This window comes from Miscanthus floridulus, chromosome 3 (genome assembly GCF_019320115.1).
Source record: "Miscanthus floridulus cultivar M001 chromosome 3, ASM1932011v1, whole genome shotgun sequence".
Taxonomy (NCBI): Eukaryota; Viridiplantae; Streptophyta; class Magnoliopsida; order Poales; family Poaceae; genus Miscanthus; species Miscanthus floridulus.
Genome location: NC_089582.1, coordinates 116,319,873 through 116,391,961, shown reverse-complemented (window position 1 = coordinate 116,391,961; position 72,089 = coordinate 116,319,873). Strand labels below are relative to the sequence as shown.

General features: G+C 47.7%; 1 protein-coding gene across 1 annotated transcript; it reads left to right on the top strand.

The window, feature by feature from the left end:
- The first annotated feature begins 53,338 nt into the window (after positions 1 to 53,338).
- Positions 53,339 to 54,996, top strand: LOC136546611 (UDP-glucosyltransferase UGT13248-like). Its single transcript, XM_066538580.1, has one exon. The coding sequence runs from the start codon at positions 53,441 to 53,443 to the stop codon at positions 54,860 to 54,862; it is 1,422 nt and encodes a 473-aa protein (XP_066394677.1). The 5' UTR covers positions 53,339 to 53,440; the 3' UTR covers positions 54,863 to 54,996.
- The last annotated feature ends 17,093 nt before the right edge of the window (positions 54,997 to 72,089 follow it).

Sequence of the window (72,089 nt, the reverse complement as noted above, 5' to 3'; positions counted from 1 at the left end):
AGCCTCCTGCGCCTGCGCCGGTGCCTGCGCCTCGGCCCAGCCCACGCCAGCGCACCATCTTCCTTCTTCCGCTGCGCGCGCGTACGCGTCCGACCGCGTTAGGCACGCCGCGCCGCGTGGCGAACGCATGCCGGCGACGCCGGCCAAGTGGCGTTTCGTGCCCCCTGCAAGAGAGCGCGCCTTGCCGTTTTCAAGCCACCGTAGCTCCACTTCTCACTGTGCTTCTCATTTTTCTCTCCCGCGCTGCCTCTCTGCTTCGCCCCGCACTGAGCTCCGCTCGCGCCGCCATCGCCATCGCCACCGCAGCCCCGCCAGCAAAATTGGCCGCCGGTGCTCCACCATTGCCCGCAATTGAGCACACATCACTTCGCCTTGCTCCTCGGCACCTGGTGCTCGCTGTAGGGACACCATTTGAGCAAGGTACTGTTGCTTTGCGTGTTTTCGCCGCCGTCAGTCATGGCGCCGCCGTGCTTGACCCTGCCATGGAAAAGCCTCCTCCGTCCCTTCTCCATCCCCTTGAGTAGCCTGCTCGAGTTTGCCACCTTCTTGCGGACCCAGTGCTCATGCTCGTTTGCCCAGTCATGGCCGGCAATGGCCATCGGGCTGCTGGCAGCGGCCGCACCGCCGTAATGCCGGCATGGCGTGGCGCCTTCGCCTCGGCCGAGCTGGGCCAGGACTGCTTTGGGCCGGAGCCCCAAGCTAGGCCGTCGCCCTTTCCTTCACTCAGTCTACATAGGTCGAAAGTGGCCGTGGGCCAGTTGTTCCCACGGGCCGGCCCAGTAGTAATAGGAAAAATACGTTTTCGGTTTTTCTTTATTATTTGGGAAGAGAAATACTTTGGAAAATGTTTGTGTACTCATTTTGGCTCCAAATTTGTTGAAACAAATTTTGCTAGGTTCCTTGTCACCAGATCTACATGATAAAATTATTGCATGTCATTTTTGAGATACTTTTCTGTAGAGCTTTAATTAATTCTTGACATTGCTGATATCTTGTAAAATGTGTAGTAAAACCTATATGTATCAGAAAAATATGCTTTCAAGTTTGTTACTCTTCTTGTGTAATGTACTTCTTAGGAAAAATATATGCCATACATGTCCTGTAGAAAAATTGTGAGATGTAGTTCAAGTGCCTTTAATGGCTGATTTTTGTTATTTTTGCTAGAGAGCAAAATTTGTATAAAACATGCATGTGATAATTTTTGTACAGTGATTATTTACTGTTTAGAACCTAGGAAAAATACTAAATCTATTGTTTGACACTTTTCATAATACAAAGTATTTTCATGTTCATAATTATGCCATAGCTTATCATTTTTGTGTAGGCTACTCCACTTATTCAAATGTCATAAAAATCTGATAGTAGACTACTTAGGGTAGTACTGTGCTATGATAATTTTCTAAGATTTTTCTAAACTATAAACATAGATGTTGCTATTCAAACCTATTATTAATTAGGGTTTAGTCCAATGTTGCCTTAGGCATGATTAAGAAATTAGTGAAGCTTTGGTATATCTTTGAAGCATTTAATGAGATGTGTTGACTCAGCATATTAGTAGTAGAAGAGAATGCAGTAGATGACATGTGCTTGTAGTATATGTTCTTGGATGATGTTGACTACCTTGCATTCAAGCATATCCCTTGTGTTCATTTCATCCGATGCACCTTTTGCATAAGCACTTACGCACATGCATCATACAGGATCGCAAAACGAGAGCTCAGTCTTCGTACCCGAGGAGCCTGAGGAGCAGCTCAAGGTGCAGCCATAGGAAGTGACCGAAGCAGACGAGGACATTGAGGAACTTCTAGAGTGCCCCGATCACCGCCCGAGCTCCTTCGAGAGAGGTAAGCCCCGAAGCATTTTTCTCCCTGGTTTGCAATTATTAATTAAATGCTTTACTTTAATTAATGCATTATGTTCAGGAGTTGTTTGCAACCGTTGCTGCATTATACCTTGTCTACCTTTGTTATACTATATCCTTGTTACCCTGGTATCCGTAGTTGAGTCAATGCTTAGCTGGCTTAGACTGGTAGAAGTCGGGTGATTTCCTGTCACCTGCGAGCTATAGGTGGTTACCTGGATCTACTTGGATAACTATGTAGTCATGGTATAACTAAGTGTTAAATGAAGTTGAAACCAGATAGAGACTTACAGAGTTATGGACTGTAGTGCTTTCTGTCTATGTCGATTAAGGACCGACCGTTGTTGGGCCTCAGGTCATATTGAACGCATGCCTTACATTTAGCTAGCCGAATAAAGTACCTTTCGACCACGAAGCTAGGAGATTATTCGGGCCGAGTAGATTACCCACAGCGCACTGTGCTAGAGCAGGTGTGGTAGGACACGGGGGCACGATGATAAGACCAAAGGGCAGTCGGTCGGCCCCCGGGCACATGTGGTTCCAGGCAAACTCAAGATTCCTGGATAGTTGACTCGGTGACCGATACCTCACTTTAGCGGGTGAGTGAGGTTTGTGTAAGGAATAAATCACCAGCTGGTTAGAAATCGATTCGAATCGCCATCGCTCCTGGATAGTGAGCACTTGACTTGAGTTACTTCATCGTAGTAATGTTGATGGAACACTTGGACAGTTATAATGAATATGACATTATGGAAGTTGTTAATGATCATTGGTTATCGTTATTCACTTAATCACATGTTTGCTCTAGTATAGGTGCAAATCTAGTCGATAGGTTAATAATAATTAACTTGACAATAATGCTTTTGGAAAGGTTCTTGAAATGCTAAAAATGCTTCTTTTTGCAAATGAGTCAGCTACCCTACTATAAAACCCTTCATAATCCTTGGTGTCACTTATTTTTGGTTATGTCGGGTAAGTCTAGCTGAGTACCTTCTCGTACTCAGGGTTTATTCCCACTTGTTGTAGATGGGCAGATGTATTACGGCTACTGTATCAACTGCCTTTATCCTGCGATGGGTGATGCTTAGGACCATGGGCATGGTCATTCCTTACGTCTCGTCTAATGCTTTTGTTGGAGATGATCATTAGCTGGCACTATATTTGAACTCCGTGTGAGTGTGTGTGGTTTTGAACAAATGGCTTCTGCTACTTTTATTCAAACTCGTTTGTAATAACTATGTTTAAACTCTGATGTATCTGCGATGCAAACTTTTATGTAATATATGATGGTGACCGCTAAACTTATTATGATCTTGGCTGGTATGTGAGTTGGTTTGAAATCCTTCATGATTTCATGGATTACCGGGTTATACGGTCTTAAGTTTGCTAAATCATCTACACTGGTGGGTGATTTTCTTACTTAATTTCATATAATTGGACGGTTCTATTACAAGTACTACAGTCGGCATACCCTAAAAGAATGGTATAGTAGCCCAGTATAGAGTACCTAAAAGAATCAATCGTACCCTAATAGATATGGTGGGCAGTATGATAAGTTACTCCACCTTACAGTTGAGCCTGTGGATGGAGGCGTTAAAAACCCCATTCATATTCTCAAAAGAGTACCAAGTAAATTGGTGCCCAAAACACCATATGAGTTGTGGACAGAAAGTGTACCCTCACTAAACCACTTGCGTGTGTGTGGGGGAGCCCTGCTGAGGCTAAAGTATTTAACCCAGACATTGGGAAGTTAGATCCCAAAACAGTAAGGTGTCATTTCATTGGCAACACAGAAAAGTCAAAAGGTTTTCATTTTCCACTGTCTAGAGAGACATATAAAGTTTGTGGAAATGAGACATGCTGTTTTCCTAGAGGATGAAAAGATGAGCGGGAGCATGGTAGCTCAAGAAATTGTCCTTGAAGTGAAGCGGGTGTATGCGTCCACTCCAATGATTCATGAGCCATTTTTCTCACTACCTGCTATAGCTGCACCGATAGTACTAGATACTATGGTGCCAGCACCTGTTGTTATCCCACCTATGGCAATAATGAATGACGATGAGGAACCTGTTCGTCAGGATCCTATAGAACCTATTGCCACACATGAGGGGGAGCAACAACAGCCTCAAATAGAAGATGTGCCAAATGTGAAGGCCCCTAGTAGGTCTCAAAGAGTTAGAAAATCAGCTATTTCTGCTGATTATGAAGTGTATAACACTAAGGAATTTCAAATGGAGGATGATACTACCTCATTTGAAGAAGCCATGAGAAGTGATCATTCATCAAAGTGGCTTGAGGCCATGGAAGATGAAATGAAATCGATGAATGCCAATAAAGTTTGGGATTTGGAAATAATTCCTAAAGGAGTTAAAATAGTAGGCTGTAAATGGGTCTACAGAACAAAACTTAACTCTCAAGGGAATATAGAGAAATATAAAGTGTGACTTGTGGCAAAAGGTTTTATGCAAAGAGAAGGGATTGTTTACAATGAGACCTTTTCTCCAGTCTCATATAAAGTTTCCTTCAGAATCATAATGGCATTAATGGCACATTACGATTGAGAATTACATTAGATGGATGTAAAGATGGCATTTCTCAATGGAGACTTAGAGGAAAATGTTTACATGGCACAATCGAAAGGTTTTGTCATGGAAGGAAAAGAACGAATGGGATGCCGCCTAAAGAAATCTATTTATGGATTAAAGCAAGCTTCAAGACAGTGGTACTTGAAGTTTGATCAGTCAATAAATAATTTTGGGTTTTTAAAAGAGAATGTAGAGGACAATTGTGTCTATGCAAAGTTTAAGAATGGAAAGTTTATCTTTCTTGTCCTGTATGTAGATGATATCTTACTTGCTAGTAGTGATGTCAGTCTACTACAGGAGATAAAAAAGTTTTGTCCTCAAAACTTGATATGAAAGATCTTGACGAAGCCTCATTCATTCTAGGGATCGAGATTCACTGAGATAGAAAAAAGGGTATAATGACTGTCACAAAAGACATACATGGAAAAGATCTTAAAGAAATTTAGTATGCACAAATGTAGTCCCTCACCTGCACCTATAGTCAAGGACGACAGATATAGGGATTTTAAATGCCCCAGGAACCAATATGAGCTCAATCGATAAAGTGAAAGTGGTTCCATATGCTTCAGCTGTCGGAAGCTTGCAATATGCTCAAGTATGTACGCGTCCTAACTTGGCATTTGTTACCAGATTTTACTTGGCAGATTCTAGAGCAATTCTAGAATAGAACACCGAAATTAGTAAAGAAAGTCTTGCATTATTTGCAAGGAATGAAAGGCCTCATGATGACATATAGAAGATCTGATTCACTCCACATGGTGGGATATTCAGATTCTGATTATTCGAGAGTGAATGCATATCCAGACATAGATTTTCTATCATCTCACAAAGGGGAGCTATTTTATGGAAAAGCTTAATGCGAACCGTCAGTACATCATCCACAATGTATGATAGTTTGTAGCATGTTATGAGGCAATAGGTAGGTGAACTGACTAAAGAAGTTCATACCCTATTTGAAGGTGGTTGACGACATCTATAGACCACTAAAGTTATACTATGATTATAATCTGGCAGAAAATGATGCTCACAACATAAGTCAAGTGGTGCTGCCAAACACATTGACATAGAGTATTATGTTGTGAAAGATAAAGTCCAGGATCAAGTCATAAGTCTTGAGCATATAAGTACAGAAAAGATGCTTGTGGATCCGCTTACAAAAGGCTTACCACCCAACATGTTCAGAGAACATGGTGTTCAGAGAACATGTAGCTAGCTTGGGTTTAAGGAAAAGCCTAAAATATTCCTAGACAAAAGAAGGCCCAAAGATAAGTATCTATTTCAGAATAGAGTAGTGTGTTGTGGCTGTTAAGTCTATCGGCAATGGACCGTGACGATGAGACATGCTCTATGCGCTAATCTATAATGGAATGAACAAAAGTAAATGATATGAAAGTGAAAGATGGAATGGGATCAATGGGGAGAATGTTAGTTGATCTCCACCAATAGGCCCAACGGCCTATTGGGCCCTTATCTCTGCTCCCTGATCGGGGGAGCCCAACCCTAATCCGATTGGTGGGCCCCTGTCGCACAACACACATAAAAGAAAGGTGGGGATGAGGGCTCGAACAACGAGGTTGACCAGAGCTGCCACACCCACCAAAAGAAAACCCTAATTCGATCTAAAGGTCATGCTACCAGTGACAGGATGTGCCCCAACCACCGCTGTTGCACCTCTATAGGGCCACCACTAGACCAAGGCAGTACCACTATGGTCACCACAGCGTCACTGGATCTTCACCGGGCCACTGTTGATCGTCTCCACGATGCTGGATGTCTACTGCACCAACGGCATCGACGTCTACGCTTACCGATGCACTGAACAGAGAAGGTGAGGAGCCTTCCCACCTCTACGGGTTACACAGATGTACGAATCTACGTTCCTAACACACACAACCATATACCAATCAAAATTGTTATCCTAATCCCTGCTTTCTGGTCCATCGATCGTCTCCCGAGTTGCTTTAACTTGCAACAATGCAGCATCATGCGGGTCTTGCCTCCACTGCCCCACCGCCGCTCGCCGATGGTGAGGCCTGAGGCTGCCACCGTTGCCGACTCGGCCATCGAGCTTCATGTCAAGATGGCTCTCCCGTAGTCCTCCCTTGCGGCCCTCGCCACTGGTGGACTCCATGGCCTTGGCTCCTAATCCCAGCTGCTCACCACCAGTGGTCGCCCTATCGCTGGCTTTGGACCTAGCATCCCTGCTTGTCGGAGCTGCCCCCAACTGATGGATGCTCCTGCTGACGACACCACCTCGCTCCTCTCGCCGAGGATCGGAAGTTCGGCTGCTGCATTCCAACTCCTATCTTAAGGTGTGTGCTCGTTCGTCTCTGCCTCTATCTGGATCTGTTCTTCACCATGGACCTCCATGGGCTCTGTTTTGATCTGGGTCTCAAGGTTCAAGCTGAGATTTGGGGAAAGTTTGGTCTCCCTGTCTCTCGACATATTATAGACCACTCTTCCTTCATTTTGGTTGTGGCCTTCGGTAGATGCAAGTTTCGCCTCTCCCCTGACTCTATCAGCCTTCTTCTTCAAGCCACCATGGGTGACTCTGCCTCTCACTTCAATGTCTCCTAGCTTGGTGACCGCACCTTCAAATTCTTTGCTTCTTCTAAACCTATGGGTTTCTACATTGCCAACTTGCTCTCCTTCTCTTGTGATTCCTATAAGCTCTTCTTTCATCTCTAGAGCAATGGTGGCCCAAATTGGCGGTCTGAATATGCCCTTTACTTACAAGAGGAAGCTGATGCTTGGACCCAGTCTGGCCATAAGCGCAGCTTCAAATCATTTGCTAATGTGGTTAAATCCCCACCCCTCTCTAGTGCCACCTCGATCCCAATTGGCAAGCGCATGCCTTCCCGTGTTCAATCCTCTATTCATCGGCATTTTGTGTTTGATCGTATTGAGTTTCCTCTGCATGGCCACCCGCGCTCGGTCCGTCGGTCAGTCTTTGACCACCACCAGTTTGGCCAATCAGTGTCCGGGCGCTGGAACCGTTCTGTAGACAAAATCTTATAGCCCGAAGCATATCTCTGCAGCCGCTGCCTGCTTACTAGGCATCTCCACATCAACTGTCGCGTGTGCCGGAACTGGGGGCATGTTGCCGCTGGGTGTCCCTCTAATAATGTAGTGTTTAAATCTAGACAGGATCTTGGCAACAGTAAGGTCCTATTCGTTTAGCAGGGAATGAGTGCCTAGAAAAAATCCATCCGGAACAGTAGGCTTAATTTGTATAAAGAAGCAAATCTAGAATGAATCCTTGACCTGGAAGGAGCTAACCGAACAAGCCCTAAAGGGAAAGCGGCCATAATCTCTAAACCGGACTAGTTTCTTGAATCCAGCGCTGTGTTTAAGCCCTCCTCTTCAAAGCTGCCATTCTTTAATTCGCTTGGTGAATTGTTCTAGGCCTGCTTTGCTTCTTGGGCCAACAAAGAAGCTCCGCCCGCAATAGTTTTCCTTGGCAACTCTAGCCCAATGCCTCTGCCGTGGCCCCCTTAAATGTTACTCTGCAACCACTCCAAATTGACCCTACCTCTTGGAAGCTCCACCACCCTTCATCTTCCTACCGTACTCCTTGCGCGGTAACACTAACCCAAGTAAACCCCTATCCATTGCACCACTCCAGCGCTCCTTCATTGCTGCAGTCACAAGCTCTGCACCCTGACATGGCATACCAGAGGGCGGACCCGCTGTAACACCCTCGATGTTACGCCTTAAACAAATTACTAAAACATGTCATGTTTATGTGATAACGCATGTGGTAGAATGTGTGGATGAATTTTTTTAATGCAACTTAAGATGGTCAATAAAAATGTTAAATGAAAAGCTACCCCATAATTCATGTATATCAAGTAGGGTTGAAAACCAATTTTTATTGAACAAAAATACTATAAAACATATATATAGCACTTAAATAAAGTTTGGAGTATGAACTTTGTAGATGACAATGAAATCCTTGTTGTTGAAAAATAACTTCGCTAGCTAATGCTTCTAATGGCCTAGAAATGCAACTTTGAATCAAGTTCAGCTCAAAGACATAGAATATTTTCAAGTTTATAGACAGCAAGACAATGCCATGTTTGGCAATTTATTTTGTAAAATCGAGTTAAGCGATGGGGTTGTGTTTTAGCTCAGGTTGGTAGCCTCATATGCCATCTTGAGCATGGTGAAGATGGTTTAGGTCCAGAAGCAACCGTTTAGTTGTTATAGACGCTTTAAAATTCATGCAAGGCATGATTTTAGGCTAGTTCACTGGGTGAGCGCGATCACCACGTCTCAGGGGCACGACATCGCCACGCTGGCTCGCTCTGCTCACGCACGCGCGCTGCTACATGTGGCCGACTGTGACTACCCTATCCTGGTCGCCACTGGCTCTGCTACGTGGAGCCACTGTTGCTGCTTGCACAACCGAGTGGCATGGCCGCTTGCCTCATCGCGCTGCCGCTGTGCCGACCCGCCTTGTGCCACGACGCAACCGCTGCAGGTGCCGTCGCCTCAGTGTCATGTCCATGCCTCCCTCTGCACCCCTACCCTACTGCTAGCTCAGTTTGGTGCTCATCGCTGCCGCACGCAGGTGGTGGAGCTCACTGTTGCCTTGCCATTTATGGCACTATGGCCACATGGGCCATGCTAGTCAATGGACGCACGTGCTTATCCGATTGTGTCCACGCGCGTGACTCCCTAATCACGCCGATCACATCCTGCCAAGGCGAGGTCATGCTGAGCCCACCTGTCGTCGAGCCGCGCCACCAAATTACCCAGCGATCAATCACCTCCGTTCAATTCATCGCATCCACGGCTTCACCATCATGTCCTCTCGCTATCCAACCACACTTAGCCATGAAGAAGGCATTGGCAAGCTCCAATTTGGAGCTTTCCCCTGCTGCTGTGCCATTAAGGTCGCGCTCGGCCATGGTTGAGGGTAGCCCTCCTACCACCCATCTCGAACCAATTCACCTGCACCACTAGCTTCGCCTTGATGCCCTCTTCACCCTGTGTGCCTTAGCCAAACCGCTACCGCCTCCCTGTCATCGCTGACGCGAGCGTGCCCCCATGGTGCGCTGCCGCATGGCTCAACAGGCATGTGGCTAGCCCTTCTCTGTCACCCTCTTCTCCACCCACCACCTCAGCCAGGTCCACGGTAGTCTCCTAATGCTCACTCGCTAGCTAGTTAGGTCCTTAGGTGCACTGGTTTGCTAGGGCAGTCGCGCCACCATCGCAAATGGCCATGCGTCACCACAGCTAACTCTAGTGTGTCCCACCGCCCCACGTTGCTACTTGGCGTAGGTGGTGGGACCATAGTTGAATGTTGGCCTGACCGATGAACCAGTGAGGGTCTCTAGTGGTCGGCATGGCCACCCCATGCCATCGCTCGCCGCACCGCTAGGCACGTGTTAGCTAGGGGTGCGCACGGGGGAATCCCTGGGATGCCGGGGTGAAAGTGCAATCAAGCCCTAATTGTGGGTTTTGGTGATAATGACCATGCAATTAGAGAACTAATGAGATTTATCGAGATGATAAATAGGGAATTCATGTTTGAGGATGCTACACGAAATAGAGGAGCCCCCAATTACAAATGTAGATGGCTTCAAACTCAAAGGAGGTTTAAATTCTTTTATATTTTGAATTTAAGTATAGGAAAAGCTGTACTATAAAGGGGACACAATGCTTAAGCTAATATGTGCTACCAAGTGTTCAAACATACACATGCATTCTCAGATTCATAGCCAAGACGGTCTACACTTCACTCTTACCCTTGCTGTCTTGCGTGGTGCGGCACTACCGCACTTGAACAGAGACATTGCCATGACTTAAGTGACCATTGGGGGCTGGGGATTATTTATACCCTTCCCCTTTCTCCCTAATGGCTCTCTGCCTCTTCTTCCTCACTCCATCTCGTCCAAAAGAGAAAGGAGCCTCTCTCTCTCCCTCCATTGTTAACCTTGAGCCCTTAAGCAAATCCATTGATTTTCCCAACAAACCTTGAGAGAAAATAGTCCAAAACTTGATTAGAGAGCAGCTCCATTGATTCCCCAACTCAAAAGAGCACTTGGTTCATGCTTTGGCCAATGGTTGTGTTTGTTACTCTTGGAGTTTGGCTCCTAGCCGGCTAGAGCGTCGCCCGTGGAGCTTGCCAACTTGTGTGGCAGCCCCAGAAGATTTGTAACCATCCCTTGAAGCTAGTAAACTCACCCCTCATCTCAAGAGTTAAGTCTCTTGACTTGAGAATGAGGAAGGGTTGGAAAGCCCTAAGCCTTAGTGGCTAACCTAAACAACGTGGAGGTAGGCAAGCCTTGGTGGTGAGCTAAACCACGGGATAAATTATTGTGTCACTTGTGCTTGATTTACATTACTTGCATTTTATATTGTTTGTGTAACACCCTAGGTGTTAGGCTTGCATAAATTGACTTGCATTGCATGAGCATAAGCATCAAGCATTCATATATAAGCTTTTACATATGAAACATATGATTGAAACATATGAAATATGCTTGTTATTTTATGTTTCCTTTGTGTATGCTTATGATCATGAGTGAATAAGTGTAAGTGGTTGATGTTAGTTACTAAAACACCTTAGCTACACTTAAGATGACTAATGAAACATTGTTCATGTAGACCACTTTGTCTAATTAAGCTCCTAAGTGATGATATGCATGTTGACCTAGGAAGTAATTTATGTAACCAATGTATGAAATGCTTGTGTAACCTTATGAATAGCTTAAACATGTTTAGAATATCATTATGAACAACTTTGGTATTCATGACTAGGGCTAGTTTGGCCACTAAGTCATAGTTCAAGTGTTAGTCATCATTTTAATGTAGTATGTTTGACCTAGTTTGAACTATATCATAGAGACTTTGCATGGATGTGTTCACTAAAGCAAAGTTGTAGTATTTGAGCAGAGCAACAACTTTTATTTTTGGGTCATGAGCTAATTCAGTGCATATCTTGGTCATTTTGAGCTCACAAAAATCAACATGTCACTGTTTTTCAACACTTAGAAATATTTCTAAGTTAGAATTGGTTTACAGTTTTGCTGGCTTAACTTTGAGATGATTTTACTCTGTATTGGTTGAGAATTAGAACTTGATCCTTTAATAGGAATTGTACGTGGTATATAGGGCTACAACTTTGGTTTAGGAAGTTTTCGCAAATCTACCTTGGATTAGGAGTTTGGTCAACGTAAATTTGAGCTGACAGTCGGCCTATCGAACTCTGATGGCCACATCGGCTTGGCTTCAGTGGTTGACTGGCGCCAGAACTTGAATGTCGTGTGGAGGCCATGCATCGCCGATGGCCTGACCGGCCAGGCCATGTCGAGCCAGAGAGCGCCTTCACCCTCCCCAGAGCTCACCCGTGACGCCCGCGCTCTCATTTTGCTCCCTGCCTTCTCCCTCGCCTTCGCGCAGTAGCCGCAGTAGCTCAAACAGTGCCGCCGTCGCCATTGCCGGCCACCCCGCTCGCTTTGTGCCGCGTCACTCCTCCGCCACCGTTGTAGTCCCATTGTACTCTCACAGCACCACTGCACCCACATTTGCTTGCTAGCCACGCCTGATAAGCTGTTGTGCTGCGCACGACCTCGCTGTTGTTTCGCTGTCGTCCTCAGTCATAGTGGCTGGGCCGTCTTCGACCGCCATTAGTCATGCTTGGGTGTGCATTAGAGTCGCCTTAGGATGTAGAGTCTCAGCATAACCCTAGATCGAGCCACCTCGGTCGGCATCGGTGCCTCGCCATCGAACCACACCGTCGTGCCACCATGGTCACCGCCGTCGTCGTTAGCTCCAGCAATAGGTCCAACTAGGTAGCACAACTTGTGTGCAATGTTGTGGGGATGCTCATAGTGTCGGTGCCATCACCGAAAAAGCTCATCGTCGGCAAACTATGGCCCCCCTATTTTCGTATCACTAACATGCGGGCCCGACTGACATATGGGTCCCGTCTGTTAGCGGCTCAGTTTGAAAAGCTAGATCATTTATTTCCATATTTGCATGCAACTTTGAAAAATGATAAGTGGAGTTCTAGAGGTCCAATTCTTGTGAACCAAATTTTGTTGTGATCCTCATGAAGTGTAGTGTTTTGTAAAAATATGAAATGTACAGTGTCTGATATTTTTATTGGTAATTAAAATGTATTTAAATAAGTGCTTTTTGAATGTTAGTAAACTTGTAAATTTGATATCTTGAGCTAGAAAAATGATAAAATTGTGATCCAAATTTTGTTAGTCTTGTGTTGACATGCTCTAGCTAGGAAAAATATTAAGTTTGCAGTAAACTTGATTGAAATATGATCTTTATATTTATCTAATAATAAATGGCATTTTCTGAGGAAAATTGTATGGATAAAAATATGTAACATATTGATATCCAAATTTTTGTACAGTAGTATGGCACTAGTATGAAGCTAGGAAAAATATATAATCTATTGTTTGACACTTTTCTATAGGGTTTACTATTTTCACTAAAATAGGCCTTGCTAGCTTGTCATTTTTGCATAGGATGTTATACATGTCCCAATGGTATGAAATTTTCAGAGTAGTCTATTATGAGCACTAGGAGTCTACTATAATTTTATGATAATTCATTGTGCACATTTGGTGTATGTTTGTTATTTACTCTAATTATCTAATTAAATTAATGAAGGCATTTAAGTAATTAAATTGTGATTGACCATGATGTTTTCTATGGTGCTTGTGATGCATAGTAACTGTTGATGTTCATAGTAAGGCTTAGAAGCAATTAGTTGTATACAACCAATTAATTGTTACTTTGTAATTCAAATAGATGGTTACATGTATAGTTTTAATTGTGTGGATGATTTCATGTGGATAATGATCTTTGTTGTAAAACTTGTTAATAACAAAGTTGTAGACAACTTACCAATCTACCTTGTGTTAAATTTTCATAGTCATAGGCCTTAGGGTTTAAGAGTTCTAGCTGTTACAAGTTTGCTATCCAAGATGTTTACTTTCCAAATAGATTTGATTGACTGGTTTGTTTGACCTAGATAACTGTTGAATCACCTTGTGAGTATTAAAAGAAAGTTGGAGAAAATTTCATAAGCTTTCCAGAATTTCCATAACCATATGATTTCGATGTATATAACTCTAGTTATGGTTAAAATCAGTAGCTGCTATTTTGTAGTTCGGTGAATGAACTACAGAAGTGTTTGATTAAGTAATCGAGAAGAGATATGCACCTATTCAGTAAAATAGGATGCACTTGTATTACTTTGATGCCATGCTATTGAAATTACTTACATGGATGCATTCATCCCATTTCATCATATTATACATGTCGTCACACATGCATTCGCAATATCTTATTCCATGATCATGCATATAGGATCGATCGAGGCGATAATGTTGCTGGAATTCAATGAAGAAGAGGAAGGGGATCAGCAGGAGAATCCTCAAGCCATAGCTCCCGAAGAAGAGAACCAGAATCCAGAAGAGCTCCTAGAGTGCTCTAATCACCGCCCCACTTCTTTTCTCAAAGGCAAGCCCCAGTGTTTATAAAATATTACTAGAGTCCTTTATGATTGATGCATTAGGTTATAAGAGTTGACTGAAAACACTTGATGCATAAAACTACCTTGTCCAGATATATACACCTTTAACCCTATGTAGGTCCAAGATTGAGTATATGCTTAGCCATGCTTAGACCGATAGAAGTCGGATAATTTCCTGTCACCTACGAGATATAGGTGGATACCGAAGCGTGGTTGGCTATATTTGCTATCGTGGAAAAGAACCATGGGGTAATGTAAATGGAGACCGGGCGGGATGTCGATAGAGAAGCAACAAGACATGGAGGTCTTGGGTGTAGATCTATCCCGTCTATGTCGATCAAGGACCATACCATTGTTGGAACTTTTTGAAAAGATTGAATGCATACCTATCACTTAGCTGGCCGGATAACTCGTTTCGACCACAAAGCCGAGTAGCTCAACTTAGGTCGGGCCCCACTCTGTCAAAGTGCGCACTCTAGATGGAAGTAAGGATGTGCGGGGAGTGGATCAATAGACCGTGGGCAAGCATGACCTGAGTGACCTGGTCTAGGACCATGGGCAGGCATGGCTTGAACAACCTAGCTACCGTCAGTCCCTGATTGTGCGGCGCTGGGCGAACCCACAAAATGTGGACCTAAGTTGTAGCAAAGGTGACCTAAGATAACTAATAATTTGGTCTGCTTGGGTTTGTGTTAGGAATAAATTTTTAGCTGGTTGAAATTGATTTGAATCGTCGTCTCTCCCAGATAGTGAGAAACTTGGCTAGCTCTAACATCGTAGTAATTATATTATGGAATGTGATGGTTCGGATAAACATGGAATTACTATACTGGCTATGGTTACTATTGTATGCTCTTAAAATAATATACCACATGTTTGGCATATGATAGTTGCTAATCTAGAGATAGATAGTTATAATTAACTTGATGATGGAACTATAATTGTATAACTGAGTTAATCACTTTTTATGTAAAATATTGTTAAGCTACCTCCACTTATAAAGCCTTGCATAATCCTTAGAGTCAATTTATTTCTAGTTTATGATGGGTAAGTCTAGCTGAGTACCTTCTCGTACTTAGGGTTTTATTCCCATTGTTGCAGATGGTACCGCCTATCATGGATATTGCAAGAATTACTTCTATCCCGCCATGGATGAGGAGTGAGCCTTGGGCAAGCATCTTTAATAATTCTTCTATCATGCTTTTGTGGATTGTGATCATATGTTGGCACTGTATTTGAACTATGTTGGCAAATAATACTTTTGAACTTTAATTTGCTTCCGCTACTATCTATCAAACTTGGTTTGTAATAACTTTATTTCATACTCTGATGATGGAACTGTATTAGTGAACTTTATATAGTATGTGACATGGTTTTTAAATCCTGTATGATCTTGGTTGTATGTGGATCATTTATCGAGACCCGTCGTGGTACTCGATAGACTACCAGGTTTATATGGGCTCAAGTATGACTGTGCGATCGCTTGCGGTCTGCCATTGTACTTGTGCTCTTATAAATTGGTCGGTTCTACGATAGCTGGCATCAGAGCAAGATTCAACATTAATTGCCACATGTGTATTGAAAACAAAGGTTTTTGTTTTCCAAAACCATTTTCTAGCAACTAATAGCTATATAAATAGGTATTTGAAACCTAGAGTTGAAATCTAAAGTGTGTCAATGATCACTTTCTTTATGCCCAATTAAGGACTCTTAGGTGGCTACTTAAGTACTAACATGGGGGTTTTTACTTTCATCGTCCATACGGCATGCTATTATATGGATACCACTCACTTGAATGGTAATGTATGGATCAAATGCCTCTATGCCAAGGTAAGAAGGTAAGTTGATGAGTGGCATGACCGCAAGATGTGAGCATGTGGTCGGGGAGAGCTAGCTTTGGTACAACTATGTATGCATGCTTGCATGTGTATATGGTGCGTATTTAATTGTGGGTAATAAACTATCATCGGGTAGCTTTGATACGGAAGTATATGTATGGGTATACATATATGGAAGTATTTAGATTACAACTTAGAGCCTAGATTTATATTATGCATATATAATTGTGGGGTTGGGCTGAAATATAACTCTTGTGCAGGTACACTAACAACAAAACATGTAGTCCGATTAGTTACGCTATATATGAGAGAACGTATGTATGCCACCGTGTATGTCGCTAGAAATAATTTTTCCTAAGTTTCTAAGGATGTACGGAACATGCATGCATCATGATAAATAATTATTAAATATTTGCATTGTTCCTCCCCTTATAGATCTCTTACTTGGTTATGTAACTCTTATCCATTATGACTTTGTCTCACGAGAGTTTCCTGTTGATGTTTGGAACTCCTGCTTTGCTTTGGAGAGTCTCGCACTTTGCGGGGTATTATGAACTGCCCCTCTATCACTGGAATGAAGTATACCTAGAGGGACTTGTGCCAGCAGCTTGCACAGGCCCAGCATGTAGTGATGGATCTTCAACATGAGGTGCATTATCTGAACATCCAACTACACCTGATCCTTAATAAGAAAGACGAAGATCCAGAAATGTTAGTAGAAGATGACGGCTGGGATGAGGATGATCCTATCTTCAACCTCGACAGCAACCATAATGAAGATTAGAGTCACCTAGTGACTAGTATGTTAATACGCTGTGAGCCCGATAAGTGATCAAATTGGTGATGTCATATTGTGAGAATGAATTATTATGCCTCTATTTTTATTGTATGAATTTAAGATTCTCTCCAATAATTTTAGTTCGGCATGATTATACAATTCATCTACAATCTCTTGACGTCATCCAATAATCACTTATTGTTACAACTTTGCATATGACTCGCACCCATGCTGGAGCAGTCAATAGCCAAGGGGGCAATGACGGTGACTTACCACCACCACCGCCACCATCTGCTAATGAGTTCTTTGCTCAATTTTTGGGAAGTCAAAGGACTATGGAGGAAGCCCTGTGCCTCATTGTGTAGAACACGGCTCATGCCTACCCACAGCAGCAGGGCCTGAGCCAAACCAGTACAACACCTTCAAGGATTTTTTGGATACCAAGCCTCCTATTTTCAAGGTGGTAGAGGAACCGCTCCAGGTGGATGAGTGGCTCAACACTATTGAGCAAAAGTTTCATATGCTAAGGGTCACCGAGCACCAAAAGGCAGAGTATGCATCCCATCAGCTGTAGGGATCAGCCAGGATTTGGTGGACCCATTTCCTGTCCTCTCTACCTACAAATGCATAGGTCACATGGGAGCAGTTCATGTTAGCCTTTAAGGGACATCACATTCCCCCAGGGCTGATGCGCATGAAGGCAGCTGAATTTATGCAACTCACACAAGGGACTAAGACCATTACTGAGTATATGCATGCTTTCAACAACCTATCTTGGTATGCCCTAGGTTTTGTTGACACCAAAGAAAAGAAGATAGAAATCTTCAAGTGAGGTCTTGGCATGAAGTTGATGAAGACTATGGCCAACTCCAAGTGCACCACCTACAATGAGTTCATCAGTGATGTATTGACTCAGGAGAACCACAACAATCTGCATGCGGTAGCAAAGAGCCGCAAGAGGATAGCTGAGGCAGGCGCCTCGGGATCTTCTCAATCTAGAGCTCCAATGGCAGCTAGGCCACAGTTCCGACCACCAGCACCCAAGTTTTGACCTCCTCCACCAAAAGCTCAGAACAACCAACCCTAGAAGGTGTTCCATAAGGTGTTCACTATTGCCTTACCCAAGGGGAATGGAGAGCAAGGAAGCTCCACAGGACCTAAGAACAATCACCCCTGCTTCAACTATAATCAAGTAGGTCATTGGGCCAAGGAATGCCCCCATCCTAAGAAGAACAACAATCAAAACCAGAATAATTAGAGATAGGCGAATCCTAAGGCACGTCCTGGATACGTGCATTATACTACTATTGAAGAGGTGTCTGCAGGAGAAGTTGTTGTTGCTGGTATGTTTCTTGATAACAAGCATCTCGCCATTGTTTTATTTGATTCAGGAGTTTCTCATTCATTTATGAGCCAATCATTTGCATCTAGACATGATCAGAAAGTAATTAAGGTAAGCAAGGGTGGTTATAGTATAAGTTCAGCTGGAGCTACTATCTCTACAAACAAGATGGTCAGAAATGTGCTCATCTCTATATAAGAGAGGGAGTATACGATGGATGTGATAGTACTACCTGGATTATCTATAGATGTGATCTTACGCATGAAATGGATAAGCAATCATGGTGTCCTCATTGACACTAGCACTTGTACTATTATATTGAGAGAACCAAAGGGAGGTAATGCTTTCCTAGTACCACTTTCCTAAAATTTTGAACTCCAATACTTGGCTTGTGCTATTCAAGCCACTACCCTATGTGATATCCTAGTGGTTTGTGAGTTTCCTAATGTATTTCCAGATGAGTTACTAGGTTTACAACCTGATACGGATGTGGAATTTAAGATTGAGTTAGTGTTAGGTACGACACCTATCTCAAGAAGACCCTATAGGATGCCACCAAATGAGCTAGCTAAACTTAAAATTCAGTTACAAGAACGGTTGGACAAAGGTCTCATTCAACCTAGTTCGTCTCCATGGGGATGTCTAACATTGTTTGTAAAGAAGAAGGACAAGTCCTTGAGAATGTGTGTGGATTATAGGCCACTTAATGCTGTAACTATAAAAAACAAGTATCCTTTGCCTCGTATCGATATCTTGTTCGATCAGTTGGCAAAAGCAAAGGTATTCTCAAAGATTGACTTGAGGTCAGGCTATCATTAGATAAAGATTAGGCCAGAGGACATACCTAAAACAACTTTCTCCACTAGGTATGGCTTGTATGAGCATTTGGTCATGTCTTTTGGACTGACGAATGCTCCTGCCTACTTCATGTACTTGATGAATTCGATATTCATGCCCGAGCTCGACAAGTTCGTGGTTGTGTTTATCGATGATATCTTGATTTATTCAGAGAATGAGGTAGATCATGCAGAGTATCTAAGAATTGTTCTGTCCAGATTGAGGGAACATAAGTTATATGCGAAGTTTGGCAAATGTGAATTTTGGTTGAGTAAAGTACCTTTCTTGGGTCCCATCTTATCGAGAGATGGAATTTTTGTAGACCCATCTAAAGTACAAGAGGTCATGGATTGGAAGGCCCCAACTTCGATTCATGAAGTTTGGAGTTTTCTAGGGTTAGCAGGTTACTATCATCGTTTCATTCTAGATTTCTCCAAGATAGCTAAACCTATGACTAGGCTACTTCAGAAAGATAAAAAGTTTAATTGGACACCAGACTGTGAAGCACCTTTTCACACCCTAAGGACTCTGTTAACTACAACTCATGTTTTAGCACAACCCGACATTGAAAAGCCTTTCGATGTGTTTTGTGATGCATCGGGTATAGGTTTGGGGTGTGTGCTCATGCAAGAAGGAAGAGTTATTGCCTATGCTTCTCGATAGTTGAGAAAGCATGAAGTAAATTACCCTACTCATGATTTAGAACTTGCAGCAGTTGTTCACGCATTAAAGATATGGAGACATTATTTGTTGGGCAATGTATGTCATATATATACTGACAACAAAAGCCTCAAATATATCTTTACCCAACCTGAGCTGAACATGAGATAGCGAAGATGGCTAGAGCTGCTTAAGGACTACAATTTAGAAGTGCACTACCATCCAGGGAAAGCCAATGTTGTAGCCGATGCACTTAGTCGAAAATCTCACTACAACACTATGGAAGCATTATTAGAAGATGGATTTAATTTGTTACATCCTATTGTACTGCACAATACCACTATCAGTTGTTCACTTGAGAGCAAAATCATAGAACTGTAGAAGACATATGTAGGTATATTTCACATCAAGAGAAAGATGCAAGAGCAAGAAACCAAGCATTTTAGATTAGATGAAAGAGGTGTGCTATGGTTTGAGGACCGACTTGTGGTACCAAAGGACCGTGAGCTTAGAAATCAAATTTTAGATGAAGCTCATTCGTCCAAGTTGTCTATTCACCCAGGTAGTAGCAAAATGTATCAAGATTTGAAGACCCATTTTTGGTGGACCAAGATGAAGAAGGAAATTGCTGTCTATGACGCTAGATGTGATAACTGCAGTAGAGTAAAAGCTGTTCATATGAAATCTGCTAGGTTACTTCAGCCTTTGCCTATTTCAAGCTGGAAATGGGAAGAAATAAGTATGGACTTTATTATTGGCCTTCCAATGACACAGCAAGGTCACGATTCAATATAGGTTATTGTAGATAGCATCACCAAGTTAGCACATTTTATACCGGTTAACACAACATATCACGTGAGGAGGTACGCTGAGCTGTATATTTCTCTAACCGTGAGAATACATGGAATACCTAGGACTATCATCTCAGATCGAGGACCGTAGTTTATAGATCATTTCTGGGAACACTTGCACCAGGCCTTGGGGACTAAACTAATTAGAAGTTCAGCATACCATCCATAAACTTCTGGATAGACTGAGTGAGTGAACCAGATCTTAGAAGATTTACTGAGAGCTTGTGTTATATCTTCCAAGGGTTCATGGGAGAAATGGCTACCTTTAGCTGAGTTCTCCTACAACAACAGTTATCAAGCAAGCATCAAGATGGCTCCTTCTGAAGCCTTGTATGGTAGAAAATACAGAACTCCGTTGAATTGGATCAAGCCCGGTGAAAGAAGATACTTTGGTATTGACTTTGTCACTAAAGCTGAAGAGCAAGTGCGCATTATCCAACAGCATATGAAAGTAGCCTAGTCAAGATAAAAGAGTTATGCTGATAAAAGAAGAAGACCATTGACTTTTGAAGTGGAAGACTATGTATATTTAAAAGTGTCACCCATAAAAGGAGTACGAAGATTTGGAGTGAAAAGAAAGCTTGCGCCTAGATATGTAGGGCCATACAAGATTACTGAACGGAAAGGGAATGTCGCTTACAAGTTACAACTTCCCCCAGAGATGAGTGACATATTTGATGTCTTCCATGTTTCTCAGTTGAAGAGGTGTCTTCGTATACCTGAGGAAGCCATTGCACCCACCAACATTAAGCTCCAATCAGATTTGACCTATGAAGAGAAACCAATCTGAGTGTTAGAAGAGATGGAAAGAGTAACACAGAGTAAGATCATTAAGTTCTATAAGGTGGTGTGGAATAATCACAATGAACAAGATACCATGTGGGAACGAGAGGATTACTTACGTGAGGTTTATTCCACCTTTTTCCAAGAATGGTAGGTCTTGCAAATCTCAGGATGAGATTTTTATAAGGGGGATGGGTTGTAACACCCTAGGTGTTAGTCTTGCATTGCATGAGCATAAGCATTCATATATAAGCTTTTACATATGAAACATATGATTGAAACATATGAAATATGCTTGTTATTTTATGCTTCCTTTGTGTATGCTTATGATCATGAGTGAATAAGTGTAAGTGGTTGATGTTAGTTACTAAAACACCTTAGCTACACTTAGGATGACTAATGGAACATTGTTCATGTAGACCACTTTGTCTAATTAAGCTCCTAAGTGATGATATGCATGTTGACCTAGGAAGTAATTTATGTAACCAATGTATGAAATGCTTGTGTGACCTTATGAATAGCTTAAACATGTTTAGAATGTTATTATGAACAACTTTGGTATTCATGACTAGAGCTAGTTTGGCCACTAAGTCATAGTTCAAGTGTTAGTCATCATTTTAATGTAGTATGTTTGACCTAGTTTGAACTATATCATAGAGACTTTGCATGGATGTATTCACTAAAGCAAAGTTATAGTATTTGAGCAGAGCAACAACTTTTATTTTTGGGTCATGAGCTAACTCAGTGCATAGCTTGGTCATTTTGAGCTCACAAAAATCAACATGTCACTGTTTTTCAACACTTAGAAATATTTCTAAGTCAGAATTGGTTTACAGTTTCACTGGCTCAACTTTGGGATGATTTTACTCTATATTGGTTGAGAATTAGAACTTGATCCTTTAATAGGAATTGTAGGTGGTATATATGGCTACAACTTTGGTTTAGGAAGTTTTTGCTATTCTGCCTTAGATTAGAAGTTTGGTCAACGTAAATTTGCGCTGACAGTCGGCCTGCCAAACTCTAATGGCCACATCGGCTTGGCTTTGATGGCTGACCAGTGCTAGAACTTGAACGCCGTGTGGAGGCCGTGCGTCACCGATGGCCTGGCCAGCCAGGCCACGTCGGGCCAGAGAGCGCCTTCACCCTCCCCAGCGCTCACCTATGACGCCCGCGCCCTCATTTTGCTCCCTACCTTCTCCCTCGCCTTCACGCAGTAGCCATAGCAGCTCAGACAATGCCACCATCGCCATTGCCGACCACCCCGCTCGCTTTGTGCCGCATCACTCCTCTGTCACCGCCGTAGTCCCATCGTACTCCCACCACACCACCGCACCCACATTTGCTTGCTAGCTGCGCTCGGTAAGCCATTGTGCCGCGCATGACCTCGCTGTTGTTTCATCGCTGTCCTCAGTCACCGTGGTCGGGTCATCTCCGACCACCATTAGTCACGCTTGGGTGTGCGTTAGAGTCACCTTAGGATATAGAGTCTTGGCGTAACCCTAGATTGAGCCGCCTTGGCTGGCTCCGACACCTCACCATCAAACCACACCGCCGTGCCGCCATGGTCATTGTCGTCGTCGTTAGCTCTGGCAATAGGTCCAACTAGGTAGCTCAACGTGTGCGTAATGTCGTGGGGATGCTCGTAGTGTCGGTGCCGTCGCCGGAAAAGGTCGCCATCGGTGAACTCTGGCCGATCTACGTCGAGCAGCACCGCTCCCCTATTTTTGTATCGCTGACATGCGGGCCCGACTGACCTATGGGTCCCGGCTGTAAGCGGCTCAGTTTGAAAGCTAGTTCATTTATTTCTAGATTTGCAAGCAACTTTGAAAAATGATAAGTGGAGTTCTAGAGGTCCAATTCTTGTGAACCAAATTTTGTTGTGATCCTCATGAAGTGTAGTGTTTTGTAAAAATATGAAATGTATAGTATCTGATATTTTTCTTGGAGATTAAAATGTATTTAAATAAGTGTTTTTTGAATGTTAGTAAATTTGTAAATTAGATATCTTGAGCTAGAGAAATGATAAAATTGTGATCCTAATTTTGTTAGTCTTGTGTTGACATGCTCTAGCTAGGAAAAATATTAAGCTTGCAGTAAAATTGATTGAAATATGATCTTTATATTTATCTATTAATAAATGGCATTTTTTGAGAAAAATTGTAGGGATAAAAATATGTAACATATTGATATGCATATTTTTGTATAGTAGTATGGCACTAGTATGAAGCTAGGAAAAATATATAATCTGTTGTTTGACATTTTTCTATAGGGTTTACTATTTTCACTAAAATAGGCCTTGCTAGCTTGTTATTTTTGCATAGGATGTTATACATGTCCTAATGGTATGAAATTTTCACAGTAGTCTATTGTGTGCACTAGAAGTCCACTGTAATTTTATGATAATTTATTATGCACATTCGGTGTATGTTTGTTATTTACTCTAATTATCTAATTAAAATAATAAAGGCATTTAAGTAATTAAATTATGATTGACCATGATGTTTTTTATGGTGCTTGTGATGCATAGTAACTGTTGATGTTCATAGTAAGGCTTAGAAGCAATTGGTTGTATGCAACCAATTAATTGTTACTTTGTAATTCAAATAGATGGTTGCATGTATAGTTTTAATTGTGTGGATGATTTCATATGGATAATGATCTTTACTATAAAACTTATTAATAACAAAGTTGTAGACAACTTACTAATCTACCTTATGTTAAATTTTCATAGTCATAGGCCTTAGGGTTTAAGAGTTCTAGCTGTTATAAGTTTGCTGTCCAAGATGTTTACTTTCTGAACATATTTGATTAACTGATTTGTTTATTGAATCACCTTGTGAGTATTAAAAGAAAGTTGGACAAAAATTTCATAATCTTTCCAGAATGTCCACAGCCATATGATTTCGATGTATATAACTCTAGTTCTGGTTAAAATAAGTAGCTGTTGTTTTGTAGTTCGGTAAATGAATTGCAGAAGTGTTTGATTAAGTAATCGAGAAGAGATATGCACCTACTCAGTAAAATAGGATGCACTTATATTACTTTGATGCCATGCTATTGAAATTACTTACAAGGATGCATTCATCCCATTTCATTATATTATACACGTCGTCACACATGCATTCGCGATATCTTATTCCATGATCATGCATATAGGATCGACCGAGGAGATAACGTTGCTGGAATTCAACGAAGAAGAGGAAGGGGATCAATAGGAGAATCCTCAAGTCGTAGCTCCTAAAGAAGAGGAGCAGAATCCAGAATAGCTCTTGGAGTGCCCTAATCACCACCCCACTTCTTTTCTCAAAGGTAAGCTCCGGAGCATTCTAAGTCTCCCAGTGTTTACAAAATATTACTTGAGTCCTTTATGATTGATGCATTAGGTTATAAGAGTTGACTAGAAACACTTGATGCATGAAACTACCTTGTCCAGATATATACACCTTTAACCCTATGTAGGTCTAGGATCGAGTATATGCTTAGCCATGCTTAGACCGGTAGAAGTCGGGTGTTTTCCTGTCACCTACGAGATATAGGTCGATACCGAAGCACGGTTGGCTATATTTGCTATCGTGGAAAAGAACCATGGGGTAATGTAAATGGAGACCGAGTGGGATGTCGATAGAGAACTAACAAGACATGGAGGTCTTGGGGTGTGGATCTATCCCCATCTATGTCGATCAAGGACCGTACTGTTGTTGGAACTTTTTGACAAGATTAAACACATGTCTATCACTTAACTAGCCGAATAACTCATTCCGACCGCGAAGCCGAGTAGCTCAACTCAGGTCGGGCCTCGCTGTGTCAAAGTGCGCCCTCTGGATGGAAGTAAGGATGTGCGGGGAGTGGATCAATAGACCATGGGCAAGCATGACCTAAGCGACCTATCCAGGACCATGGGCAGACATGGCTTGAACAACCTGGCTACCGTCAGTCCCTGATTGTACGGCACTAGGCGAACCCACGAAATGTCGACCTAAGTTATACCAAAGGTGACCTAAGGCGACTAATGATCTTGTCTGCTTGGATTTGTGTTAGGAATAAATTTTTAGCTGGTTGAAATCGATTCGAATCATCGTCTCTCCTGGATAGTGAGAAACTTGGCTAGCTCTAACATTGTAGTAATTGTATTATGGAATGTGATGGTTCGGATAAACATGGAACTACTATACCGGCTATGGTTATTATTGTATGCTCTTAAAATGATATACCACATGTTTGGCGCAAGATAGTTGCTAATCTAGAGATGGATAGTTATAATTAACTTGATGATGGAACTATAATTGTATAACTGAGTTAATCACTTTTTATGCAAAATGTTGTCAAGCTACCTCCACTTATAAAGCCTTGCATAATCCTTGGAGTCAATTTATTTCTAATTTATGATGGGTAAGTCTAGCTGAGTACCTTCTTGTACTCAGGATTTTATTCCCATTGTTGTAGATGGTACCATCTATCACGGATATTGCAAGAATTACTTCTATCCCACCATGAATGAGGAGTGAGCCATGGGCAAGCTTCTTTAATAATCCTTTTATCATGCTTTTGTGGATTGTGATCATATGTTGGCACTATATTTGAACTATGTTGGCAAATGCTACTTTTGAACTTTAATTTGCTTCCGCTACTATCTAACAAACTTGGTTTGTAATAACTTTATTTTGTACTCTGATGATGGAACTATATCTGTGAACTTTATATAATATGTGACATGGATATTGAATCCTGTACGATCTTGGTTGTATGTGGATCGTTTATCGAGACCCGTCGTGGTACTCGATAGACTATCGGGTTTATATGGGCTCAAGTATGACAGTGCAACCGCTTGCGGATTGTCATTGTACTTATGCTCTTATAAATTGGTCGGTTCGGCGACAATTTGTTGAGATGATTTCTAGGGTTTCTAGTCAATCTACTTGTGTGTGGTATTCCTACAACTTCTAGCTCTTGATCGGTGACTATCATAACTGCAGTAGGCTAAGAAATTCTCTGATCTAAGTTTCCATTCACTGATTTTGAACTATGACTTGAAGTTATCCGTAGATGCGGCAGTGCCGCTGTTCTGGTCCGGTAGTGCCGTAGTCCGGTAGTGCCGCCCTCCAAAGAGGCAGGGCCGCATGGTGAATTTGATAAAAGTTTAAGTGTTTGTTTTGACAGGCCTATTCACCCCTCCTCTAGGACAACTAGAGATCCTATACGGGGGTTAAGTGAGAAGGTTTAAGAGAGTAGAAAATAGTGTTAGTACTTAGTTATAAATTGGGAGGACTTCGAGGTCTCCTCGGCGTAGGCCGTCTCCGCCTGGGCTGGTGTCTACGTGGGCTGTATCTATGGGCCGCCACGCGAGCACGCGCACGTGCGTTGGGTCGCGCAGGCCATGCGTGTGTGCCACGTGGGAGATTCACTTTTCCTTTTTTTTCTAAGGAATTAGAAATAATTTTCTAATTTAATTTCTGAGCTGATATTTGGTAATTAATATAAAATCATGTAGGTGTCCAAAAATTATGAAACAAAATTTGTTAGGTTCCTAAAATTATGATCTATCTATTGGTATATTTAGTTCATACTTATATGTGTTGATATTATGAGTTATTAAATCGTTTGAGAATGCTTAATAATATTAAGTTAATTATTGTAGGAATTTTTGTGGTAAATTGGTGATAGCTTTAGTCCTGAAATTTTTATAGTAGCTTCATTGTATTATTATGTGCTCACTGTAATTTTTGTAGACTTAGAATAGACTAAGCATTTGGGTAGTTAAATGCTCTTTGTTTCGATATACATTAAATCACTAGTAGAAATAAAGATATATCCTTAATTTGCCAAGCTAAGGGTTTATTAGTTGAACCCAACACTTTGCTTGATGAAGATGATAGTTAGCTTAATATCTTAGTTATTAGAGCTAGCTTAGTAGCTTGGTGTGCATATTCTTATTTTAAGAGTTGTTGTTGCCTAAATGCTAAATGGTTGCATCATCATCGCATGCATATAGAAAACGAGTTGGTGGAGATAGTGACCACATATGATCACGAGTTCGAGGAGATCGTCGAGGAATACGAGGAGGTCCTCGTGAGGGAGGAGGTCCCAGAGCCACCACCGACTGACTCGGCTGACACCGCGTCTACCCAAGGCAAGCCCCGATGTATAACCCTTATTTTTTATAATCACTATATGTATATATGTGATGTGCATTTACGTTGTAGAATTTTTCTGGAAACCACATGCATAGATATATCTATTCTATGAGTCTTACTAGTTGTCGGGTACCATAGAACCGGGTACCCCGAGCAAACATCAAAAGGGTCACTTAAATCCCACCAGAAAGCAAAGCTAGAAGCTAAGGCGTAGGCTCCTCACCGGCCACGTCCGAGCCTACCAGGCTCTCCGCCCCATCTCGAGCTTCGCACAGGAGGTCTCGGCGCCCGGACAGAATCTCCACCTACCACAGGAACATCTTAGCTATCAAGGTCACTGTGCACCAAGGTCTCGGCTATCTCGGGGTTCATGTCTGCCGAGACCCCCCACTGCGATGCAGCCTTGGCACCGACCGAGCCTCGGTCTCGTGCATAGTTGGTCCACAGCGGCTCACATGTTCACCGCCGCACCCACTCCGAGGCAGTCCCGGGGCTCCCATGACGCACAGGACCAGATGGGACCAGCACACCGCCCTAGTGCTCCAAGGACGGACCACTCCGACGATCACGCCGCCATAGGAACAGGCCACAGGCTCGGACATGCCGCCCCTATTGGCATGATGCCATATAGTTAGCACATGTACTATCCTTGTCCTCCCTTCAACTATAAAAGGAGAGGACTTGGGCCACTTAGAGGAGAACTCACGAAGAATAACACTGGGTAACACACACACACTCCCCAGCTGCCTGAGAGCAACGTCTCAAGCAGCCCACACGACACCTCGCCGAGACCTAGGACTAGCTCCCTCTCTCACCTAGCTTGTAACCCCCTACTACGAGCACTTCGGTGCAAGGAATACAAGATCGATCTCTCAGACTGGACGTAGGGCATCGATTGCCTGAACCAGTATAAACCTTGTGTCTCTTTGCATCACCATCCGGGATTAGGGGCACGTAGTTCACATTTACTAGTTGGTTGAGGACCCTCCGGTCTAAAACACCGACAGTTGGCATGCCAGGTAGGGGCCCTCTACATGTCAGTTTTGTCATCCCAGCAAGTTCCAGATGGCAGACCCCGTATGGCTATTATGTCTCAGCACGGTGGTTTGGTTTGGGAGCCTAGAGTTCATGTCTTTAGGGCATGAGTACGACATGGTACTCCTCACTCCTCGAGCCCCACCAACCAACGACAAAGTCACGCACCGGCAGCCCAGGCGCAGGCAGTGCCCAGGCGGCCGCTCTCGCTAAGCACGACGCAAGCAAGATCACCTCGACGTTACGCGAATCCAGGGCGACACGCCACTCCCCGCCGATATCCTACGACCAGCTGTTGGCATAAGGTCCCTGGTCAGGGACCTATCTAGCCTGAGCTTGGACAAGGGAAAAACGCCGGTGGAACGCGACAACGCCCAGTCATCAAGCTCCACTCCACCACCCCCTGAGAGCCCGACTCCAGCGGAGCAGAGCCCGGCAGCGGTGCCATCCCCATACCCCTTTGGGTTGAGAAATGCCACCGCTTCTTATGCTTACGCTTACACTGCCGCTCACGAGGATGCCTTGGGATGCCACCAGTGCTTCGCTCTCAACTTGGATGCCCATGCTGACTCCTCGGAGGAGGACGAGGCATGGCCCAGAATGGATTTCTTTGGACTCCACGACCCTAGAGCAATGCGCCATTTCCTGGCCACAAGCGACTACTGCTTTGGCTACTCCGACTCCGATGACGAGGGCACCTATGACCCCACTCGCGAGTGTTTTCACATTGGGCTCAGGATGCTGAGGGTAGGTGAAGAGGATGAGGGGGCGGGCAACCATTCCCCGCTTTGCCTAGGTACAGGCGCTGCCACACCTCCACGCATTGTCCTGCCGGCCACATGAAACGAGAACCCCGCTCTTGCGCGACCTCAATGCCCAGACCTAGAACAACTCCGTGAGCTCCAGGCCAAGGTCAAACAAGACCAACTTCTTCTATAGTAGCTTTGAGACTCTCTCAAACAGGAGCAGCGAGGTCATGGCGAAGGTGGAGGAGCCCGATGGAGGGCCCGCGATGTGCATCACTGCATCCACGACGATGAAGGGAGTGAGCAACCCCCAGTCTTCAATCGCGCTAGCCAGAATGTCGCGACTACAGCAATGCTGGTCCACGCAATGCCCAAGCCTTCTACCATAGAGGGGCGGCGGGTCCACAGCAAGCTCCGAGATCTCCTGGAGACCGCCGCGGTACAGCAGGCCAAAAGTTCCACCTCCCAATGGCATGGGGGCGCCTCAAACTCGCCCGCAGCACTGCCTTGGCAGGATAGGGAAGCCTCGGTTCGTCCTAAGCTGGCCCGAGCACCGATAGCCCACAGGGTCCCCGTGCTTCTTAATCGCCTTGGCAATCGACGTGAGGTGCAGGGAGACCATGAGGTGGTCAGTAGGCAACGATGCCACGACAACGAGGGGCCCGCTCGGGGTTACCACCCGCACCAAGGCAGCCACTATGACAGCGAGAAGGACCGCAGTCCTTCTCCTGAACCGCCAGGCCCTCGGGTCTTCAACAGGGCCATCCGCGCTGCCCTTTTCACAGCCCGGTTTCGGCAACCAGCCAATCCCGCGAAATATAGCGATGAGACCAACCCCAAACTCTAGCTTGCTGATTACCGCCTAGCCTACTAGCTAGGTGGCACGGACGATGACCTACTCATCATTTGCAACCTCCCCTTGCTCTTGTCAGACTCAGCGTGAGCTGGCTCGAGCACCTTCCTCCCTCACAGATCCATGACTGGCGCGACTTGGTTAGGATCTTCGTCGAGAACTTCCAAGGCACATACGTGCGCCCTAGGAACTCCAGGGATCTTAAAAGCTATCGCCAGAAACTGGACGAGTCTCTTCGAGACTTCATCCAGCGCTTCTCCAAATAGTGCACCAAGTTGCCCAGCGTCGACGACTCGGAGATTGTCCAGGCTTTCCTCTCTGACACCACTTGTCGAGACTTGGTTCGAGAGTTAGGTCGGAACATGCCGCGCTTAGCTGCCGTGCTCCTCGACATCGCCCCCAACTTCACCTCGGGTGAGGAGGCTGTTGGAGCCATCTTCCCCAATAGCGATGCCATGGGTAAGCAGAGAGACGAGGCCCCTGAGGCCTCGGCCTCCCGCCTCCCTAAGAGAAAGAAGAAGGGGCACCTTGGGAAGCAGGAGGTCCTGGGGGCCGATCTGGTCGAAGCCGCAGAACACAAGAATCCTCGAGGCCCTAGGGGTCCTAGACCTTTCGACGACATGTTTAAGAAACCCTGCCCTTACCACCAAGGCTCGGTCAAGCATGCCCTCGAGGATTGCTCCATGCTATGGCGTTACTATGCTAGGCTTGGGCCCCCAACGATGACGCCAAGCAGAAGGGCGATCGGGACGATGACAAGGACGATGGGTTCCCCGAGGTACACATCGCCTTCATGATCTTTGGCAGACCCTTGGCGTGCCTTATGGCACGACAGTGAAAGAGGGAACGCTGAGAGGTCTTCTCGGTCAAGGTGGCCACTCCCTGGTACCTCGACTGGTCTCGAGAGGTGATCACCTTTGATCAAGATGACCACCCCGACCATGTTCCGAATCCCGGGCGGTACCCACTTGTTGTCGACCCCATCGTCAGCAATACCCAACTCTCCAAGGTGTTGATGGACGGAGGCAGCGGCCTCAATATCCTATACGCCAACACCCTAGAGCTCTTGGAGATCGACCGATCGATGCTCCGAGGCGACGTCGCACCCTTCCACGGCATCATGCCAGGGAAACGCACGTGACCCCTCAGACGCATCGACCTTCCTGTCTACTTCGGCACCCCCTCCAACTACCGCAAGGAAGTCCTTACCTTCGAGGTGGTTAGATTCGGAGGAGCCTACCATGCCATCTTGGGGCGGTCATGTTACGCCAAGTTCATGGCAGTTCCCAATTACACCTACCTCAAGCTCAAGATGCCAGGCCCCAGCGGCATCATCATGATTGAGTCCACATACGAACACGCATATGACTATGACATCGAGTGCATCGAGTACGCCGAGGCCCTCGCCGAAGCCGAGACCCTCATCGCTGACCTCGATCAATTTAGTCGCGAGGCACCTGACTCCAAACGTCGCGCAGGGACGTTCAAGCCTGCAGAGGCCATCAAGCTCGTCCCGGTCAACCCCACCTGCCCCGATGACCGGGCGCTAAGGATCAGCGCCACCCTCGATATCAAATAGGAAGCTATGCTCATCGACTTCCTCCATGCAACTGCCGACATATTCGCATGGAGTCCCTCAGACATGCCGGGCATACCGAGGGAGGTTGCTGAGCACACCTTGGACATCTAGGCCAGCTCTAAACTGGCGAGGCAACGCCTGTGCCACTTCGACGAGGAAAAGCGTAGGGCCATCGGTGAGGAGGTGCAGAAACTCTTGGTGGCCGGGTTTATCAAGGAAGTGTCCCACCTAGAGTGGTTGGCTAACCCCATGTTAGTCAGGAAGAAAAATGGCAGATGGAGGATGTGTGTAGACTACACCAGCTTGAACAAAGCCTGTCCAAAAGTCCCCTTCCCATTACCCTGAATCGATCAAATCGTTGATTCCACTACAGGGTGCGAGACCCTGTCTTTCCTTGATGCGTATTTCGGTTACCATCAAATCAAGATGAAAGAGTTCGACCAGCTTGCGACTTCTTTCATCACACCATTCGGCATGTACTGCTACGTGACTATGCCTTTTGGCCTTAGAAACGTAGGGGCCATGTACCAGCGGTGCATGACCTAGGTCTTTGGCGACCACATTGGGCAGACCGTTGAGGCCTATGTGGACGACATTGTGGTCAAGACCAGAAAGGCCAAGGATCTCATCGACGACCTGAGGATAGCCTTCAAATGCCTTAGAGAGAAGGGCATCAAGCTCAATCCCGAGAAATGTGTATTCGGGGTCCCCCGAGGCATGCTCTTGGGATTCATAGTCTCGGAACGCGGCATCGAAGCCAACCCAGAGAAGGTCTCGGCCATAACTAGCATGGGACTGATCAGAGACCTCAAGGGAGTACAGAGGGTCATGGGATGCCTTGCGGCCCTGAGCCACTTCATCTCGTGCCTCGACGAAAAAGGTCTGCTTCTGTACCAACTCTTGAGACAATCTGAGCGTTTTTCTTGGACCCCCGAGGCCAAAGAAGCCCTCGATAGACTCAAAGCGTTGCTCGCGAATCCTCCTGTCCTGGTACCCCCGACCAGGGATGAGGTCCTCTTACTCTATGTCACCGCAATGACCCAAGTGGTCAGCGCTACCATAGTAGTAGAGAGGCAGGAAGAAGGGCATGCTCTGCCCACCCAATGACCTATTTATTTCATTAGCAAGGTGCTCTCCGAGACTAAATCACGCTACCCCCACATCCAGAAGCTAGTCTACGCCATAGTCCTGGCCCGGCACAAGCTACGTCACTACTTTGAGTCTCACCCAGTGACTGTGGTGTCATCTTTCCCCCTAGGCGAGATAGTTCATAACTAGGAGGCCTCAGGCAGGATAGCCAAGTGGGCCGTCGAGCTTATGGGGGAAACCTTGACTTTTGCGCCTTGAAAAGCGATCAAGTCTCAGGTCTTGGCTGATTTTCGTGGTAGAGTGGACAGACACCCAGCTACCACCTGCTCAAATTCAAATGGAGTGTTGGACCATGTACTTTGACAGATCCCAGATGAAGACCGGGGCAGGCGCGGGTCTGCTCTTCATCTCGCCCCTTGGAGTACACATGCGCTACATGGTGCGGCTCCACTTCACCGCCTCCAACAACATGGTCGAGTACGAGGCCCTCATCAACGGCTTACAAGTCGCCATCGAACTTAGGGCACAGTGTCTCGATGTCCGAGGCAACTCGCATCTCGTCGTGGATCAAGTGATGAAGGAGTCAAATTGCCTCGACCCCAAAATGGAGGCTTACTACAAGTTGGTATGTCGCCTAGAAGACAAGTTCGATGGTCTCGAACTAAACCACATTGCGCAGAAGTACAACGAGTCCGTCGACAAGCTGGCAAAGATGGCCTCAGCACGGGCTCCGGTCCCCCCGAACATCTTTGCCAGAGACCTCCACAAACCTTCCATTAACTACACCTTGGTAACAGAGGAGGGCCCACCTATGGAAACCACGGCGAAACTCGATGCCCCCTCCACTACCGAGACCCCTTCGACCGAGCCTAAGGTCATGGAAGTCAACACCGAGCCTCCGTAGGCTGATCAGGACGTGGATTGGCGAATCCTGTTCCTTGATTGGCTTGATCGGGGGAAGCTTCCTGGTGACAGGACCGAAGCACGATGGCTTGCGCACTGAGCCAAGACATACGTCCTCTTCAATGACGAACTGTACAGGCGAAGTCCCTTCGGTGTCCTCCAATGATGTGTCACTGCTGAGGCAGGCCGAGCCCTGCTCTGGGACTTGCACGCAGGCGCCTGCGGGCACCATGCGACACCTCGGACGCTCGTAGGAAACGCTTTCCGCCAAGGGTTTTACTGGCCGACGACGGTCGCCGACGCCACCAAGCTAGTACGCTCCTGCAAAGGATGTCAGTACTATGCTCAACAAACACATCTCCTAGCCCTGGCCCTCCAAACCATCCCCATCACGTGGCCATTTGCCATATGGGGGCTCGACATGGTCGGGCCTCTGCAAAAGGCCCCCGGGGGCTACACCCATCTACTGGTATCAATCGACAAGTTCTCCAAGTGGATCGAGGCTCGTCCGATCAATCGAATCAAATCTGAGCAGGCAGTGATATTCTTCACTGACATTATCCATAGGTTTGGGATCCCCAACACCATCATCACCAACAATGGGACATAGTTCACCGGCAAAAAGTTCCTGACGTTTTGCGATGACCACCACATCCGCGTGGCCTGGTCGGCCGTAGGACACCCGAGGACCAATGGCCAAGTAGAATGTGCCAATGGCATGATCCTACAAGGCCTCAAGCCAAGAATTTACAACCGGTTGAAAAAGTTTGGCAAGAAATGGCTCGCCAAACTCCCATCGGTCATCTGGAGCCTGAGGAACACCCCAAGCTAAGCCACAGGTTTCACGCCTTTCTTCCTGGTCTATGAGGCCGAGGCCATCCTCCCCACCAATTTGGAATATGGTTCCCCAAGGCTACAAGCCTATAACGAACAAAGCAACCGCACCACCCGAGAGGACGCCCTCAATCAACTAGAGGAAGCCCAAGATGTCACGCTACTACACTTAGCTAAATACCAGTAGACCCTACGGCGCTATCAGGCCCGGTGCATCCGAGGCCGAGACTTGAAGGTAGGTGACCTGGTGTTGAGGCTAGCACAGAGCAACAAGGGCCGCCACAAGCTGACCCCGCCATGGGAAGGACCGTACATCATCGCCCAAGTACTGAAGCCCACAAGCTGGCCAATGAGAAGGGTGAAGTCTTCACCAATGCTTGGAACATAGAACAGCTACGTCACTTTTATCCCTAAATTTCCAAGCATTGTATATGTTGTTTCTCGAAATACAATTAAAAAGCGTTCTTTAGTTGGTATAATTTTTCGAGAAATCCCCCGAGCCCATCGTGGGTCTCGGCAATACAATAACACGATAAGGGAGACTCGGCTCTACCTCAGCAGAACCAAGCCTCCCTCAGGGGCTAGATGGGGGACTCCCCCTAAGTCCCACGCACCATTCTTCAGTCATTTTTTGAAAAAATTCCTACGCCAAGTCTCTAACACGCTATGACGAATCGGTTGTAAAAACCCCTTGGACCGAAGTCTGTTTCCTAAGCAAGAGGCCAGTAGAGTCATGAGACAGCCTACGCCTCTAGGCTATGGCACTCCCTCACTACCTCTCGCCCAAGGGATGGCTTAGGCCCCAAGGCGGTGTTTTGCAAATAAAATTTGATCAGGAGCAATAGAGGGCAGAGGCTCGGAAACACGAGAAAAACAACCAAGAAACACAAATACTTCAAAAAAAGGCCTCGATGGCCACAAGCGTTGCGATACAAAGATAATTCCTACTCTACTCTGTTATTACATGGCCCCTAGGGCCTAGGTCAAGGCTCAGGGCCTCCAACATTGGCAGATGGTAGAGAAGGGACCACCTCCTCCTTGAAGAGCGTCGCCAGTGTCGCGCCAGGGCCTTCTGCTGCCTCCATCAGCTTCATGACCACCGCGTCAGCCTCCTCCTCATCATCAGGCAGGACATACCCATCACTGATGGCCGGGAGGTCGACGCCAACGTAGTGAGAAGAGATGACGGCCAGCGCGCACTTGACACCCGTGTGTAGCGCTCCTCGGAGCCACTCATGCATCTGGCTACTCAGCGCAATCAAACGGCTCCCTAGGGAGCTGCCTAACTAAACCCCCTCAACCTCCAAGGCCTCATAGGCGGAAAGGGCGGCACATTTCAGCACCTCATGCTCCCCGATTTCGGTCTCGAGCACCGTCTGCACCGCGCTGGAAGCCTCGGCTACCTGAGTAACCTCTGCCTCTGACTCTGCACCATGGAGAATAGAATAAGGTTGAGCGAGGGAAAAAACAACCTAAATTAGGAGCGGAAGCCCACGGAACTCACCCTTGGCCTTCAGCTCCCAGTGTCGGGTCTCAACCTGACATGCCTTGGCTTTCTCCTTCCAGCGCAGGGCCTCAGCCTGGGAAGCCTCGGCCTCCTCCTTCAAGCGCTGGGCCTCGACCTGAGAAGCCTTGGTCGCCCTGGAAGCTTCACTCCCTAGCTCTGCATCACACAAGGGAGTTAGGGAGTGAACATAAGGAAAAGAAAACAAAATGAGGGGACTAAAACTCACCCTCGACCATCCCCCTCCAAACCACAGCCTCGGTTCGTGAGGCCTTAGCTACAGCAAGGGCCTCATACAAGGCACCTTTCGTCAGCTAGTGCGCATTCTGTTCCACCCCTAGCTGCCCACGAGAGCCGTGGCCAAGGCCATAGCTTCAACGGCTCGGTCCCTGAAGGCATCCCGATCGCTGACTGCGCGGGTGAGCTCCTCCTCCAACTCCTTGACCCGCGCCACCAGAGGGGCGAGCTGCGTCTAGGCCGTGGCTGCCTCGACCTTCGCATCGGCACAACAAAGGCGGAGGTCCTCTACCTCCGCGCTCCGCGTCGACAGGAGCTCGTTGGCGCCAGCAAGAAGGCCCTTCTACCGCTAAAGCTGGTCCCAAACGCCCCTCTCCTGCCAGAGAAAGACCGACTTCCCAAGGGACTAGGTCTCGAGCTCCTAGGGAAGCAGAACAGGAGTCATTGATTGCAACAAAACCCAGAAAAAGACAACGTCGCGCGAGAAAGGAAAACGCGAACCTGGGCGACTCCGGGCAGTTCGTCGACCACCACAGACAGCGCCGTCCGTAGCGACCGCTCCGCCAGCTGGCGGTATTGCTCGAAGGTGCCCCAGTGCCCGCCCTCGGCTACGTCCTTGAGGGCAAACAGAGGCTCCCCCTCAGGGTCATCCCGGCTCTACCACAGTACCCGCGGGTGATCCCACCCGCGAGGCTCGGGTCACGCCCGCACAAGGGCCGAGCTTCCCTCATCCAAGATCGGCGCCGACTGTTCCACGGCACCGGCCTCCTCGGCGTCGACCACCTCCTGCTCCCGGGAAGTATCATCGGAGGAGATTGGATAGACCTCCGCCTCCTGGGCGCTCTCTCGCAACAATGGCGGGCCCTGAACCAAGGGCGCCACCGAGGCCTTCGCCGCCTTCATCTCTGCCTCCTGGATAGATGGCCTCGCCGCCATCACGACAGCCTTGGTGATCTTGGGGGGCTCCGACCTCTGCAATTATGGCCTCGATGGTCTCAAGGGCTCCGGCCTCCGCCATCGTGGCCTCGGTGGACGCAGAAACACCAGCCGCGGCCACTGCGGTCTTGGCGGTCTTGGGCGCCTTGGCCTCCGTCGCCTTAGCTTCGGAGACCCCGAGGGCCTCAGCAACCAAGGGCACGCCGGCCCCATCTGACTCATGAGCCTTGCCCTCGTGGGGCGGAAGCACTCCCTCCCCCATCGTTGTCGGGGTCACCTCGGCAGCCCCTCCTTGGGCAGCCGGCTCCTTCGGGCTGGCCCTCACCGACGCCACGCCACGTTGTATGGTGGCTTGTGCCTCCGCCACCCAGTGGGCGGAGGAGCTGGGGCTCGCCTTGAGCGCCTTAAGGGGCGCCAAGGGAAGCTCGTCCGTAGACCGCTTTCGACTAAAGAAAAATCACCTACAGGGTCAGCATGAGACCAAAGAGCGAACAGAAAGTACCGTGACCCCACAAAATACACATACCTCGAGCGGGGCGGCAACCGCTTTGCCATGGCAGCCCTCATCCACAAAGGTGGTGGCGGCGGCAGAGGCGTCGCCTCCGTATCCATTGGCGCCGGTTGGTCCTCAATGGACCCCGGTGCCCCTTCGGTCCTCTGCGGGGGTGGTGGCGTCGCCTCCACCGCCACTTGTTCCACCATGGCCGCCAAGCCCACCGGGCTGATGGTGTGTTTGCCCAACGCCTGCGCCTCGGGCGTGTTGGCCTCGGCCCGAAGTGGGCAACCGCCGACCCCGGGTCCACTTCTCTTCCTCCTCCCGGGAGTGCCAAGCTGCTTGCCAATGCCCTGGGCACCACCTCCACTACGTCAGGGAGATGGTCCAGATGACCTCACCCCACCTCGCCCTCACCATCCCTGTCCGAGGCCTCCATCGACAGCGACGGCGACGGGGACTCCTCCAACGAGAGACCATCCTTCCTTTGTTGACAGCGGCGCTTATCCAGCTCCTCACGCGCGAGGATTTGCTTTGTGCACTTCGCCACCTTGGCGTCTTTCTGTTTTTTCTACGCATCGGCATGCGCGTGGTTGATCACCCACCACCTCATGTCCTCGGGAATGGGCGGTAGAGAGGAACGCACATCCCTCATCCCCTGCAAGAATGACGGTCGTGCATAAGGGAACAAGGGGTAAGGGGAGACTGAGGAGGCTCAGAGGCTACAGCGGCACATGACTTACCAGCGAGAGGAACCCCCATGATGGCCGCATCATGATAGGGGTCAAGTTGCCACCCCTCAGCTTCGCTGCTACCGTCTCCCCCACCCGACGAAGAATTTCCTCGTCGGAAAGGGCGGAGGAGGACATTCGGATGCCCTCAATGGGCTCGCCCGGCTTCATCTCGAACAGCTGCCGCCGCCGAGCCATCAGCGGCAGCACCCTTCGGCGGTAGAAGGCGGCCATGACCACAGCCACGATAAGACCATGGCCCTGCAGCCTCGCCAACCCCTCCAGGAGCGGCTGCAGCTTGGGCTGGTCATCCTTCGGGACGCCATACTTCCATCTCTCCGGGCAGCTCCCCACAATCCACCTAATGTAAGGGGGAAGTCCTCTGTCATCGTTACAAAGGTAGAACCAGCTCGTGTACCACCGGCGGTTGGAGGACATGAGCTGGGCTAGGATGTAGAGGTGCTGGTGGTCCTGTCGCACTTGGAGAGTGCAGCCGCCGGCCCTCGTTGCCTTCCTCGTCCCCGACGTGCCCATTAGCTTGGTGGTGTGCCCTGCCTAGAATAGGTGGAGCCACAACTCCCAATGGGGAGCAATCCCCAAATACCCCTCGTAGACGGCAACGAAGATAGCTGCCTGAGCAATGGAGTTGGGATTGAAGTTGTGGAGCTCCACGCCGTAGTAGTGCGGGAGCACCCGCATGAACCGATCCACCGGGATGCCGAGGCCGCGCTTGTGAAAGGAGACGAAGCTCATGACATAGCCATTGCGAGGCCTCAGCTCTGGCCCGCCGTATGGAGCAATCCACTCTAGCCTGGTGGGATCTGTCACCGGGCGAAGGAGTCCACCGTCGACAAGCGACTGAAGCATCTCCTCGGTAATGTCCAACGGATCCCAGGGGTCTGCCTCAACAACGATGATGTCACCGGCCATGAGTGCGATGGAGGGAGCAGATGCAGCGGTGAGTTTCTCTCTCTCTCCCATGCTCTCGCTTTTTTCTCGCTTTCTCCCTAGGCTCGCTCTTCTCCCCTCTTCTTCCCGGCACCCGCTGCTCTAGCGACGGCTCGACGGAGGCAGAGCTAATGTGGGCAAGGTAAGGTGAGGAGGGGCGAGGCTCTTTGAGTATTTATGCAGGGGGAAGGCAAAATGAACGGGCGATGAAATTGGGGAAGTTTCCCCCCGATCCAGCACAGTTAACCATGAGCCGATTTCGTCGGCCCACGCGCCCACGTCTTTCTCATTAAATGCGGGAACAGTTACGTCCCATCCACCACATCACGCTCAGCCACTACGGCAGCAGGCGTTGTTTCGCCTCCCCAGGAGACCGCCTCAAAAGGCGCGCCACCCATTGCCGAGCCAATAGGGAAGATATTCCCCATGGCCTATTCCTTTCATATGAAGGAACCAGGCTCTGAGCCTATTACGGTCCAGGGGTTCGAAGGCTAGGCCCCAAGAGGTTTCGACAGCCACCCTAGGATAACAGAGTCAGGGACGACCGTGGGCAAGCCTATACCAGGCCGAGGACCAAGTAAGCGAAACACTTGGGACGCCCAAAGTCGTGTCCGAGACCGGTAGGGAAGTCTCTGAATGGGATCCCACCGTAGGGAGGCACCGAGCCACCGAGGCCCAGCGAACGGCCTCGGCACCCACTGGAGAAACCCTCTAGTACTCTGGGAGTGTGTCTCTGGACCACTAGCCGTCCCCTAGCGAATGGGGCACGGGCCTTCACTCGGACTTACCCGATAACAGCTCACCGAAAGTGCCACTGAGGGTAGTGAGGCACATTCCACCCCTCCTTCTGAGCGAAAAGGAAGCGTGAGGGTCGTACAAAAAGTCAGGGGAACCCCTGACGGCCTTCTCGCTCTATGCAGAGGCTAAGGGGCTCTTCCTGCAACCTTGCCGAGACCCAGCGACCCTGGCTCGCACTCGAAGGGGCTCGGCAAAACAAACCCTCCTTCCGAGCAAAAAGAAAGCGTGAGGGTCATACAAAAAGACAGGGGAGCTCCTGATGGCCCTCTCGCCCTGTGCAGAGGCTAGGGGGCTCTTCCTGCAGATATGTCGAGACCCCGTGACCTGGGCTCATGCCCAAAGGGGTCTCGGCAAACAAACCCTCACGCGTGAGGGGCGTATAAAAAGCCAGGGGAACTCTCGATAGCCCTCTCGCTCTGCGAAGAGGTTAGGGGCTCTTCCTGCAGCCTTGCTGAGACTAGCGGCTCTAGCTCGCACTAGAATGGGCTCGGCAAACAAACCCTCCGTTCGAATGAAAAGGATATGTGAGGGTTGGATGAAAAAGCCAGGGGACCCCTGACCGCCCTCGTGCTCCGGGTGGAGGCTCAGGGGCTCTTCATGCACACAAGACAAAGACAAACGGTCTAAGCCCGCGCTAGAAGTTTCGTTACAAATACGATAAAGGGCGCCGAGCCGGTTATGGTCCAGGGGTTCGAAGGCTGGGCCCCAAAAGGTTTCGACAGCCACCCTAGGATAACAGAGTCTGGGACGACCGTGGGTGAGCCTATATGGGGCCAAGGCCCAAGCAAGCGAAACGCTTGGGACGCCCAAAGTCATGTCCGAGACCGGTAGGGAAGTCTCTGAATGGGATCCCACCGTAGGGAGGCACCGAGCCACCGAGGCCCAGCGAATAGCCTCGGCACCCACTAGAGAAACCCTCTGGTACTCTTGGAGTGTGTCTCTAGACCGCTAGCCATCCCCTAGCAAATGGGGCACGGGCCTCCACTCGGACTTACCCGATAACAGCTCACCAGAAGTGCCACCGCTCGTGCCCACCGAGGGTAGCGAGGCACATTCCACCCCTCCTTCCGAGCGAAATGGAAGCGTGAGGGTAGTACCAAAAGCCAGGGGGACCCCTGACGGACCTCTCGCTCTGTGCGAAGGCTAGAGGGCTTTTCCTGCAACCTCGCCGAGACCCCCATGACCCGAATTTGCACTTGTGGGCTCGGCAAATATGATAAAAACTCACTCAAAACGTGAAAACGAAAAAAGCCTCTAGAGGAGTAACTCCACTCTTCTAGGGCCTCAGGGGCTACACCCGGTGGGTGCGCTCGCGCGCACCCACCGGAACCTCAAGAAACAAAACCCAATTCCTACGGGAGCGGCTATAAACCAAGCCTCGGCAACCCCCCGGGAGAGTGCACGCACTCCTCCGGGGGCTCGGGGGCTACTGTCGGGTACCATAGAACCGGGTACCCCGAGCAAACATCAAAAGGGTCACTTAAATCCCACCAGAAAGCAAAGCTAAAAGCTAAGCCATAGGCTCCTCACCGGCCACGTCCGAGCCTACCAGGCTCTCCGCCCCGTCTCGAGCTTCGCACAGGAGGTCTCGGCGCCCTGACGCAATCTCTGCCTCGCGCGAGGCCTTTCACGGAAGGCCTCGGCTGGGAGTGCAATCTCCGCCTCGCGCGAGGCCTCTCGCGGAAGGCCTCGATAAGGAGTCCGATCCCCGTCTCATGCGAGGCCTCATTCTCCATGTCGCGCAAGGCTGGTTTGTCCATAGCCCGTCGCCCCCGCCTCGACCGACCCTCCTGACAGCACGTCATGTCCCATTAATACGTCAACCACTCCCACGATCTCAGCCGGACGATGGCTTGACACCACAGAATGGCCGATGGGACCTGAGGTCGCATCAGCGCCATACCGACTAGGACAGGGCACGGCGGGGATTACCGGCCACTATGTTCTGACGCTGTGCCCACGATCGGCGCCCACACTACACCGTGCCCCGCGATCCCTGCCTCGAAAACAACATTGCATGGACAAATCGGCCCGGGTCATCACCGCCTCCAAGCCAGTGCACCAGATCAGTCACCCTCTCGGGGCCTTAGCACTGTGCACCAAGGTCTCGGCTATCTCGGGGTTCGTGTCCATTGAGACCCCCCACTGTGGTGCAGCCTCGGCACCGACCGAGCCTCGGTCTCACGCATAGTCGGTCCACAGCGGCTCACACATTCACCGCCGCACCCACTCCGAGGCAGTCCCGGGGCTCCCACGACGCACAGGACCGGATGGGACCAGCACGCCGCCCCAGTGCTCCAAGGACGGACTACTTCGACGACCATGCCGCCATAGGAACAGGCCACAGGGCTCGGACATGCCGCCCCTGTTGGCATGACGCCATATAGTTAGCATATGTACTGTCCTTATCCTCCCTTCAACTATAAAAGGAGAGGACTTGGGCCACTTAGAGGAGAACTCACGAAGAAGAACATTGGGTAACACACACACACTCCCCAGCTGCCTGAGAGCAACGTCTCAAGCAGCCCACACGACACCTCGCCGAGATCTAGGACTAGCTCCCTCTCTCACCTAGCTTGTAACCCCCTACTACGAGCACTTCGGTGCAAGAAATACAAGATCGATCTCTCAGACTGGACATAGGGCATCGATTGCCTGAACCAGTATAAACCTTATGTCTCTTTGCATCACCATTCGGGATTAGGGGCACGCAGTTCACATTTACTGGTTGGTTGAGGACCCCCCGGTCCGAAACACCGACACTAGTGCAGGTTCGACTAGCTGCTATGTTTAGGTTTTCGATAGCGTGAGTAACCTGCCGTTACTCACAATAGGTGATTATTATAATTACTCTCATGATAAAAATGATGAAAGGAAAATGGAGACTGGGCAGGGATATGGTATGGGTATTGGTGGGTGTAACGAGTTATGTCCCGCAGCCACAGGGCTTAGCTTGGTTATACTATTTTTTCTATTCGTGTCGCTTGAGGACCGTCCATTGTTGTGGATGGTAGTCAGGTCATAGACTTATTATCCTGAGCACATGCATGCTTATGGGAGCGAGAAGGCACGTTATGCTCTTGTTGTGGGTTTCGGCTCTTTCTAGACTGATTGATTAGAGGCGGGGAAAGGTGCAGGTCTAAGCACCATATTGAGACTGGACCTCAAGTGTGGGAGCTTAGAGTCCAAGTTTGGATGGGGACATAGACCCCGTGATAGGAGTGGAATGGTTTGGTCTTGTTTGTGCCTGGGGTACAAATAGGACATGTGTTTCGAGGTACCCAGCTGAGATACATTGGTTCACGAATCGCCATTTCTGTGAGACGGTATGACTTGGCTATGGTCTAGCATCGTAGTAAGAACTGGAATATGAAAGATGATAAATTGGTTCTGATTGCTCAACCATTGCTTGAAAGTAGAACATGTGCTTACCTAAAATAGTTAGCTAATGAAATAATCATGACTGTTAATTAAACTTGATCTTAAGGACGTACTTCTAGTAATGCTTTTCACAAACAAAAAGAAAACAACAAACCCATATTGCCTATCATACCCCTTGAAGTCGGGAAACTATTTTCACTAGTCGGGTAAGTCTTTTAAGTACATTGTGTACTCAGGGTTTATTTTATCCTGTTGTAGGTACAACTTGAGGAGTAGCTCTTGTGTGGAGGATTTTTGTAGTGGGCACAGACGGATCCTTATATCGTTACCGCTAGATGTTTATTTTTATTTCGTTGTTTAATTATCGCACTCTGAACCCTGGTATTGTAATAAATAATTTCTAAAAACTCTTTGTATGAAATGGACTAAGTATTGTAAGCTCATATTCATTATTGGATTCTGGAGGTAAAACATGGATTGATTTGAGTTCTCCCGTGGAGTGTGCTCAACAGAACTGTCCGATATAGCTAACTTTCGGGGTACTTAGTGTCTAGTGGAAGACGAACGCTTCTGAAAACATGTTATTCAGTACGGTTCTGCCACACCCACTTCCTTTTGTTCCAGAGGGCTTCGAGTATCAAGATGTCCCCAATAGAGTTTTCATGGTGCGAGCGATGGCACCAGTGAGACCTTTGGCTAAGAACGAAGACCTTGCATTGTCACCCTCAATCCCTTACCTGGTAACGCCCTTAACTTCGCTGCGGTTCGGGCTGTAATTAGAGATTTCCTGAGGTTTGAAAAAAGGGTGACTTTTAGGGATATCTAGCCCATTCCTTTGGGGCAAGCTTTAGTTAAGTTCACTCATGCTTATGATCGTGAGTTCGTGACAACTTGATTTTGTCAAAGTCCGCACCCATTCGGCAACATCACTATCTCGGTCTGTAAGCATGATGAGGGACATAATTGGAGAAGGGCTCAGTTCAATCATGAATGTTGGCTATTTTTGTTGGGTTTACCAAATGACTACTGCACAGAGAGACATATTTAAAGTGCGGTGGGTGAATTTACAAAGGTTTTGCTCTAGGAAGCAGATGAAAGGTTTCTGTCAAGGTTATTGGTGAGAGCCAGAGTGACTGATCTTTAGAAAGTGCCGCAGTTCATAGCTTATTCTGATCCAGATATGGTAGATGGGGAATCCTGGACGATCCAATGTGAAGTTATGCTGCAACACCCAATCTGCAAGAGCCACCTAAGGAGGACCAAGTCCCTGATGATCTTGACCTTGAAAATCCCCTGCCTTTTGATTTCTTTGGCCTAGGACAGCCAGTCAATGGGCCCAATGGTCAGGACGGTCAAGAACAGCAGCAACAGGATGATGCATGGGATCCTTGGCCTACTGAGATTCAGGCCCAAGAGTAACCAATGCAAGAAGATCAGGGCCCAATGCATGTTCCAGTACAGAACCTAAATGAGTTGCCTATGATAGAGGAGTAGTCTGATCTGAACCAACCCCCTTTGAACCGAGATCTTCACCCAGTCATCATAAACCCGGCAGTGCAACCCTAGGATGGTGACTTCGTTGAGCTCAATGACCTGCAACAGAATGAGATGGTCCAGCATCTCCTGTAGCTTGAAAATGAAGTCTACATGATGAACCATGTGGAATAAGTGGAAGAAAAACTATTACAGGCAACTGATGATCTTCACCAGGAGATGTTAAACAACTTGCCACCTCCACCTCACTCACCAGTTAACCTCATGGTTGATGAGGTACCCCTGGATCAGCTAATTGGCAGTGAAGATGATGACAAGCAGATGGGACACAATGAGGATGATGATGACAGCTTTCCTGATCCAGATCAGCTTGTGGGACTTGGAGAGGATGGCTTCCCTGTTCTTCAAGAGCAACCTGATCAGAATAAGCAATTAGAGATTGGTCAAGCTGCAAAGACCAGAACATTCAACAGATTGATATAAATCAGGCAGTACCTATGGAGCAAAATTTACCTGATGAAAGTGCTGTCCAGCAAGCCATGATGGTGGATGAGGTTTAGCAGCCTGCACCCAATCTACAAAATAACAACATACATATAGGGATGGCTCTAATTAGAATGGAGGAGTTGAACCTGTCTAGACTAGAGCAAAGGATGCAGAAGCAACAAGACTCTGGGCAAAATATTTCACAGGTACAAATTCCACATTTCAAGTTCAAATACCAAGAGACTGGGCCAATTTCTTTACAGTACATTTGCTGACTCCCAACAACTTTCTTTTCACAAAGAGTATCCTATCCACTAAATTGCCTCAACTCTTGCAAAATGAGAATGGCAATATACACTTTTCTATCCCCAGCTCATATCCTAAAAATAACCTATCCTGTTTGACAGCTGCTGGGGCAATCAACCATTGGAGGCAGAAAAGCAGCTGCAAGAGGCTGCTGGATCTTCCCTAACCCCAAACACATGGAAGAGAGCCCACAGAAAGGGAACAACAATTATGGAGTCTGAGGTAAGAAGAAGTAGTAGATTGAAAGATGCAAATAAAGGGTTCAAATCTAATGGTTGTTCTGATAAGAGATGTTTAGCATGTGCACTAGACCCACCTATCATTAAAAATGAAGTAATAAAAAAATAGCTTTTGATTTCTGTAATTTGGACGAATCTAAAATCAATGATGAAATCTTGCAGACCAAAAAGAAGAAGACACATCCAATTGCAAGAGCCAAAATCTCGGTGCAGCAACCTAGCTCAAGTCACCCTGAAGATGAAGGTTCCAGAAATGTCCCTGAGGAAAGGTAGATGGTGGAGGAAGGAACCTATGCCCTGCTCCAATTGCTGGAGGATAACCAGGACCCCCAAGCTTCTGGAGGAGAAGCTTAGTAAAGTTCTTTAAAATGATGATTAGAACAACTTTTGTGTACCTTAATCCCACCTATGGTAGGCTATGTAAGGTGGTGGATCCTTGTTATCAGTATCTTTTGGGTGTAATGTATCCTAGGAACAATTATGGTGAACCTCTGAGAGTTTGTCAGACTTTAAGTTATTCAGTCAAAACCCACATGGATAGGGGTTATTAGTTTATTATTGTTTCAGCTATGAGTACAAATTTTAACAGATTCTGGAATGTACTGTGTTGGAATGTGAGAGGCCTAAATGCAGCCAGGAAGTGGGATTCTATCAGAAATAAGGTGATAGAGGCAAATTGTGAAATCGCCTACTTTCAAGAAACAAAAAAGATAACTTTGACCCAGCTTTCATCAGAAAAATTCTGCCGATGAGTTTTGATAGTTTTCTATTTGTTTCCTCTGAAGGTGCCTCAGGGGGATGCTAGTTGCTTGGAAATTAGTCACTTTTGAAGGAACATTAAAACTCTCTAACAAATTTGCAATTGTTGTCCAGTTTGTTTCCAAGCACAATGATTATAGTTGGAACTTGATGAATATCTATGGTCCCCGCACTCATGATGGGAAAAGAGAGTTCATAGACTAGTTAAAATCAGTTGACTTCAACCAAGAAGAGGATTGTATCCTAGTGGGGGACTTTAATCTGTATAGGCAGCCAGAAAACAGGAATAGGCCAGGAGCAGATCATACAGACATGTTTCTCTTCAACAACACCATCAGTTATCTGGGTTTAGCTGAAATTCCTTTACAAGGAAAGAAATACACCTAGTCTAATATGCAATCACCACCGCTACTTAGATTTGGTTTTCACAAATGCTACTTGGACATTGTCCTTTCGTAATACTACTTGCAAAGCTTTGGTCAAGGAGACTTTTGATCATAACCCCCTGGTTGTCTCTATCTCTACCTCTATTCTCAAAGCCCACATTTTCAGATTTGAAAATTTTTGGCTGTAGAGACATGGTTTCCAGGAGGTGTTGCTGGACAACTGGAATAACTTCAATCTTGGGGCTGATAAAGCTAAAATCCTCACTAAAAAATTTAAATCCCTTAGAGGTGCTCTCAGAAGTTGGAGTGCTAAGATTTCAAATCTAAAATTTACCATTGAAAACATCATTGTCACTATTCAATGGTTGGATATTATAGATAAATATAGGGATTTGAGTCTAGGGGAATGGAATTTCAGGGATATTTTAAGAGAAAAATTGTTGTCCTGGTTAGAACAACAAAGAACTTATTGGAAACAAAGGGGCAATGTCAAATGAGTAACTTTAGGTGATGCTGGTACCAAGTTCTTTCATGCCAATGCCACCATCAGGCATAGGAAGAATTGGGTGAGTAAGCTCAATGATGCTACTGGTAACTCTAAAACTGAACATGCTGATAAAGAAGTGATTATCTAGGAAGCCTTCAAACAGAGACTTGGTCAATCTGACTTCAATGATATTCTCTTCGACCTCCCCTCCTTGATTCAACCAGCCTAGGGTCTTGAGATTCTTGAACAAGAGTTCTCCACTGCTGAAATTGATGAGACCATCAAAAGACTTCCAAATAACAAATCTCCTGGCCCAGATGGGTTTACAAATGAGTTCATAAAAAAATGTTGGTCCACCATAAAAAATGACTTCTATGAACTTTGTTGGCTTTTTCGTAACAACAATGTCTGCCTCCAGAGTATTAACTCCTCCTTTATCACTCTTGTTCCAAAGACTGATAGCCACCTGCATTTCTGATTACAGACCCAGTTCTCTTCTTAATTGCTCAATGAAAATCATTACCAAAATCCTTGCCAATAGGCTCCAGGCTGTAATTCCTTCTCTTATACACAAAAACCAGTATGGCTTCATCAAAAACAGAACTATCTAGGATTGCCTTGCTTGGTCCTTTGAGTACCTGCACCTATGTCACCATTCTAAGAAAGAAATCATCATTCTCAAGCTTGACTTTGAGAAAGCTTTTGACAAAATTGAGCACCAAACTATTCTAAAACTTATAGAAGCAAAAGGTTTTGGACCAATTTGGCTTAGAAGGATTAAAAACATTCTCTCCTCTGGGACCTCCAATGTGCTACTCAATGGGGTGCCAAGAAGAACCATGCACTGTAAGAGAGGGGTCAAACAAGGGGATCCCCTCTCCCCTCTTCTTTTTGTCTTGGCAGCTGATTTTCTCTAGACCATCCTAAACAAAGACAAAGAGGCCTCCTCAACCTTCCAATTCCTCTGAATTCCTCTTTGGACTTCCCTGTGATTCAGTATGCTGATGACACCCTTATTGTCCTTGAAGGTGACTCAACGCAGTTGTTTTTCCTGAAATCTGTGTTACATTCCTTCTGTGAATCCACTGGGTTAAAAGTGAACTTCAACAAATACATGATGGTTCCAATTAACATTTCTCCTAAAAAGTTTAACCATCTAGCCAATACCTTGGGTTGCTCTAAAGGATCCTTCCCTTTCACTTATCTTGACCTTCCCCTTGGGATCACTAAACCCAAAGTTGATGATTTCCTCCCTCTTGTTTCTAAGTGTGAAAGAAGATTAGCCTGCACTTCTACTTTCCTCTCCCAGGCTGGGAAACTTGAGCTCACAAATGTTGTGCTTTCAGCTCTTCCCACCTTCCACATGTGTACTCTATCCCTTCCCAAAGGAGTAATTAAGCAGATTGATAAATTCAGGAAACATTACCTTTGGAGAGGGGTAGACATAAATTCAAAAAAACCTCCAAAGGCAGCATGGGAAATGGTGTGTGTACCAAAGGAGGAGGGAGGCCTAGGTGTTATTGACTTAAAAAACACAATGAAGCTCTACTGGTGAAAAATCTAGATAAATTCTTTAATAAGAAGGACTTGCCTTGGGTTTCTTTGGTCTGGGAGAAGCATTACAACAATGGTAAGTTACCAAGTCCCACTAAAAAAGGCTCATTCTGGTGGAGGGACATCCTCAAGCTTCTACAGCCATTTAAATCCTTCTCCATCATTCACATTCAAAATGGAAGCACTTGCCTATTTTGGGAAGACAAATGGATTCAGCAGACTTTGGAAAATGATTATCCTAAACTTCACTCCTTTGCAAAAAACAAAGTCATCTCAGTCAGGGATTTTTATGCTCAGCAACATCTCCCAGACCTCTTTAATCTGCCCTTGTCCACTGAAGCATATTCCCAACTGCAAGCAGTGCAATCTTTCCTTGAGCACTTTCCTTTAATTGATGAAGATGACAAATGGTCATCCAATTGGGGGGAATTTTCAGCAGCTAGAACCTACAGCTTTTTAATTGGACATACAGATGTCCACCAAGCATACAAATGGCTCTAAAATTGTTTTTGTCAACCAAAACATAAGGTCTTTTTCTGGTTACTCCTAAATGATAGGATTAGCACAAGGAATATTCTAAGAAGGAAGAATATGCATCTTGATTCATTTAACTATATACTGTGTAGCCTTTTAGTCGAAGAAACCTGTCAACACCTTTTCATTGATTGTCCTTTTGCTAAGGACTACTGGAGCTTGTTGGGTATCAGTTTTCAGGAATGGAGCAGACATCTTTGAATGCATATCACAGCTCAGAGGCCAATCTCATCCAGTCTTCTTCATGATGGTTGCATTTTTAATGTGCTAGGCAATTTGGTCTGTCAGAAACGATTTCATCTTCAAAAATAAGCAGCCAGAGATACAAACAACAAAGAGAATATTCCTAAAAGAGTTATCACTTCTGAGGCCCTGTTTGGTTGGGCTTTTGGCTTTGGCTTTTGGCCCCAAAAGCTAAAAGCCCAACCAAAGGGGTGCTTTTGGAGGCTGCTTTTTCAGAAGCAGCTGCTTTTCCGTAGTACATTTTTGAAAGCTGGTTTGATCCTGCTTTTAGCTTTTGGCTTTCTGCTTTTCAAAATTGGTGGAATAAAAAGCTCTTCCATAGTTGTTTTAAGAGAGATAAAGATAGAAGGTATATTTTATACTTGTTTAACCAAACAGCTTTCAGCTTTTCTATAGCTCATAGCCCACAACAGCTTTCCCACAGCTCACAGCCCACAGCAGCTTTTTCCCACAGCCACAGCTCAACCAAACAGGGCCTGAGCCTAAGGGCAAAAGCCAAAGTTTCAATCACTTTTGATTTATGCATCCAGAATCTGTTGTAATCTTTTTACTCTTCCTTGCCTTTTTCATTTCCTTCTTTGTTTCTTAAACTGTTTGTACAGTAACTTTTTAACTCTTGTGTTTTTTTCTTTACTCAATAAATTTCTGTAGGGGTTCACACCCCTCCAGTTTCGTCAAAAAAAAATTATTATCTAGGGGTGTGGGTGGGGGGGGGGGGCGGAGTGGAGAATATCAGAGACTTTCCTTGAGGTGCTCCTCTGTGCGTAGGTCACGGAGGCCGGCTAAAGGGATAGACATCAGTGGCAGATTGGAGATGAAGACCACGAGGGTAGCAGCAACTCGATCTGATGAGCAGATGAGACAAGTTTCATGGGACTGAGATCAAGGTTGGCTTGGGGTTGTCGCCTGTGGATGTTTGACCTTCTCTGACAAGACTGAAGTAGTAATCAAGTGAAATTTGTGGGTGCCACTAGGTTCTTAGTGAAACTCCACTAGATCTATCCCTTCTCTCATATAAATATATATAGTAGATCTCCTAAAATTAACTTTTGGACATGAGGATTTTGCTCCAGAAGATTGCCAAAAACCTCTGCCTGATTTGTATCTTGACAAGGGTGCCCATATATCAGCGTTTAATCATTATATTCTTCCTTCTTCCCCTATCCTTGACCTCTTCCCTCACACACCCTGCACGCTTCCACCTCTCCTTTCTCACTCATGTGCGCTGGCAGCTGCAATGCTGCACAGAGAAAGAAATTTTATGCTGACAGTACCGCATCACGCTTTTCGTGTGAGACCGCCCCGATGATCTTCATGCGGCATCCTGACCCCAATGCGCAGTCCAGCGCCGAAACTACCTGGCGAGCGCCTAGGCTTGCTCTCCTCGCACGGGTGGGATTTGTAACATGGGTAGGATCTACATAACAACGTGGACACTTGGCGATCATCAGGGTGATTTTGCACTGTAAGTGCAGTGTGGCTATAGTTGGAGTAGGGCCCATAGGATATATAGGAGACCTCTCTATCTCTCCTTTCTTTAGGGGAGAGTAGATTAATTTCGAGATATCTCCCAAAAGTTATAGGGAAAGACGATCATATAGGTGATCTAATGGACCAGAGCAAGTATATCTCATATTTTAGCGATAAAAGAGCAAATTAGAGATTTGGTGGAGTTATTCTTAGCCTGTCGATCGATTGTCGGCCGAGCGAGCCTAATGAAAAATAGCAGTTGCTCGCGGATCCAAACGAGTGGGTTGAGTAGGACACGTGGATCCAGTCGAGTGGGACATCTAGTGAGACTGTCCAGACGTGCGCATTGGGTTCGATCACAGAATTATCTATTCTATAGCCGCCATAGAGAAGTATACTCTATATTAAAAGGAATTTTTGATGGAAATAATTGGCAGAATTAAAATATATGGATTTTGCTGCACTCCGCAGAAGCTCACATAATAAAATGTACGTCACTGCTGACAGAAAATTCATGCATTCGACAGGAAGCTTAAGTCATCGATGACGTGCGAGATAAAGAAAACGACCAAGCCAAGAAGCAAAAAGTGACGATTCCGCACCACGTGTGCATGTAGGGAAAAAAAAACCCAGGAGAAATCGACAAACAAGGAAGAAGCGCGTCTCATGTACTACGGGTCAGTGCCGGCACTGCAAGGTGCACGTGCTGCAATGGCCGAGCAGCCTAGGACCCCACGTATACAGGCCCTCAGCACCGTATGGCCTTTAGCCTTTAGGTATACTACGCGTAACGCGTCTACACGAACGGCCGAATGCCCGCGCCGTCGAAGGGTGAATGCGAATCGCCGTCCATGATCCGTCTCGCCGACACCACGCGTGCGGCACAAGCACTGCGGCTCCCGTCCGGCTGTCCCGTGGTTGTTGGGTACAACGCCGCCGGGTAGGCCGTAGGCGGGTATGGGACGCAGACGATCTAGGTATTTTTTCCTTGATCGATTTTTAATCTAAATTAATTACTTTGGATTTCTAGTACTTGGTAGTCATATAGTCGTGTTTTTTTTCTAATTTAGATGTTAGAAACTTAGAATGTTACCTAAGAAACATTTGTTGGGGTCTCAGAAAAGAAAACGGAAAAGAGTAGAAGATCAATTTATTGAATCTCAAAAAGGTGCTATACATAAGTTTTTTTAAGCTTCAAGTAGTGTTGTGCATGATGATAATCCTGTAGATGCACTTGATATTGAAGAACAATGGCAGCAACACCAACAAGTTAATGATAATTTAAGTGAACAAGTTGATGACATTGATGATGCTACGGAGAATGAAAATTTACAGCCTTCCTCTCAACCTGAAAATTTAATTGATGATATGCAAGAAGCTTCTATTCATGATGTCTTTGATCCTAGAACTTAGGGAAATCTTGATAATAAGGGTAGAGATATATTGATTGAAAACGGACCGTTGAGAGAATTGAATCTTGAGTTCCCTGCGGATGCTCTTAATAGACATGTCAGTGCTTGAGATTCTGGAGTTGGTTGTAGCTACAGATTGCTATCCAAATGTTTCAGCTGCCTATCGAATCCTTTGAAGTGTACATGTGACTGTAGCTTCAGCTGAAAGAAGTTTCTCAAAATTGAAGTTGTTGAAGAACTATTTGAGATCAACTATGTCGCAAGAAAGGTTAAATGGATTGGCTATGTGCACCATCGAGAGGGATATCTTGGACACTATTGATCTCAATACCGTCCTTGATGATTTTTTTTTATCAAGAAACGCCCGAACAACCATCTTTTTATGAGAAGCAATGGATATTATGGAATTCTATTCTTCCTTAAGGTAATCATATTAGTTTTAGTCTACATTGTTCCTCGATAATTATCAAATATGTTAAATTAAAAATATATCATTGGATTTGTTTTCGCTTTGCAAAAAAAATAGCACTTATATATATTATAAGATTTATATATAGGGACGAGTTCGCCCTCAGAATCTTAGGACCGGCACCGCTGCCGGTGCAGATCCAGGACATCCGTTTTTCACCGAATTCAATAGAAACAGTTGGCCGCTTGGGCTTTGCTTCAGCATCTGATGATTTGTCGCTGAAGCATGAGGAGTTCACGACGGACGTCGTCTATCTATATATAGAGCAACACTTGCACTCTCGTACTTCCCAAGAACACCGCCATTGCAAATCTATCTGTGATATAGAATCAGCACATTCATTCACTCATTAGTTGTACCATGGCGGCGAGGTCGTCCGACCAAAGCGTCCACGTTCTTCTCCTCCCATTCCCCACACAGGGCCACATCAACCCGCTGCTCCAGTTCGGCAAGCGGCTCGCCGGCCGCAGTGGCGTCCGGTGCACCCTGGCGGCGACCCGTTTCGTGATCAGCTCGACCAAGCCGACCCCAAGCTCGGTCCACGTCGCCGCCATCTCCGACGGCTGCGACGAGCGCGGCCCCGACGAGCTAGGAGGGATGGGCGTCCCCTACTTCGAGCGGATCGAGTCGGTCGGGTCCGAGACGCTGGACGAGCTCCTCCGGTCGGAGTCGGAGGCGGGGCGGCCCGTGCACGTGGTGGTGTACGACGCGGTCGCGCCGTGGGCGCAGCGCGTGGCGAGGCGGCGCGGCGCGGCGTCCGCGGCGTTCCTCACTCAGCCGTGCGCCGTGGACATCGTGTACGCGCACGCGTGGGCCGGCCGGGTGCCGCCCCCGCCGCTGCTGCGCCCGGAGGAGGTGCTGCGGGACCTGCCCGGGCTGTCGACGCAGCTCGAGGTCGGCGACGTGCCCACGTTCTTCGCTGACATCAGGTACCCCCCGTGTTTCCGGGAGCTGCTGCTGAACCAGTTCCTGGGGCTGGACACCGCCGACCATGTGCTCGTCAACTCGTTCTACGACCTGGAGCCGCAGGAAGCGGACTACTTGGCGTATACGTGGAGAGCCAAGATGGTGGGGCCGACTGTACCGTCGGCGTTCCTCGACAACCGACTGCCGGACGACGTGTCCTACGGCATCCACCTGCACGCCCCAATGGCGGCAGAAAGCATGGCGTGGCTGGACGCCCAGCAGGCGCGGTCCGTTCTGTACGTCTCCTTCGGTAGCATGGCGTCGCTAGGCCCGGACCAGATGAGCGAGATAGCCGAGGGCCTCTACAGCAGCGGCAAGCCCTTCCTGTGGGTCGTCCGGGCCACGGAGACTGCCAAGCTACCCAAGGGCTTCGCCGACGACAAGGCGGCGAAGGCCAGCAGGGGGCGCCTGGTGTCGTGGTGCCCGCAGCTGGAGGTCCTGGCGCACCCCTCCGTCGGCTGCTTCTTCACGCACTGCGGCTGGAACTCGACGGTGGAGGCGCTCAGCGCCGGCGTGCCCATGGTGGCGATGCCGAACTGGGCGGACCAGACGACGAATGCCAAGTATATTCAGGACGTGTGGCGTGTCGGCGTACGGGTGCGCCCGGATGCCCAGGGGGTGGTGAGGAGCGCGGAGATGGAGAGGTGCGTGCGGGACGTCATGGAAGGTGAAATGTGCAAGGAGTTTAGGAAGAGAGCTCTGGACTGGAGCGGCAAGGCAAGGAAGGCCATGGGTGAAGGCGGTAGCTCGGATGTCGCCATCTCGGACTTCCTATCCTGTTTTGGACACTCCACTCGTGTGACTCCTGCCAACTGATTGATCATGTCCGGATCCACCGTTTGACGTCTCGTTCGTTGCTTATACGGTTTCACCTCTTAATATATACAAAGATATCCGCGTCTCCTATACATTTGAAGAGATGGTCGATACGTATGGAGGCTCTCGATCAATTTCCAGCGTATAAATTGCACCCCAAAATTTTGTCAACACAAAATGTAAATGATTGTTTGGTAGGGCGTGTGCAATATATAATTATATATTATCGAGTGTCCCAGATTTTACCGAGTGTTTTTTATCGGGCACTCGGTAAAGCAGCTGTTTGTCGAGTGCCAGAGAGAAAGCACTCGGCAAACAACTGGCACTCGGCAAAAAGGTGGTTTACCAAGTGCCGAACACTCGGCAAAGAATAACACTCGACAAAGACTAGGTTTGCCGAGTGTCAAACAATAACTTGCGCGAAGAGGCCGACTTCGGTTTCGCGAAACCTCCTCAATTTTTTATCACAGCCTCCACATATGATATCTTGACATCTTGACAAGTTTCATGATTTTCGGACATCGTTTGCTTTTTATAGAATTAAAAAACAACTCGATCGCAAATTCGTGGTCATGTTTCGTGAATAAGATGTTCGAAATTGGTGGTCTATTCCTGAATACGGCCTCACATTATACTAAATACCATGAATATCATTTTTCCATTCATTTTTTCATTATTTGAATGACTAGCGATTATAATTTGAATTATCCAAGAAAATTCAATTAAATGAAATAAATTAAAGAAATATAGAAAAAGTCCGAGAAATGTGCCACATTGGAACATGGAGTACCAGGTATTGTTTGAGGACCGCAGAAAAAGTTTGGAGGTCAAAACGGAAAAAAATGTGGGTTGTCGAGTATCAAAAAATGACACTCAGCAAAGGAGCCTCTTTGCCGAGTGTTAGGAGAAGACACTCGGCAAAGGAGCCTCTTTGCCAAGTGTCAGGACCTATGACACTCGACAAAGAATTTTTTTAAAAAAAATGAAAAAAACCCTCTTCGTCGAGTGCTAGTCCGGGTGGTACTCGGCAAAGAATTTTTAAAAAATTTAAAAACCCCTCTTTGTCGAGTGCCAGTCCGGGTGGCACTCAGCAAAGAATTTAAAAAAAATAAGTTTTTTTTAAAAAAAAACCTCTTTGCCGAGTGCCTGGCCAGGTGACACTCAGCAAAGAATTAAAAAAAATAAAAAAAACTTTGCCGATTGCCAGATCGGGGGCACTCGGTAAAGAGGGGATTTAACCTCTTGGCACAGTCGGCCCACACACACCGTACACACGCACGCCCGCGCCAGCGCCGCCGCCACCCCCGCCCGCGCCCGTGCCGCTGGAGGAGGAGAAAGAGAGGAGGATGGAGGAGGAGGAAGAAGAAGGAGGCGCCAGCCCCGCCGCCGCCCGCGCCCGCGCCGTCCCCGGCGCTTCCCTAGCCGTCGCCTTGTCCACCAGCGCCCTAGCCCCTTCACCACCGCCACCCTACGACGCCCACTAGGTATGCCCTACCGTCGTCGTCGTCGTAGTATTACTAGTAGTTGTGGTAGTAGTAGTGATAGAGTAGCAGTGGTGGTAGTCGTAGGAGTGGTTGTGACATTGTTGTATATATGTGGTTGGATATAATCTTGTGCATGTCGGCCATCGTGCCGTTCGTATATATGTGCATGTCGGCCATCGTGCCGTTGGTTTTCTTGTAGGTTTTGGAAACCTCACCGTGCAGGGGAGGTGCTGCCGAAATTTTGTATTAACAGTTTTATGTTTCTTTTTTTGTAGAGAATAGCCCATCGGAGCGGAGCCGGAGTACCTCGGCGACCCCGATCGCCTTCCTCGCCGCTGCGGGTCTGCCTGCACCGCGTCGCCTCGCCACTGCATCGACCCACCACAGGCCCGCTAGCCTAACTCCACCGCCACCCTAGGTATAACCCCTCTTTCCGTATCATGGTTGTAGATCACGTAACCCAGTTATGCGTCTCCCGTTCGAAAGAGATACGGTCGGAATGGAAGTAGACAATGAAACGGTTATTGAAGGGGACGCTGGAGATGAGGTGCAAAATGTGAAGGACTTACAAATGCTTGAGCGATTATATTTAGACAATGACAATGACAACATTGCTCATTCGGATAGTGTTGATTATTTCGACATGATTGATAGTGATGATGAGACTTATGATCCAGCTAATCCCGATCATGAAGATTATTTCTAATACATGTAATACTATGTTATTTTGTAATTATGTTTTATTTATTTTGCATCTATTTCTAAGTACTTCTTGTTTATCTGTGCTTATTGATTTACTCTTTTTAATTGCATGTGATTGAACAAAGATGGTGTGCGGTGGGATGAGGAAGCTAACGTCCTTGTACTGAAGGACAAGAACCGCTGCACCGGGGGAGAGTAGGAGGAGGAGCAGCCGCAGGAGGGAGTCATCGCCTACCGCCCCATTGCGTGAGGAGGAGGAGGAGGAGGAGCAGGTGCCCCAGGAGGACGCCGCGCATCCCTAGTGCTAGGAATAGATGGTGCTCACGTGGGTGGGAGGAGATGCACAACTTGTGCCGGGAGCGGCGTTTGATGATGCCAGGTGTAGCACACCATCAAGACAGCCGCAGCCTTAGCTGATACGCAGAGACATGGGTACGTAAATTCATTTATTTATTCTAACGCTCAATTCTGCATGATTTCTAATCATCTTGCATTTTTTCTCACAGTCGGCGTCACATGGTGGCCAGCCTTGCTCCATCTTCAAGGCATTTGCTATGGCCCACAAGGGCAAGGCGACGTCCGACGTCGACTACAACCCGGAGGATGGGCCCGAGGCGTACAACAATGTGACCATCCACAACCGCCTTAGTGAGTACACATCAATGGCAAGGGAGGTCCATGGGTCATAGTACGATCCGAGCACCGAGGACCTTGATGGAGAAGTCATCATGAGGGTGGCAGGGGGCAAGAAGCATGGGCGGTACTAGATTGGCGATGGCGCAATCGACTCGGCCACTACTTCCAGTCTCTCCTAGATTCGAGCAAGCAACATGAGTAGGAGCCCGGCCATACGACCTCGGCAGGACACTTCACACCACCGGATGTAGGCTCAACTGGAACAAGAGAGGAGGATACGGGAGCAGATGCAGGCGAAGATGGAGAGGGTGGAGGCCGAGCAGCAGAGGATGGCGGAGATTTTTTAGTACATGCAAAGTCTTGACGCCGCTACGGTATAGCTCCGCCACCTTCGCTATTCGCTCCACCTCCACCTACACCTCCTCACTGTTCTACTCCTGTGAGTATAAATATTTTAGTTTGTATGTTCATGCTTACGGTCAAAATCTAGTGGAGTATGAAAGTTTTATTCATGTATGGTATATATTTATCTTGTCTCACACATGCAATCTCTTCTCCTTTGTGCAGAATCAATCGGCGGCATCGAACGATCCTCATGCTTCAGCGAATCCTTCACCAAATCAGTGATGATACTTGTGGTTGTTAATGATACTTCTATTTGCAATTGTGGTTGAAGATGATTGAGCACTTGGATTACTTGTGAACTTATTTGTGATATATTGTGAGACATGAGACGTTTGTGATATATATGTGGTGTTTGTGATATATATGTGGTGTTGGTGATATATATGTGGTGTTGATGATATATATGTGATGTTGGTGATGTTTGTTATATACATCTTCTGTTTGTTTGGATGGGATGTAAAAAATAAATAAAAAATGCTGTTTTCAGTCACTTTGCCGAGTGCAATGGCCATGACACTCGGCAAAGTGGCTACCTGGGAACTATCTGGAAACATGCTTTGCCGAGTGCAAAGACCGTTGCACTCGGCAAACATCAGAGATTTGCCGAGTGCCATGGGACAGGCACTCGGCAAACATTACATACTTTGCCGAGTGTCTTTCCGGCGGCACTCGGCAAAGTGACCACCTTTGCCGAGTGTCTAAGTCAACGACACTCGGCAAAGCGAGACCTTTGCCGAGTGCTTGACCTTGGCACTCGGCAAAGCCGCCGTCACGGTGGCGCTCGCCGTCACGACCACTTTTATTTGTTGAGTGTCGGATTGGCACTTGTCCAATAAAGTGCACTCAGCAAAGATGTCTTTGCTGATAAACTGTTTACCGAGCGTCCTTTGCCGAGTGTAACACTCGGCAAAGGATTTGCCGAGTGTATATCGGCCTTTGCCGAGTGCCTGAGGCACTTGGCAAAGAAGCTGTCTCCGGTAGTGATAGCATATAAGCACTCAAGTGATAAAAAATTGTTAAAAAGCATAAGCTAATTGTCTCATATTTTATACTACTTTAATTTAAAAGTTTTAGTTTAACTAATCGGTGCATGCATCTCACAACTCAATATGATACAAGGACTAAAGATCTCAAATCTGAATCCAACTATGGCAAAAACATTGTAGCCAGCTCATATATATTCAGTGGTTGACCTAGGGCCTAGTGACCCTGGACGTATATATGGGCATGCAGCCCGAGGCACGGCGACCTAGCCCAAAGCCCGTCTTTTGGCCCAGCATGAGCATGGCCCGGCCCGGTGCGGAGCAGGCCCGGGTTGGCCCAGCCCAAGGGAGCAGCCCGTGCCTGGGCCTTACCCCAGGCACAACGTTTTGGCCTGGCCCGGCCCGGTAAATGGCCAAAGACCCGATGAAGGCCCACTATGTCTATGGCCCAACAACAACTCCCAACGTGGCCCGTACACTAACTCGGCCATTCCCACCCGTGTCCGCTATCTCAGCGACTACTCTGCTTCCCCTTCCTGGCATCAAATCCGAGCACCTCCCTCTTCCCGGCGCGACACTTCCTTCGTGGCGGCCGCTCCCTCCCCTTCCGGGCCACTCCCTCCCTCCCCTCATGATCGCGACCTCTCGATGCGGCATGCGGCGCGGATGGCCCGTCCCTCCCTCTCACCCGCCGCCGCACCTGGAGCTGGACCATGCGACCTCGGCCGCCTCTTCCACGCCCTCCCACGCGACTGGCTCCCCATCCCTCGTCCCAAGCCAATCCGGCCTCCCCATCCTTCATCCCAAGCGGATTCGGCGGCCTCCTCCTCCACGCCCCCACGCAGCCGCGCCACATCCCGTAGGCACCGCGTGGAGGAGGCTCCCTCTCCTACTCCATCACTGCGCTATGGCCTCCTCCGACAGTCGAAGCTTGTGCAGCGGCCGCTCCTTCGTGGGCCTCGGGCCAGCCTGACACGTTGGATTGGCCGTGCTTCTTGGGCCGGTCCGGCCCAAAAAACGGCCCAGCAGGCCGTCAGGCACGACGCCCGGCTCGGCACGGCCCGGGCGGCACGCCGGCCCGACCCCCTTCAGGCCACACCTGGCACGGACCCGTGACGTGCCTCCTCGGGCTCCGGTGCTATCGCACGTTGAGAAATCCGTTGTTTTTTGCACCGTGCTGAAAGGTTAAAATAAAACACATAAACTCATAGATGTTTTAGAGCTTCGCTCGGGCTCCATTCAAGCCTTGAGAGTCCGCTACTGTAAATATTTGACGTCTGATCGGCATGTGAGAGCATGGACATAAATAGGGAAATCTTGTCCAAAATGGGACATGTCACACCGACTAAATTTGTCTTTCTGCTCCAATTCTTTTGCTATATCAGATTGATATTGTGGGAGACGAATTTCCCGCAAATGCATGATGCATGTTGACACTTAGCACCAACCTCCAACGAACCCCTCCCCAACCTTAACCTACCCGAGCGGCCGAGCCGACACCTTTTCTTCGTCGTGCAGGGACGGCTGACGAGCGAGCTGACGGCACGAAGTAAATCGTTTTGTCGATATATAGTTCGCCGTTCTTGGTAGTATCTGGTGCTGCCTGTGCCCAGTTTCATGTCGATAGCAAACGGATAACATGACAAGCACGTTTCTTGTCTCCGGCTCGCACCATGCGTTTCGCGACTTACGACCGCGCGACAGACATTTGAAGCCTGTCGTCTACGCTGGCTGCCTGGCTGGAGAAGGAAAAACCGGCACTGCTTCTGCTACTCTCTAATCCTTGCCTAGCGCGGTTACTGTCATGCATGCGAGCAGTAGCTAGCTGCCGCGCGCCCGTTGTGGTCAATTTGGCCCCGCACCCGCAAGCACAAGCACGGCGCGTCGCCCGTTGCTGTCGCCGCGGGCGGCGCATTTGTCACTGTGCCGTCGCCTTCGACCAGCGTGTACGCTCCACTCTATGGTCTGTGATACAGGCTATCTTAGCGGATGGGAGGCCCGCCGCTCGTCGGCGAGATGGGCCGCGCGCGCGGCGTGAGCAGCTCGGGCTGAAGGCCTGTCGCGCTGCGGCGTGCAGGAGATGGGTATGAATCATTTTCATGCAGCCGATCAATGTTTTCAATAGGAATCTATACTTCCTCCGACCTCCGTTCCAAACTGTCAGTTTTATCTACATATAATGTATGTATATCTTGATGCGTATAAAAAGTTATATATAACTAGAAAAGCCAAAACGACTTAGTATAGTTTAGATTGAAGGGTGTACATCACCAAATCTAGCCAACAGTGATATTCTAGTAAATAAAATTCGATCTATTCAGTTGACTATATAAAATAGAAAATCATTATTACCCTCGTGTGGGCACTAGATAACCAACCACAATCGCAAAGCTGTTGCCGCATCAGTCTCTTCCCCGGCTACCATATCCAGGGTTAATGCCTAGATTGAATTCCGGATTAATACCTTGGCCTTGACCTCCAATGACACTGTCGTGCCTGCACTTGGATCGCTAGTGGCCGATCCAATTTTTTTCCCTCTTTGCCAGCCATTAATAAAGGACGCTCAGCATGTGCGTACGACGTTTAGAGGAAATATGTGTCCGATGACTGTTGTTTTGTGTTAAGGTATCGATGATTTGTCTCCATATACGCGAGAAAAGTGCAACTACCGTTTTTGAAGACTTCAAGCAGCAACTTCAGGTTCTTTTTTGATGGAGATTGTCATCCTTTTATGTTGGAGCATCTGGAGTTCTGGACAGTGCGGAATAAATTCATTTTTGAAGGAATTCATCCCACATTGGTGGCAGTCCGTCAGGTTTCCAAGCAGGAATTCGCTATGGTTATCGGGAATTCTGGTAAGCGGACGTCCGTCCACTCGACGCTCCGTTGCTGGTTGCGCAAGCTCAACGATCGTCTTTTATCTGCTAGTCCACTCACCCCGAAACCATTCTAAAAAAACTCGTCTCACCGTAGCTCCGCGACCACACTCCGGCGCGCTGCCTCGGCGACCGCGCTCTCCACCACGCTGCCCTCTCCATCACGCCTTCGCTCCGCCGGCCGGTATCTCCACCGCGCCCAAACGCGGCAGCCGGTCTTCCTCCCTATCCACTGCGCCTCTTGCCCGCCGCAGCCTTCTCTAGCGCGTGGACCTAACACGGCCTTCTACACCTGACCTGCCATGGCCTTCTCCACTAGAGCGGCAAGCTCTGCGCCACCAACCACTACTGGAGGCGGGCTCTTTGCCGAGTGCCTGTTGCACTCGGCAAAGGCAGCTTTGCACTTGACAAAGCCTTTGTCGAGTGCAATACTCGGCAAAGAGCCTCCGTCGAATCCCCTTTCGGTAAAGGCTGCTTTGCCGAGTGCCAAATTTCGGGCACTCGGCAAAGGCTTTGCCGAGTGCCGTGTGGGCACTCGGCAAAGATTTGACGCCGTCGGCCGACGGCCGACGCCGTCTAATTTTTTTTAAAAAAAAAACTCTTTGCCGAGTGCCACAGCTCGCAAAGAAATCTGTTTTTTTAAACCTCTTTGTCGAGTGCCACAGCACCGGCACTCGGCAAAGAGTGTTTTTTATTTTTTATTTTAATTTCTTTGCCGAGTACAATGACCATTGCACTCGGAAAGCATGTTTTTTTTAAAATTTTCTTTGCCGAGTGCAATGGTCATTGCACTCGGCAAAGCCACCTCTAAATTTCTTTTTTTTTGTTTTTTGCTTTTCCATTTAAACAACAATGCATAGAAACCACAATTCAACATCAATAAATTATAAACCACATTTATATATTACAAACGATCAAATTTGTCCGAAATCCACAATTTATTACAAACCACAAGTTCATAGTCCACAAGTTCACAAGTTTGATACATAGAAACTACTCCGCAAGCGGCTCACGGCGACTGCGCCCCAGCGTGTGATCCCGGCGACGGTTCGGGTGCAGATGGCCCGACTTGCGATGCCGGCGACCCTCCGACCTGGTTCGACGCCACCCCCGATGTCCGCTGCACAAAAAAGAAGATATTGCACGTGAGTGACAAGATAAAAATGTAAGGAGTTTAAAGAAAAGTTGAAAATTTCGGCAGCACCTCCCCTGCACGGGGGACGTTTCCAAAACCTGCAAGAAAAACGTCGGCACGAAGGCCGACAACCACATTTCCGGCACGAAGGCCGACACATCAACTAACCCGGTACGAAGGCCCACACATCAACAAATCCGACACGAAGGCCATCTCTAGGTTTGACACTAAGCATGAGCACAGAAAGTAAAACATACTCACCGGAGTAGACTGTGGTGGTGGCTGTGGTGCAAGCAGGTGTAATGGGATCTGCCAACCTTGTTGCTCCCCAAGTTGTTGCACGAACCTGAGCAAACCTTCTTGCTGGGCCTCAGCAGCTTGTAGCCTCTGACGCTCGGCCTCCCACTCGGCCCGCTCAGCCGCTCGCTCAGCTTCCTAGGCCTCCTGCTAGGCCCGAAGTTGCTACAGCTCGACCTACAACATTTGACCACAATGTTTCAATATTGCAGAGCTAAGGAACGTAAAAGTCAAAGAACGACAAATGAAACTGGAATACTTACCTGGAGTGCCACCACCGTTGGCTTATGGGCACGCTAGAGCTCGTGCTCGCTGCTCGGAGGCGGTTCAGAGGAGGAGTAGAGCCCGTGTTGAGGACACCGTCGCCAAGCCAGAACTGCCCATGCTTCTTGCCTTCCCCCACCCGCATCATGATCTTAGGATCAAGGCGCTCCTCGGTCCTCGGATCGTAGGCTGGCCCGTGGACTGACCTTGCCGCCTCCATGTAAGAAGTGAGGCGGGTGTGGACGCTGGAGTTGGTGTACGCCTCTGGGCCCGCATCCGGGTTGTACTCGATGTTGGACCTTGCCGGGCCCATGTGGGCCAGAGCATACGCCGTGAGTTGGCCAATTGGCTGGCCACCGTGCGCCGCCGACTGCGAGAAAGACAACAACATGTGGTTAGAAATCATGCAGAATTGAGCGCGGCTAGATTAGACAAATGGTGTAGACTTACATATGTTTTTGCATACTTGCTGAGGCTGGCGCTGCCCTGGTGGTGAGGGACACCTAGCATCAGCGCTCGCTGGTCGCTTTTCTCCTGGTGCTCCTTCTGCCAGTCCGCGTCCAGCCATTTGTCCACTATAGCAGCCTAGCAATCGGGGTGGGTGGCGCACCAGCTTGGAATCACCTACAATCCATCAGAAGATCAAATTAGGCATAGTTAATCTCATAATAAATCAACAGGAGATGTTTTCTATTTACCTGTAGGTACTGCTCCCTTGTTAGAATCTCTATTTGTCTCCTCACCTATGTTTTGTTGATTCTTCTCTTACGGTAGGTGGCGTTGTAGTCAACGTGCGCCTGAAGACGGGCCTCGTAATACAAGTCCGAGACATGCCTTTTACATGAAGCGTAAGCCACCTGATACGCCCTTGCCTCCTAGCCCGGCTGGCATCTGAAGAAGTCCTGCATAAAGACATGAGGTATCCATTATTTTATTTGAAGAATGTCCAATGAATGCAATGAATTGAGGCTTACCCACAACTCCGAAATCACCCGATCCGCCAAGTTTCTGTGCGGAGCATCGGTGGCGACGAGGGCGTAGTGGTCAAACGAGGGTACCTCTGGGTCCTCATCCTTTGACGTCCACACCAGGCCAGGGAAGTGTTCCCTGTATAGAAGTCCTAGGATCCCATTGACATTGCGAGCCGGGACCCCCTCCTCCACAAGCATCCAGTTCCTACACAAGTGATCCCATTGACATTAGCTCTTATTATGATTTTTCAACATATCAAATGAAGAACATATGAAGTTACATACGTATCCCCCTCGGGTGCAATCAGTGGGCGGCGTTTGGGTGCAATCGATCGCTTCGGGAGCTGGCTGGGACCTCGCAAGTAGGGTTTCGAGGCTGAAGAGGAAGTCAAACCCCCTCCCCCCTCCTCAGACGTGTGCGGAACCCCCTCCTCAGACGTGTGTGGAACGGCATCGTCGTACATCTGCAGACCCGCATCCTCGCCCATCGTGGGCAGAGGGATGTCATCGTCCCTAGAAGTGCGCGAGGAGCCAAGGTCGTGGTCAGTCGACGGCTCCCGCCTAGGCCTGCCCCTTGACCTCCTCTGCCTCTCTGACGTCTCCGCCTCCGTGTCCTCAGCCAGTGGCGTGTCCCTTGGTCTCGAGTAAGTCGACTGACACCTCCTAGTGGGCCCCATCACCTGCAATTAAAAAGAATAAACTAGTATTAGTACAGATAAACAAGAAGTACTTAGCAAGGGATGCAAAATAAAGAAAATGTAATTACAAAATAACATAGTATTACATGTATTTCTAATATTCTTCATGATCGGGATTATCTGGACGATAGGTATCGTCATCACTATCAAGAGCCTCCAAATTGTCAACAGCCTCATCCTCATCGCTATCATTGTCAAGTACAAGTCCGTCAAGCATTTTCAAGTCTCTCGGATCATGCACCTCATCTGTAGCTTCCTCATCAACAACCCATTCCTCGTCTACTTCCATTTCAATCTCTCCGGTTAAGTCTATCTCAAGCATCCCTGGTAGCCCCTTGTCTTGTTGATAGAACTCCCCATCATGCGTGGGTGGGTTCAAGTTGTAATCATCATCGTTTGGGGGAGGACATTTACCATGTGGTGATACCTTGTGCACAATATACCAACCCTGAAGACGTGGGTCGGTTTTACAAGCATATGGACAATAATAAACTTGCCTGGCTTGTTGAGCCACAATATAGACATCATCTCCTAGATAGAAGGAATCCTGTCTAGTTTCGACTATCCCAAATTTAGGGGACTTTTTTGATACTGCAGGATCAAACCACTGGCATTTGAATATGACTGGCTTAGGTGCTTTTTCACCGTGGAATTCGAGCTCGTATATTTCTTCAACTGTGCCATAATAGTCCTCCTGCTCCTCGCCGGGCGTAACTACTCTGGGCGTAAATACTCCGGTATTGGTGGTCCTTGGATTGGGCCGACTCTTCTCATAGCTTGTTGTGTGAAAGCAATATCCATTCATGTCATAAGCGTTAAATGACAAGGCCTTATAGTCAAAGCCTCTGGCCACTTGTCGTAATTCGACACTTATAGACAAATCACTTTGGCACTGCAAGCTCAAGCAGGAGAGAAATGAAATTAGGCAACTAGGAATGCCAAAATTGAAACAACCTAAGTTGGTCAGAAGGTACCTCTCTTTGGAACCATGTAACGAAATTAGGCGAACCATGTTGAAGAAGGGTCTCTCGTTCATGGTCAGAAGGTGGCCTTGAAAGATGCCAGTATTGATCAAAAAATTCCCTGCACCGACAAGCAACAAGGTTGTTGGATGCAGAAAATTTACGGAGTATGTAACAAGTTCGTTGAGAACTTACCCCTGATACTTGTCGACTTCGTCAAGGTTAGTCAACACGTAGAGCATGATCTTGCGCCACTCTTCATTGGTCGGCCTCTTTTTGGCCGCTCCACTTGATCTCCTGCGTTGCCCTTTGAATAGGCTGAGGGTCGATTCATTTTCATCCTCGTTGTAACGAGGGGGTGGGTTATGCACGCTAGGAAGCTTCTCACTATAGTACAATGTTGTGAAGTTTGACACCTCATGAATGAATGCCTCTGCTATGGAAGCCTCAATCCTACCTTTGTTTCCACATTTCTAGCGAACAGTCTTTAGACATCTCTCGATTGGATAGCACCAACGGTTCTGCACGGGCCCCCCCATTCATACCTCGTTCGGGAGGTGCAAAATCAAATGTTGCATCGAAAAGAAAAAGCTAGGTGGAAAGATCTTCTCCAACTTACGAAGCAACTCGGGTGCCATTTTTTCCAACTCCTCAACCACTTTCAGAGATATCTCCTTGGCACAAAGCTAGTGGAAGAAAAAGCTCAGCTCTGCCAGCACCTTCCAGACATGCTCAGGGACGTAGCCTCGAACCATCGACAGAAGAAGCTGCTCAATCCATATGTGAAAGTCATGACTCTTCATCCCTAAGACTCGGCTAGTATCTGGGTTCGCTCTCCTCCTTAGATTCGCTGCAAACCCATCAGGGAAACTTAACGTCTGCATCCATTGTATCACTTCCATCCTGTGCTTCTTTTCTAAGACGTAATCGGCCTTAGGCCTTTTCCATGGTTTGCCGTCTCTTGGAGGCAGCATCTGTAGCTTTGGTCTGTCACATAGTGTTGCCATGTCTACTCTGGCCTTAGGGTTGTCCTTTGTCTTGTCAGAAATGTCCATGAGTGTTGCCCAAAGTACTTCGGTGACATTCTTCTCAGTGTGCATTATATCTATGTTATGTGGAAGGAGAAGGTCATCAAAATAGGGAAGCCTCTCTAATCCTGACTTATGAGTCCACATATGTTCCACACCATAGCCCACAAAGCGATCTTTGTTTGGATTATCTTTCTTTGGATTAACTTTCTTTCTTTTACCCTTCTTTGGATTATCTTTCTGTGCCGGGAGCACGAGAGCATCTATCTGAGCATGAACTTGGGCACTAGTCATCTTCTGAGGTGTAGGGTCGGTCACCGTGACACCTTTCGTGAAGTTCTTGGTGTCTCCTCTGAATGCATGGTCAAGAGAGAGGAACTATCGATGCTTGTCGAACGATGAGAACTTCCCTCCCTTCTTCAACCAAATGAACTATAGAGCTGCCTTGCATACCGAGCATGGAAACTTCCCATGGACACACCAGCCGACTAATATCCCATACGCTAGGAAGTCATGCATGGAGTACTGGTACCAAACATACATTCTAAAGTTCTTCTTTGTAGCTCGGTCGTAAGTCCATACGCCTTCATTCCAAGCCTTGATCAATTCATCATAAATAGGTTGCATGTACACATCCATTTTGTTTCCCGGGTGTCCAGGAATTATCAATGTCAAGAATATGTTTTGCCGTTGAAGTAGGGCCCTAGGGGGGAGATTGAGGGGAATAGCGAACACAGGCCAACAAGTGTATGGGGCCGACATCATTTCATAAGGATTGAACCCATCCGTTGCCAGCGCAACACGTACATTACGGGCCTCTTCATCTTTGCCATGATGGTTGCCATTAAAGCTTTTCCATGCTTCACCATCTGCTGGATGTACCATCTTATCAGGATTGTATCGAACGCCATTCTTGTGCCATGTTATCTGTTTCGCGGACTCCTCGGACATGAATAGCCATTGGAGCCTCGGTATGATCGGAAGGTGTCTTAGGACTTTCATGGGGATGTCCTCATTCTGCTCCTTCTTTCCATCACCTTTGTCTACCTCCACATACCTAGAGGATTTACACTTTGGATAGTACTTTGCATCCTTGTGTTCTTCCCTAAATAGGACGCACCCCTTCGAACAATAATGTATCTGCTCATACGACATCTTCAGTGCCCGAAGGAGTCTCATTGACTCATACAAGCTGCTCGGCAGATGATGACCCTCTGGAAGCAGCCCCCTAATAATTGCCATCATAGCATCGAAGCAGGCTCGAGTCATGTTGTGCTAGGACTTCAACCCCAGTAGGCGGCCAATGGCATCTAGTTGAGAAACCGTTGTCTTCTCATGTAGGACCTTCTGTGCCAAATCCAACATGGCCAAGAACGCCTTAGCGCTTGGCTCTGGCTCCTCCTCATCCTCCTGCTTGTCCTTCGTAGGCCTTTCAGCAAACGTCGCATCCTCATAGTCACCTAATCATCCTGGTACCCCGCCATCACCGTCAAATGCCTCCAAGCGTCGTCTCACGACCTCCTCTCTAGGATGATAGGCTTCACCATGGGAGACCCACCGGGTATAGTTTGGCATAAATCCATACTTGCAAAGATGCTGCACCATGACTTCCCTTGTTTTTCTTTTCTTGTTTTCACATTGGCTGCAGGGACAGAACATGTCTCTCGCTCCCTTAGTTGCCTTAAATGCATGGTCCAAGAATTTCTCGGTCTTATCCATCTATTCACGGGTGATTTGAGCCTGACTTGGGCGTCCCATGTACATCCACTCACGGTTATCCATCCTCTAGCATATACACATAACGGAGTAATATAACCATCAGTTGCATCTGCACGACGTGCCTACTGTCTAATAGGTGAGGATAGGTCCTAATCCCACCCGCGGATGCGTAGATAAGGTTAGTTTCCATGCTCTACTCTGATCCAAGATAGAATTTCGGCAGCACCTCCCCACTGTTCTCCCGATACACGTCCTGGAAGGGAGAGTGTGTATCCGGAGAACAACAGTGAGGTGGTGCCAAAACTCTATCTCGGATTCAAGCAGAACATGGAAACTAACCCATCTACATATCCACGGGCTGTCCAAAAAACATGGACAATCCGAAATAGATACGGTCATAGATATGCAGAGATCCGCATACCTCCAACCATATCTGTTTTGGACGGGAGACGCCTAACTAGGCTACATCGATTTACGTACTACAACGGTAAGGAAGAGAGCTCAATTATACCTAGGGTGGCGGTGGAGACAGGCTAGCGGCGCAGTGGCGAGTCAGTGCAGTGGCGAGTCGGCGCTGTGCAGGCAGGACCGCAACGCCGACAAAGACGATCAGGGTCGCTGAGGTGCTTCGGGTCCTCTCCGACAGGTCCTGCTCTGCAAAAGAAGAAAAACATCACTAAAAGTTGAAAATTTTGGCAGAACCTCCCCTGCACGGGGAGGTTTCCAAAACCTGCAAGAAAAACCATCGGCACGATGGCCGACGTCCACATTTGGGGCACGATGGCCAACACAACCACAAACCTGGCACAAAGGCCATCAACGACATAAACGGCGCGATGGCCGACAACCCTACGGCTTTACCTTCTCCTCCGGCGAGGGCGGGGATGATGGCGTGGACGAACGGCATGGACAACGTGGATGAACGACATGGACAATGTGGACGAATGTTCATCCCCTCCACCTCGGCTTCCTCCCCCTCTCCCCTTCTCCTCCTCCTTCTTCTTCCTCCTTCTTCCTTTTTCTTCTCCTTCTTCCTCCTCCTTTTTCTTCCTTCTTCTTCTTCCATCTTCTTCTACTTGTTCCTCCTCCTTTTTCTTCCTTCTTCTTCTTCCTTCTTCTTTTTTCTTCCTCCATCTTCTTCCTCCTTCCTCTTCCTGCTACCTTCTTCCTCGTTCCTCCAGGGCTGCTGTCTTGGGCTGGCGCCAGGCAGGCGAGGCGTGCCCGGGCGTGCCCCTGCGGGGCGCCGAGCAGCCGGGGTGGCCCAGAACCGATGGTCGAAGGCCGACCGGGGTGGCACCGGAGCGGGGCGCGGCCGGGGCGGGGCGAGGGCGGGCAGAGGGCGCCGGCGCCGGGCGCTGCTGGGGCACCCTGGATCCGGTGGTCGGCGGCCGACCGGGGTGGGGAGGGGCGGCGCCGCGATGGGGCGCGGCCGGGCCAGCGGCGCGCCGGCGCGGGGTTCGCGGGGCGGGTCAGGGACGGGGCGGTCGGGGCCGGGGTGGAGCGGGGCGGGCGCGGGGCGAGCGCGGTGGCGGCGACAGGCGGTGGGCGCGGGGCGAGCTGGCGGTGGCGAATGGCGGCGGGCGCGGGGGTGTGCGTGCGTGAGTGTGTTGTGTGGAGTGAGTGAGTGTGTGGGCCGGCCCACACATTTAGTTAGGGTTTCCCCCTTTGCTAAGTGCTGGGTCGGGCCGGCACTCGGCAAAGGCTTTTGTTTTTTTAAAAAAATTCTTTGCCCTAGGGCTAGCACTCGGCAAATTTTTTTTGCCCCATTATTTTTTTGCAGCCTTAATATATTATTTAAAACTCCATGTTCAAATTTGGCACAATTTTGACTTTTTTGCTATATTTCATTAGTTTTTTTGTTTCGTTGAATTTTATGGAATATTTCAAATTTGAACTGCAGGTGCATGGAATAATCGAATTTGGTCGTTCAAAAGATGATATTTATGATATTTGGTGTATGTTGAGGCCGTATCTAGGAACTCACATGAAATTTCGAGCATCTTGTTGACGTAACATGACGAGGTACTTGCGGGAAAAGTGTATTTAAATTATATAAAATCCGAACGAAGTCCAAAAATGATGAAACTTGTCGGGGCGTCGTGTTATTGCATGTAGAGTCTGGTAAAAAATTGAGAAGGTTTCGAGCAAGTTACGATGTCGGATGCCGAAAACCCAGACATTTCCACATGTGATCACTGTGATTACATGTTGAGATGTCTGGGTTTTCGGCATCCGACATCATAACTTGCTTGAAACCTTCTCAAATTTTTACCATAGACTCTACATGCGATAACACGACACCCCAACAAGTTTCGTCATTTTTGGACTTCGTTCGGATTTTATATAATTTAAATACACTTTTCCCATAGGTACCTCATCATGTTACGTCAACAAGATGCTTGAAATTTCATGTGAGTTCCTGGATACGGCCTCAACATACACCAAATATCATGAATATCATTTTTGGAATGACCAAATTCGATTATTCCATGCACCTGCAGTTCAAATTTGAAATATTCCATAAAATTCAACGAAACAAAAAAACTAACAAAATATAGCAAAAAAATCAAAATTGTCCCAAATTTGAACATGGAGTTTTAAATAATGTGGGAAGGCCTCACAAAAAATGGGTAAAAAAAACCAAATTTTTTTTTTGCCGAGTGCCGGCCCTGGCACTCGGCAAAGAGGTCCTTTGCCGAGTGCCAGGAAGTGCACTCGGCAAAGAAGGGATCTTTACCGAGTGCAGGGCCTTGGCACTCGGCAAAGGCCCTCATTGCCGAGTGCCAGGGCCGGCACTCGGTAAAGATTTTTTAAAAAAAAAATTGACGGCGTGGGCGGGCTCGGCCGTCAAGTGCCATTTTTTTTACCGAGTGCCACTCTTTGCCGAGTGTTGCACTCGGCAAAGAGGGCTTTTTCCGAGTGCCGCCCTTTGCCGAGTGTCGGGCACTCTGTGGCACTCGGCAAAGCCACTCTTTGCCGAGTGCCACCCGGTCCGGCACTCGGCAAAGAGTGGCTTCGCCGAGTGCCTGATTTTTGGCACTCGGCAAAGCTGGCGGCACTCGGCAAA

Bases quoted from the DNA above. Each gene is read 5' to 3' on its own strand.
- LOC136546611 (XM_066538580.1), top strand. From the start codon at position 53,441: ATGGCGGCGAGGTCGTCCGACCAAAGCGTCCACGTTCTTCTCCTCCCA.